General features: G+C 45.4%; 1 protein-coding gene across 1 annotated transcript; it reads right to left on the bottom strand.

Annotated features, from left to right (window-relative positions):
• Positions 1–17,270: 17,270 nt before the first annotated feature.
• On the bottom strand, positions 17,271–55,861 carry LOC115180119 (protein piccolo). Its single transcript, XM_029742019.1, has 25 exons — positions 55,850–55,861; positions 54,829–55,083; positions 47,546–51,725; positions 45,572–47,136; positions 40,523–42,647; positions 37,778–37,846; positions 36,834–36,922; positions 36,484–36,559; positions 35,744–35,869; positions 32,455–32,563; positions 31,730–31,797; positions 31,233–31,471; positions 30,919–30,969; positions 30,662–30,792; positions 28,965–28,991; positions 28,011–28,104; positions 27,745–27,816; positions 27,266–27,566; positions 26,364–26,576; positions 24,858–25,064; positions 22,805–22,943; positions 22,645–22,706; positions 20,526–20,660; positions 20,107–20,252; positions 17,271–18,653 (listed from the first exon to the last, which is right to left on the bottom strand). The coding sequence occupies exons 1-25, from the start codon at positions 55,859–55,861 to the stop codon at positions 18,510–18,512; spliced, it is 10,635 nt and encodes a 3,544-aa protein (XP_029597879.1). The 3' UTR covers positions 17,271–18,509.
• Positions 55,862–72,089: the final 16,228 nt, after the last annotated feature.

The following is a 72,089-nucleotide window of genomic DNA, read 5'->3' as shown; positions in this document are numbered from 1 at the left end:
CCTAACAAAGACAGCCGACTTCGCCAAACGGGGGATGATTTAACAAAAGCGCATTTGCGAAAAAAGCACAATCGTTGCACGACTGTACCTAACCATAAACATCAATGCCTTTCTTAAAATCAATACACAGAAGTATATATTTTTATACCTGCATATTTAGCTAAAATAAATCCAAATTAGCAGGCAATATTAACCAGGTGAAATTGTGTCATTTTGCGTTCATTGCACGCAGTCAGGGTATATGCAACAGTTTGGGCCGCCTGGCTCGTTGCGAACTAATTTGCCAGAATTTTACATAATTATGACATAACATTGAAGGTTGTGCAATGTAACAGGAATAACGTTTTGTTTTCGAGATGACTGTTTCCGGATTCGACCATATTAATGACCTAAGGCTCGTATTTCTGTGTGTTATTATGTTATAATTAAGTCTATGATTTGATAGAGCAGTCTGACTGAGCGATGGTAGGCAGCAGCAGGCTCATAAGCATTCATTCAAACAGCACTTTCGTGCGTTTTGCCAGCAGCCTTTCGCAATGCATTGCTCCGTTTATGACTTCAAGCCTGTCAACTCCCAAGATGAGGCTGGTGTAACCGATGTGAAATGGCTAGCTAGTTAGCCAGGTGCGCGCTAATAGCGTTTCAAACATCACTCGCTCTGAGACTTGGAGTAGTTGTTCCCCTTGCTCTACATGGGTAACGCTGCTTCGAGGGTGGCTTTTGTCGATGTGTTCCTGGTTCAAGCCCAGGTAGGAGTGAGGAGAGTGACGGAAGCTATACTGTTACACTGGCAATACTAAAGTGCCTATAAGAACATCCAATAGTCAAAGGTATATGAAATACAAATCGTATAGAGAGAAATAGTCCTATAATTCCTATAATAACTACAACCTAAAACATCTTACCTGGGAATATTGAAGACTCATGTTAAAAGGAACCACCAGCTTTCATTTGTTCTCATGTTCTGAGCAAGGAACTTAAACGTTAGCTTTTTTACATGGCACATATTGCACTTTTACTTTCTTCTCCAACACTTTGTTTTTGCATTATTTAAACCAAATTGAACATGTTTCATTATTTATTTGAGGGTAAATAGATTTTATTGTATTAAGTTAAAATAAGTGTTCATTCAGTATTGTTGTAATTGTCATTATTACAAATAAATAAATAAATAAATAAATAGTCAGATTAATCGGTACCGGCATTTTTGGTCCTCCAATAATCGGTATCGGTATCGGCGTTGAAAAATCATAATCGGCTGACATCTAGTTTCTATACAGAATGCAGAAAAGTGAATAGTATAGAGGATATGTTTTGGATATTGAATCAGATCGTGAAACTTCGGGTCGTGCCAATTCATATACTTCTCCAATAGTATAAGTCCATTGTCTGTTATGATGGTACACATATTCCAGCATCGTACAATTCCCATAGCTGCCATTAAAATATCATATCCAGGGAGCCGTAGCCTCACGGAGGTCCCTGCGGCAACCAAATCTATCTCCGTAACCGACCATCCCAAGTGACAACCGGGGTCGGATATGCTTCGCTGGCTCTCTGAGGGGAACGGATGGTGACTGTCTGGGATATGATGTTTGGGGAATACGACAGTGGTGAATGTCGTTCCCCATTTCAAGTGACTGTTGGCATTATCATTTTGGAAGGCTTTGCTATCGGAGGGGAACTCGAGGAAGGACAGATAAGCCTTTTGGGTATCCGGGGAAGACGGTAGGTTAAGGGAAGAGGTCCCAAAGAGGCAGATGATGGGAAAAACAAAGATGCTCATTCTCAAATCAACCCCTAGCTCCTAACCCTTAGACCAGGGCTCTCCAACCCTGTTCCCAGAGAGCTATCTTCCTGTAGGTTTTCCCTCCAACCCCTGTTGTAACTAACCTGATTCCTCTTAGCAAGCAGGTAATTATTAGAATGTTGACACCTTTTCTATCCGTTCCAATCTCGTGTCTAGATCTACATGTAATCGGCTAAGAGAAGGCAGTGTTCACCAATAAGTAATTCCCTCATGGAAGGAAGGGAGGAAGGGACAAATTTGATCATTTTAATCTATTTAATCAATTAAAGATCCCAATTGAATCACCACCAAATGGGTGGATCATGGGTGATTCAGCAGTAAACCAGATCAAGTTGGTGCTTCTGTTTCTTGTGTCAGGCCATTAAGAATTACTATACAAGTCATAACTGCCCGGGATGCTGATTAAACTTTAACATTGACCGTTGCCATGGAAACATTGTCTGGCTCTGGAAGAATTATAAAACAAATTCCACTAGGCAGGCCCATAAGAGAATGAAAGAACGCATTATTTGTTGCATGAATGTAATTTCCAGTATTCCGCTGTCATCCAGAATGTCAGAAGGACATTAAGTAGAAAAAGGAAATGGGGGTAAACCAGGACCCGTATGTATTACAGTTTTTCTCCATTGGTTTGGCTCATTTCTTGAAACAGAAATTACATTCTCAAAACTACATGGACAAACCTCCAAACCACTTGGCAATTGTTCACAACAGAATTGAATTTCTCATTAATTTCATCAAATTGCAAATGTCTAAGTACATATCTCAATGTCTCAGTACATCTTTGCAAATGATTAAGTACATGTAGCCTACATTTAGCACAATTTCCAAGTGAATAGATCTTATCGATCTAAACTGATTGTTGATTCTCAGTCTAATGGTTGTTCGCTCCAAAACGTGTCAGCGTCATTTCATTGTATAAGTCATCACATGCACAATAGTCTGTTTAATTGTCAAAATTAGTCAAGAACATAATACCATGAATACCATATATGAATCCCTTGGAACATTTGATACATTTATTACAGCAATTGACAGTCAGGTGAAACTAGAACTTGACTATTGAAGGAGGAGTTTCACACATCTCAGATGACCAATCAAACAGTATGTTTAGTTACCTGACAGGTGCTGTCCATGACTGTGAATGCTGCCAAACATGTATGTAAAGAGCTTGACCATGCAGGACCAGTACAATTTCTGAACATGGAGGCACCTGGCCAAGTAAATGAACAAGGACAACTGCCTGCTCGAGGAAGAGGAAGAGGAAGAAGAAGAGGAGGAGGAGGAGGGGTAAGGGTGCATGGTGGTGGAATAGGGGGAAGAGGCCTAGGAGCACGAAGACACCATGCTGTCCCGGATGAAATTCGGGCCACAATTATAGACCATGTCATCAACCATGGCCTCACAATGGCGGAGGCAGGTCGCCGAGTGCAGCCTAATGTGCCTCGCTCAACAGTCTCCTCCATCATCCAAACCTTTCGCAGGGAAAACAGGTATGTAGTCAGTCAATTATGGAATTATATGTTGTATAGGACAAGACACTGTGCATAGAGCAAGAAATATATGTATTTACACATTTACCTATTCATTTAGTGTGTGTGTGTGCGTGTGCGTGTGCGTGTGCATGCGCGTGCGTGCGTGTGCGCGCGCGTGCGTGTGCGTGTGTGTGTGTGTGTGTGTGTGTGCGTGTGCGCGTGTGCGTGTGTGTGTGTGTGTGTATATGTGTGTGTGTGTGTGTGTGTGTGTGTGTGTGTGTGTGTGTGTGTGTGTGTGTGTGTGCGTGTGCGTGTGTGTGTGTGTGTGTGTGTGTGCGTGTGCGCGTGTGCGTGTGTGTGTGTGTGTGTGTGTGTGTATGTGTGTGTGTGTGTGTGTGTGTGTGTGTGTGTGTGTGTGTGTGTGTATATATGTGTGTGTGTGTGTGTGTGTGTGTGTGTGTGTGTGTGTGTGTGATAGGCCTACAGTAATATCTTACCTCAATGGGATGTTATGATACGAAAAATGACAAGAAAAACATTGGAGAAAATAAACTATGGAATAGTTTATTTTCTACAGTATTGATGATACAGTTTACAGTAGTATTTCAGTCACTGTGCAGTGATGCATTAGAATTGTGGTAAAGTTACTGTCAGTAAAACAACAATACAATTACATAGGTAACTCATTCTGTAAGGAATACATTGGGGGATACATTACGAATGGAGTGTTGTCCTTTGACTTCTATATCTAGGATTGGACGACAACCTTGCACAGGTGGCAGAGGAAAACTTCTCAGTGAACAACAAGAACAAGAGATCTGTAACATGGTGATGGCAAATAATGCCATCACATTGAGACAGATCCGCGCTGCAATCCTATAAGACAATGCCATATTCCAAAATGTCAACTCTATAAGCAACTCCACAATAGACCGGAGATAGAAGAAGCATCAGATGACAATGAAGCAAATTTACAGGCTACCATTTGAGAGGAACTCTGATAGAGTGAAAGAGCTGTGGTACCAGTATGTACATGTAAGTCAGTTACTGGTTGTCCATCATTATAACCTTTTTACAATTAAGCGGTGGTTCCCAAACTTTTTTGGCTTCAGTACCCACTTTACCTGATTTGTGTATATAGGTAATCCAGGTATGGAAGTATTTGATTTATCTGACTTCAACATTTCGCCTAAAAACTGCAGCTTACTGTATGATGCAATTATCATTATAATCCTTATTTTGAAGAATATAACATACAATAAGAAAAGGGGTCAAAGAGCTGCAATTAGTGCCTCCCATGTAAATCTATCTAATACTGTGGGTTTTACTGTAACATTTCAGTAAGTCTAGTCATTGATGATTTCCCCCCTCCCCTTTCTGTCAAATACCCCCTGTAGTACCTCTGCATAGGGGTACATGTACCCCAGGTTTGGAACCACTGGAGTAGTGGCCAGTAGTATATTGAACTTGTGGAGAACATAGATCATTCCTATGTAATTGTCTGTAACTGTAGTGTATGACTCTTCTGTATGACTGATTTGATGTTTTCTTTTTTACGCTATTGTAGAGAATAATGGCATTGGAAGGAAACGAGACCCATCACATCCTCGTGTTTGTGGATGAAGCTGGCTTCAACCTGGCCAAGGACCGAAGACGTGGCCGTAATATTATTGGCCACCGGGCCACGGTGGATGTCCCAGGCAAGCGAGGGGGCAATATAACTATGTGTGCTGCCATATCTGAGAATGGTGTGGCCACTCACATCCCCAGTCTTGGCCCATACAATACAGAGAAGCTCCTCATCTTCTTGGACCGCCTTCATTTTGATTTGATCCCTGAAAATGAGAGAGGTCTCGTAGGGCCTCACCTACCACAATATGTAATTGTATGGGACAATGTGAATTTCCACCGTGGCCCGCTCATCAGGGCCTGGTTCACTACTCATCCAAGGATGGTCATGGTGTTCCTACCACCTTACTCTCCTTTCCTCAATCCTATTGAGGAGTATTTCTCCGCTTGGAGGTGGAGAGTGTATGAGCATCGGGCTCAAGATCAGAGGTCCCTGCTCCATGCAATGGACGCTGTGTGTGAGGATATTACAGGAGATCAGTGTAGGGGATGGTTGCGACATGCACGCCGTTTCTTCCCTCGTTGCATCGCAAGGGAGAATATACGCTGTGATGTGGACGAGAATCTGTGGCCAGACAGACAGCAGCGTGTGGATGGCCAGGAGGGTGAGGATGGTGGCCAGGAGAGGGAGGGTGAGGACAGCGACCAGTGAAGAACTGTTAGTTGTGAAACTCCAGCTTTATTTACAGCACTGTAGGCTGCACAGTATGAGTGCAATGTGTGATGTCAAACCTTGGAGGCTACTCTTACCCTAAAATCCTATTTCTTTTTTTCAGTTTTATACACAATTGTATTCTGTTAGCTGGACAAAAAACAGTACAGTAACCATTGTCAATGAAGGGCTAAGACTGAAAGGTGGACATGAGGGATATTTCAATGGTCCTCTGCCATAGTGACAAAACATCTAAACATTTTGACTTGCAGTGCTTACACAATGCCAAAGGGACGAAGCATTTTGGGGGCACTGACTGTTTAAATGAGAAGGAAATTTAGTTTTGGTTAAAGCACCAAGAGTGTTGAGAACGTCCGGTCTGTTTCAAGAAATGAGCCAAAGCAATTGAGAAGGATCTTTGCCATTTTCGTGGCACTGACTCTTTATATGGGAAAGGAATTTAGTTTTGAAGCATGAGTGAACAGTTTTAGGAGAGATGTGAGCTATAGTGTTGTGCTGAACTGTAAGACTGTTTTGCCAAATGATCTTAGAGTTTTGAGAATGTAATTTCTGTTTCAAGAAATGAGCCAAACCAATGGAGAAAAACTGTAAGCATCTCAGAATAGTGCTGATCTAGGACCAGGTCCCCCCTGCCCATAGAATCATAGTCATTATAATCTTAAAAGGTAAAACTAATCGTAGATCAGCACTCCTTCTCTGAGTACAGCCCTGATGCACAACTTCATTGCTTATTTAAACATTCATTCATGTTGCTATCCTTATTTGTATACATACATTAACTTAAATCCAGTCAATCTGAGATCATCACATCATGTAATTAATCTCACGTTGGCTATTTTATGTCTGGGACATTAGTCTCAGGTATAAGTGACAGCTCCTCCCTGGCTATCTGACAGCCAGACCTGATCAGGTGGTTCAGTATAAATATAGTGGCCCAGAAAAAAGGGCCAGTCATTAAATTAAAGTCCAGATGGACCCCGCCTCTTTATCCAGCTACCCGGCAGGTCCCCCATGTAATTATATTACCCTGTCTAATGGCTTCTATCATGCAGCTTATCTCGAGTCTGGAGGGAGGGATGGATGGATTGAAGGAGAGATGGGGGAGGGAGAGATGGAGATAGAAGGAATGGAAGAGACAGGAGACGGCATGAGAGAGAGAGAGAGAGAGAGAGAGAGAGAGAGAGAGAGAGAGAGAGAGAGAGAGTGAGATAGATAGATAGATAGATAGATAGATATGATCCAGAAGGTTATATAACAACACTACTGCCCACTGTAACCCATGGCACAACATGCCATTTGGTATTTTCTATTGAATAGAATGACAATGGTAATAGGTTAGTTCACAGTCATGTCCATGCAATCGTGAAGCCATAGTACCATTCCACTCATACACTGAGTATAAGGCCTTTTTATTGAGGACATTTCTAGTTATGTCACCCTACAGTCCATTGTTACACATGGCCATTTGGCACATACAGTATTTGCTGTTGAATAGAATAATCAAAGGTCGCAATCCTTTTTCAGATCAGTGCAGATGAAGCACACAAGGCAAACAGAAGATGGCACAACATTAGATAATTGACACATAGCTACAGTAGGTAGATCAAACCCTTCAACTCAGTTTAGGACCAGAAAGTCCTTCACTGTTTACCCTGGCTTCAACCATGTTCAGTTGATGTCCCTAGCCTGAACTTTACAAGAGGATGAACCTCGTCTAGGTGGCCTCTCCAGATCACAGTTAGTTTGATCATGCTCAACACAGTGAAAATCTGAGGCACACAATGACAGTTGAATAACCAGGCTTTGTTGATGTGACTCATCTTTGAAGGCACAGAGGCACCAACAGATCTTTAGAAGTGCAGGATCTGAGAGACCCGGACAGAGAAAAGAGAGAGCGAGAGAGAGAGAGAGAGAGAGAGAGAGAGAGAGAATGTGGATGAAAGAGAGAGCTCAATCAGCGAAGGAAAGACAGCTGTGTGCTAATCAAAGCTGCGGCGTGTTCAAATGGAAGCATGTACTAAGTCGGCAAACCAACGTCCTTCAACGCTCGTCCTTGGCTATTTGTAGGCTCGGCAAACATATTAGATAACAAGATAACTAGCTACTTCTCAAGTTCAGATTTGTAGTTTAAGACCTTGCAGTAATTAACTTAAATGACCCTAGTAGCCTATCTCAGCGATGTGAAGGATATCTTCTAGACAAGATTCCCAGAGGGCATTGGCTGTAAAACAAATGTTCTGTGTCAACAAACATGAATTAGTTTGTGTAAGGCAGGGGCTAGCTAGCATCTGATTCACCCTTTTCACTTATGTAACGGCCGACATAGAGTTGCCCTCTGGCCAGACATGGTGTTAACAAGGGAGAGATCGGACATAGCTGGCTTTCCCTTTCTGGAATGTTCTCTGTCTCACTTCAGGAAAACATCACTCAGGAAAACTAAAACCCTTCCTGTTTATAGTCAAGATTCTCCAATTCTGTCCTCCTCATGGGGTTTTAAGTGGATCCTTGAAGTTAAGACATTCCAGATTTATGGAATGAAAAGGAAATGTACTTTCATATATTAATCATTAAAAGTCAAACTGCATCACTGCTATGCACCCTCCGTGACCGACCTTAACACTCTAGCCTAGCTAGTTGTGTAGATCTGAAATAAATCCTAGATTTAGGTTACATATAGCCATATAGGCTATGTGGATTGGGGCTAGGGGTTGTTTCTGGACAGGACTCGTTTCTGGACCAGATGGATCAGTTGGATGGAGGATGGTAGAATAAAGGCTGATGGTTCCATTCCCACATGGGCCTATAAACTTCACTTCAAGTTCTAGTCTATTTCTATACTGTATAGCCCGTTTCTGTGTGGAAATCTGTCCTCCCAGAACTGATTCCTGTCCTGATCCACTGAGGGACAAGAGGCAGATGCCTGGAGGCTCCAGCTGCAGAGACGGAATGAACAGGTGGGCTGACTGCAGCTCTGCAGGTGCAGAGAGAGACACCATACATCATCTGCCCAACGTTGGCCTGGTTCCCTACAGTGGGATACATACAGACATCAAAACACACCTACACATGTGCAGTCAGGCACACACACACACACACACACACACACACACACACACACACACACACACACACACACACACACACACACACACACACACACACACACACACACACACACACACACACACACACACACACACACGTGTGCACACTAATGCATGCACACCCAGAGTTTTCCTTGCCACTGTCAAGTCTAGGTTTGGAGGTGAAGGTCTGAGCTTTGTTAATTGCTCTTTGACAAATATGTCAAAAGCATTAGCCATCTACAATTTTGCTTGATTGGTTGATTGAAAAGGACTTGTTCTCAGTTCATAAGAGGTTAGGGTTAGGGCCATATGGAGAGATAATACTTTTCTGTATATAGTATATTGTGGGCCATGCACTTGGAGATGGAAGAATATCGCCCTCTAGTGATACGCTACTATCATTACTACTACCACTACTTCTGAGAAAGAATTGCATCCCAACAGTCTGAAGGGGCTTCTTCTTCTTGCCTTTTCTCAATCTGCATGGATCTGAGATCATTGGGAGAATCTCAAATGCATACTTCTCATGTCCTCCTCAAAATCCATTAGAGGAGAAGGTCAGAGGGGAGGGACCTCTGGCTTTCATATCCAATGGGTTTTGAGAGGGAGGCGAGGAGAGAGGATGCAGGGAGTATGCAATTGAGATTCTACCACAGTATAGATGAAAACATTGTGGATGCCTACTGGGCATTTCCCTTTTTCCCCCCTTTTCAGATATTTCAGATCAGTGAAGATTAAAGAGATGAGACAGGGAGAGGAAGCTAATTTATACTATTGAAATGCACCCATGGCTTCTATGCAAGCTCCACTAATCAGAAAACCCAATTTACCCTAACGGGCAGCATAAACTGTGTCCAACGTATGAATGATTGTTTCTGTTTGAGTGAAGGCGAGTATACATGCTCATCTGTTAAATCGTCTATTAAAATATTGCTCTGGAGGCGTAATTCATGGGCACCCCCACTCGATAATCTGATTCATCAAATTATTCACTGGCAGTAGTGTGTGTGTTCTGTATAGGCAGTCACATGATTTCTATAAGTCCTCTGAGTATGTGAATGTCAACAGTAGAAAGCTGTGTGGGTGTGTGTATTGGCCTGAACACAGGATATGCACAAGCATGCCCGTGAGTTTATACAATGAGTGTTTGTGTGAGGGACTAAAAGAGAGTGTGTTGGAGCATGTTGGAGAACACACACACACACACACGTGCACATGAATCTGTGTGTGTGTTTGCACGTGCTTGTGTTAACATTTCATTTCCTTCACAATGTCAACTAACCAGACTAGCCTTTTCCCATACATCCCCACTACAGTATTAATGAGCATGAGCAGTGTCAATGAGCATGAGCAATGAATGGGGACCAGATTTACTACTGTATCCGAGTGTTACGCACACACACACACACACGCTCACACACACACGCACGCACACACACAGAGGAGTAACAGGTGCGGGGGGACCCACTGAACTTTAAGCGCCTCCAGGGTGCATAGGCTCACCTCACACCCATATAGGCTCACCTCACACCCATATAGGCTCACCTCGCACCCATATAGGCTCACCTCGCACCCATATTGGCTCACCTCACCCCCATATAGGCTCACCTCGCACCCATATAGGCTCACCTCGCCCCCATATAGGCTCACCTCGCACCCATATAGGCTCACCTCGCACCCATATAGGCTCACCTCGCCCCCATATAGGCTCACCTCGCACCCATATAGGCTCACCTCACACCCATATAGGCTCAACTCGCACCCATATAGGCTCACCTCGCACCCATATAGGCTCACCTCACACCCATATAGGCTCACCTCGCACCCATATAGGCTCACCTCGCACCCATATAGGCTCACCTCGCACCCATATTGGCTCACCTCGCCCCCATATAGGCTCACCTCACACCCATATAGGCTCACCTCGCACCCATATAGGCTCACCTCGCACCCATATAGGCTCATATAGGCTCACCTCGCACCCATATAGGCTCATATATGCTCACCTCGCACCCATATAGGCTCACCTCGCACCCATATAGGCTCACCTCGCACCCATATAGGCTCACCTACTGACAAGAAGCACATGGCTAAACTCTTTAATCACCACTTTATTTAGTCAGGATTCCTATTTGACTCAGCCATGCCTCCTTGCCCGTCCAACATTTCCTCATCTCCTACCCCTTCTAAAGCAACTATCCCTGATGCTTCTCCCTTTTATTCCCCTGCCCCACTACAAAGTTTCTCCCTGAGTCCAAGGTGCTAAAGGAGCTTCTGAAACTTGACCAAAAAAACATCTGGGTCAGATGGTTTAGACCCTTTCTTCTTTAAGGTTGCTGCCCCTATCGTCGCCAAGCCTATCTCCGACCTTTTTAACCTGTCTCTCCTTTCTGGGGAGGTTCCATTGCTTGGAAGGCAGCCATGGTTCGTCCTTTATTTAAAGGGGGAGATCAAGCTGATCCTAACTGTTTTCGACCTATCTCTATTTTTCCTTGTTTATCAAAAGTGTTTGAAAAAACGTGTCAAAAATCAACTGACTGGCTTTCTTGATGTCTATAGTATTCTCTCTGGTATGCAATCTGGGTCCGTTCAGGTTATGGATGTGTCAGGACTACCTGAGGCAGGACTATGCCTCAGGACTACCTGACATGATGACTCCTTGCTGTCCCCAGTCCACCTGGCCGTGCTGCTGCTCCAGTTTCAACTGTTCTGCCTGCGGCTGTGGAACCCTGACCTGTTCACCGGACGTGCTACCTGTCCCAGACCTGCTGTTTTCAACTCTCTAGAGACAGCAGGAGCGGTAGAGATACTCTCAATGATCGGCTATGAAAAGCCAACTGACATTTACTCTTGAGGTGCTGACTTGTTACACCCTCGACAACTGTGATTATTATTATTTGACCATGCTGGTCATTTATGAACATTTGAACATCTTGGCCATGTTCTGTTATAATCTCCACCCGGCACAGCCAGAAGAGGACTGGCCACCCCTCATAGCCTGGTTCCTCTCTAGGTTTCTTCCTAGGTTTTGGCCTTTCTAGGGAGTTTTTCCTAGCCACCGTGCTGCTACACCTGCATTGCTTGCTGTTTGAGGTTTTAGGCTGGGTTTCTGTACAGCACTTTGAGATATCAACTGATGTAAGAAGGGCTATATAAATACATTTGATTTGATTTGATTTATCACTGCAACCTTAAAGGTCCTCAATGATGTCACCATTGCCCTTGATTCTAAGCAATGCTGTGCTGCTATTTTTATTGACTTGGCCAACGCTTTCGATACGGTAGACCATTCCATTCTTGTGGGCCGGCTAAGGAGTATTGGTGTCTCTGAGGGGTCTTTGGCCTGGTTTGCTAACTACCTCTCTGAAAGAGTGCAGTTTATAAAGTCAGAGTGTCTGCTGTCTCAGCCATTTCCTGTCACAACATAGCTCAGGCAGTAGGAAGCTCTCTCATCCAGCTCTCTCATCCATTTATATGCAGATGACACAGTCTTATACTCAGCTGGCCCCTCCCCGGATTTTGTGTTAAAGGCTTTACAACAAAGCTTTCTTAGTGTCCAACAAGCTTTCTCTACCCTTAACCTTGTTCTGAACATCTCCAAAACAAAGGTCATGGGGTTTGGTAAGAAGAATGCCCCTCTCCCCACAGGTGTGATTACTACCTCTGAGGGTTTAGAGCTTTAAGTAGTCACCTCATACAAGTACTTGGGAGTATGACTAGACGGTACACTGTCCTTTTCTCCATACATATCAAAACTGCAGGCTAAAGTTAAATCTAGACTTGGATTCCTCTATCGTAATCACTCGTCCTTCACCCCAGCTGCTAAACTAATCCTGATTCAGATGACCATCCTACCCATGCTAGATTATGGAGACATAATTTATAGATCGGCAGGTAATGGTGCTCTCGAGCGGCTAGATGTTCTTTACCATTCGACCATCAGATTTGCCACCCATGCTGCTTATAAGACACGTCACTGCCCTCTATACTCCTCTGTAAACTGGTCATACCTGTATACCCGTTGCAAGACCCACTGGTTGATTATTTTTTATAAAACCCTGTTAGGCCTCACTCCCCCCTATCTGAGATATCTACTGCAGCCCTCTTCCTCCACATACAACACCCGTTCTGCCAGTCACATTCTGTTAAAGGTCCCCAAAGCACACACATCACTGGGTCGCTCCTCTTTTCAGTTCGCTGCAGCTAGCGACTGGAACGAGCTGCAACAAACACTCAAACTGGACAGTTTAATCTCAATCTCTTCATTCAAATACTCAATCATGGACACTCTTACTGACAGTTGTGGCTGCTTTGCGTGATGTATTGTTGTCTCTACCTTCTTGCCCTTTGAGCTGTTGTCTGTGCTCAATAATGTTTGTAACATGTTTTGTGTTGGTACCATGTTGTGTTGCTACCGTGCTGTGTTGTCATGTGTTGCTGCCTTACTATGTTGTTGTCTAGGTCTCTCTTGTCGTGATGTGTCTTTTGTCCTATATATATATATATATTTTTGTACATTTTTATCCCAGCCCCTGTCCCCGCAGAGACCTTTTGCCTTTCGGTAGGCCATCATTGTAAATAAGAATTTGTTCTTAACTGACTTGCCTAGTTAAATAAAGGTTAAATAAATAGGCTCACCTCACACCCATTAGTAACATAAGAAAAATCCCAAAATAAATGTACAAACAGTAGGGTATAAATAAACATCTCAATAACTAGAAATAAATAAAGAGGAGGGTCTAAGCTTCTATCGAAACTTGTGTTTCAACTCTAAACAATGAGTGCAGGAGGAGAGGTAGTTACAATGGAGGTGTCACTGATCAGCTGTTTAGAGAAAATCCCCCCATGTCCCCTATGCTCATTGTGCATGACTCAACACATATTAAAAAGTACAATTTGCAATATGTATTGGTGTTCAATTGTTCAACATAAATGGAAGGTTCCCGGGCCCATAAGTAGTTTGGTCATGACCAGGGTAGACCTGTAGTGCCATCTTGTGGTACTTCATGACTATGCCTCCCTTCACTACCACATATTAGGTCAATTAGACTCACATGCAGACACCCAGCGTAACTTTTCCTATGACTATTCTAAACAATATAGTCATACATAGTTTTAATGTGAGGTTTTCTATGAAGTCATTGGGCGTGTTCCTTTGCCCAGGCGTTGCTGACGCCTGCCAGATCTTACAACGCCTGAATAGGTATTTTACGTATCAGCTAACCACATCATATGTTATAACAATCTGGTGGCCGACAGCACAGTCGATTACGTGGCACACAACCATTGGTTGATGCAACGTCTGAGCACGGAAAAGCGACCATTGTTTAATTTGAGTAGGCTACTGACATGGAAAATGATTGATCTTGAGGACCAACCAGAGAGGAGGGTTGCTTGTGAAAGCCTTGACAGTCCTTGGTCCAACTCAAGTGAACAACTTCTGAATGTGCATTTAGAGTTGATTGGAGTTTGCATACTCCTCGCGTTCTCTTCTTGCCTGATAGGACATCCAATTAGTTCAAATTGCTGCCATACAAATTAACAGACAACATATTTCTGGAAAAAAATTAATACTAAACATTTTGAAATACAAAAAAAATCGATGCAATTGTGTGGTTTGCATCACTTAATGGTCAATGTTACATATACGGAACAAACTTTTAAGTGACTATACTTCGCCAAAAATAAACATTTTTCTTAGAAATCTATGTATGAATTTCAGAAACTCACCTTTTTGACAACTTACGAGACCATTTGGAGTAACATAATTCACTTTTTTACCATTGTTGAAGTCCACCATTTTCAGCGCCAATCTCTGATAGTGTAATTACAAAGATCGGGCATCAGATGGTGTCAAGTGTATACTAGGATCTCTTCTTGACGATCGTGGTTTCCTTTTATGTACTGATCGGGTTCAGACACTTTACCAGGTGTTTAAAGACACTGGTACATATATGTCACATTGGGCTTTAAAGGGTTAACAAGGTGATCAACTTTCCCATATTCATTTTCAGTACTTCAGTATTCGTTGCTTGTATTATAATCAGCAGGTCAACAAGACGAGTATGAGATGAATATACTTTTTGGATTTGACAGAACAATAATGATTAAATAAACTGAGATGGCTGTATAATATGCTACACACTTTAGATGATATTATGTTGGAATGCCTTGGTAGATGTATGCATAGCTATCATCACATATCACATACAAAAACATTGTCAGGAAATCAATATACAAAGAAACACCCACCTTGTTTTCTTTGTACAGATATTTAATATTTAGACTTGGGGCAACAGCCGTTGTTTTTACAGCACAATTTGCATAATTTATCAATACCTCCTGTGTACAATCACAAAACCATGACGTTAGATTTTTCTGTTTACATAGAAGTGGAAAACCAGACGGATTTTACAAGCATAATCTTTGTACAGTCAACATACATCTTTAAATAATCTGAGAATTATTCTTCAGAATTTCGTTCCCCTCGTAATGTTTGATCTCTCTGTCTATCTTTCTTTTTAAATAGAATTTCTGGACACAAAAATAGTATGAACGAACCACCAACTAAACATGCAACATCCATTGTTGTGAGCACATTTAAATTCTCCTGCAACTACTTGAGTTGATAAGATAAGGTTTGTCAGTGTTTGTATACTCTGGTAAAACTCTGTTGTGTCCGGTGTAAGGACAAGGTTTATAAGGTCTTTACTCCATCTAACTCCTGTAGGTATTCTGCCATGTCAAGAGAGTAACATAGTGCTTGGGTTTTCATCCCGTGATCATATGCGTTAATGTCAGATATCAAGGAAATCTTTCGGTTTCCTCTTGTAGAAAAAAAGATATGTACTTACAAGGTAGGAAATAAAGAGATGGCATTTCCGTGTGTGTGTGTGTGTGTGTATATCTTAGCTAGACCACACACAGGAAAGGGAGGTCACTTTCAGGAGGACTTGGCCATGCATGGTGTGGTACGGAGAAACTACTCACCCACGCGTGTATCAAAAAGGATCCATCTCAGGTGGGTAACCATTTTAGATAGAACATCAAGTCATTACATTGTTCAACTTTTTTTGGTCCTTTTTCAAATGACATATATACTGGAAAAATAAAACTATTTAAAAGTGGGGGTGCGTAAAAACTCAGTGAAAAGCTGGAATCTGGTGGGAATGTGTCTCTGGTGTTAAGAAAGTGTCTCCTTAGATTCTAGTCTATGTGAAGAGTCACTACTGTGTGTGTGTGTGTGTGTGTGTGTGTGTGTGTGTGTGTGTGTGTGTGTGTGTGTGTGTGTGTGTGTGTGTGTGTGTGTGTGTGTGTGTGTGTATGAGTCTGCTGGGACATTGGGCTGAAGACCGAGTTTCTGGGTTGAAATACAAGCACTGGATAATTTTGCTGAAAACAAAATACCTTTCTAATAAGCTATGTACTGTACATATAACATTTGATGATGTAAAAAACATGAAAACAACAGCTTATGTGCAATAAATAAAGTTGCATTTAACAGTATGAGAAAGCATACTTATAAAAATCAAATTTTAAGAGCTATATGTTCTTATTCATTCCCAAACTTGAAGGCAGTAAAAAAAATATACATGTGCACAATACACAAACAGAATAACCCATTGTCCCCTAAAATGCATTGCTAACTCAGACTGTAGAATCTAGATCGACTCATATAATTCAGACACAGTCACAACACGAAGTCTATGTTGCATAGAATCAGCTGGATAGAACCTGTGGTGTTTGGTCAATGTTTGGCAAAGATCAAAGGTCAAAAGGTCACTATCAAACCAACACACTTTGACCCTAGGCAGGACATCACTCGGAGTGTGTCCTTTCAACTGAAAGCCACGTTACACACCTTCAAACCTCACAGGTCCATAGCTTAGAGATGCACACCAGCCCATAGCAAAATAATGGGTCACCAGGACTATGACAAACATACCAAAATGTAATCATTGTAGCATTTCTTAATCAAAGCAACTTTGATTGAACTCATCTACAAACAATAGCCCCAGCTACCAACCTCTCCCCATAGACAAACAGAGAGCCCAATAGGATAGTTTGTACCTAGACATGTGATGGATAGACACACCAACAGAAACAGTCCAAAGCATGCCGCATCCACTAACTCCCCCACCCCACCCACCCATCCAAAGTATAGATAGACAACTTTTTGGAGGGGACCCTGATATATGAACCATGGGACACACTTTACTATACACAGGCCAAGAGGGTAATCAAGTATGGTCAACTATATTATATTACTATAATATATGACTATATCATTTATTTAATATATTCATTTGATATAGTTATTTATATATATATATTATATTTCTCTACGAGTTGGGACATCTATACATTCCATAACTTGACAAAGTGCTAAGTAAAACATGACAGTGTGCATGTGAAGCGATATTTTAAATGTGTGAATGTAAGAAGTCAGAACTACGCTAGTCTTATGCATAGTAGTTCACTGTGTATCTTACTAGGAGACAAACCAGGCTTGAATCACAGCTAAAACCTGTGCCCAATATTTCACATTCCAAAAATAATACGTTAAGCCACAATCATCCACAACGGATTGTCTGTGATAAGAATATATCTATTTATCTTTCACAACGACAGTGTACTCAACTATATACAAAGTGCAACTTTTCACTGTCACGTTCATTAGGTCACCCAACAGAAAACATTTTGCAACTGAAAACTAAAATGAGCATTTCTTCCTGGACAACAGCAGGTAGTCCCCTCCTTGTTTCAGTCTGTTTTCTTCCATTTGGTGCCTAATAAACATGACCCTGTGCACAAGACTACCCAGTCTGTTTAAACCACACCAATTATACTTAGAACAATGTTTATATAATATATCTGACATATCAGCATCTAAATTTACATCTAGAGAAAGAAGAGAAGGGGAAATATTGTTGTCCCAAAATGTAAAAACATGCTTGCCAAGGGCCAGATGAGGGAGTCATTTCAAATGGAGAATTAGAATTAAAGTGAGAGTATGTCACAAAATATACTGTGCGTCCCTGGATTCAAAATTCTTCATTCATCATTCAGTACTTAAACAATTGAGGAGAATAATCAATAAAACTCTAATAATCATAATTATAATACAAAAATAAGAGGTGCAATCTCCATAGAATACATCTTCAACATTTAATTCCCAAAATGCTTCATAAATGAATTAAATTCTTCTAACAATATACAAAGCCATGAGGGGAATCCACAGGTAGTTATAATTTCATTCATAAATAAAAACATCTCCAGTCAAATGAAGCAATGAAAGAATCTAAACGTGTCCATCCCCTGTATTTATGTGTCAGTCTCTTACGATCATCTTTCTTTGTGGTGTGTTTGAATGTGTTTGTGACTGTGTGTGTGAGCGTGTGTGTAATACCTGGTTGATTCTGTTCTTGCTTTGTTGCCTCAATGTCCTGCTCCCTCCCCTGGCTACACTACTTCCTGTAAACACAAGTTAATTTCCTGTAAACACATACCTACTTCCTCCCCACTACCCTTATCGCCAAATGCATGTCAAACAAAGGTTCTCTCCCCAATCCCCAGTCACAGCTCAAGCAATTAAAACGCTGACCCCTGACCCTTGACACCAAAACTCAAGATCCACAGGATACGTAAGAGATGTCTAACTCCCGCACCCTAACGGTCCTCACCCCCACCCCAATGGTGGACCTGTGAGTATGTTCAGTAGGTCCATAAAGAGTGGATCAGTGATGGAGACAGTAAACTCGAGCGCCCTAGCCGTCCTCGTCTTTCTCTCTGTGAGTTAAGAGCCTATAGAATAGACAAGGTTAATAGTAGGTTCTTTAGGAGTGGATCTGAGCAGAGCTAGCCAGCAGTTTGTGCCAGCTGACCACTCGCTTCCGCACGTCCACCTTATCCAGCCAGATGTAGGCCTCGCCGATCAGGGTCTTCTTAATGAACTTCCCCCCATTGGACACCAGGAAGAGCTGGACAGAGGAGAGAGAAGAGTTAGACACCAGGAAGAGCTGGACAGAGGAGAGAGAAGAGTTAGACACCAGGAAGAGCTGGACAGAGGAGAGAGAGGAGTTAGACACCAGGAAGACCTGGACAGAAGAGAGAGAAGAGTTAGACACCAGGAAGAGCTGGACAGAGGAGAGAGAAGAGTTAGACACCAGGAAGAGCTGGACAGAGGAGAGAGAAGAGTTAGACACCAGGAAGAGCTGGACAGAGGAGAGAGAGGAGTTAGACACCAGGAAGACCTGGACAGAGGAGAGAGAAGAGTTAGACACCAGGAAGAGCTGGACAGAGAAGAGTTAGACACCAGGAAGAGCTGGACAGAGAAGAGTTAGACACCAAGAAGAGCTGGACAGAGAAGAGTTAGACACCAGGAAAAGCTGGACAGAGGAGAGAAGAGTTAGACACCAGGAAGAGCTGGACAGAAGAGAGAGAAGAGTTAGACACCAGGAAGAGCTGGACAGAGGAGAGAGAAGAGTTAGACACCAGGAAAAGCTGGACAGAGGACAGAAGAGTTAGACACCAGGAAGAGCTGGACAGAGGAGAGAGAAGAGTTAGACACCAGGAAGACCTGGACAGAGGAGAGAGAAGAGTTAGACACCAGGAAAAGCTGGACAGAGGAGAGAAGAGTTAGACACCAGGAAGAGCTGGACAGAGGAGAGAGAAGAGTTAGACACCAGGAAGAGCTGGACAGAGAAGAGTTAGACACCAAGAAGAGCTGGACAGAGTACCAGAGCGCCAAGTCTAGGTCCAAAAAGCCATAAGACTCCTGAACAGTTAATCAAATGGCTACCCCGACTATTTGCATTGCCCCCCCCCCCACGCTGCTGCTACTCTCTGTTATTATCTATGCATAGTCACTTTAATAACTCTACCTACATGTACATATTACCTCAATTACCTCGACACCGGTGCCCCCGCACATTGACTCTGTACCGGTACCCGCTACTGTTATTTACTGCTGCTCTTTAATTATTTGTTATTCTTATCTCTGACTTTTTAATTTTAGGTATTTTTTTTGTATTTTCTTAAAACTGCATTGTTGGTTAAGGGCTTGTAAGTAAGCATTTCACTGTATTCTGCGCATGTGATAAATACAATTTGATTTGAGAGAGAAGAGTCCTGTTTAGAACAGACATCAAGCAGACACTTTTATCCAGAGTATTCTTGGTAACCAGGACCAAACATTGCGTGCGTGGGAGCTGGCTACTCGAATGAATGTAACTTTCTGTCACAAGAGTTCATATCCAGCGTGACACACAGAGCATGTGATATAGGGGGCAGCAGTACAGCACACATACGAGCATCCTACATATTATACTTTAAATGACATATAACAGTATCTAAGAAGAAAAATAACAGTATCTAAGACAAGGAAAGAGATGCACGAGGTAAATAGACATTCAGGCAGGCAGACAGACAGACCTGCAGAGAGTGGCCGGTGGGGTTCATGCAGAATCTGAAGGTCTCGTTGAAGGAGGGCTCGCGGTCGTGACGACATACCCGGGTCTTCTTCTTGATGATCCTCTTCTGGGTCGCAATGTTCACCACATACAGCTTCACATAGAGGTCTGTAGACACACACACACAGACATATGAGCACACACTACATTTGTCACAAAAGAGTTGTCTTCCATTTTCTGAAACAGTGTGTGTGTGTGTGTGTGTGTGTGTGTGTGTGTGTGTGTGTGTGTGTGTGTGTGCATGTACCTGAATTCACATGTATCTGTACAGTTTGAGTGTTCGTGTGTGTGCGAGCGAATGTGCATCGACATGAGTGTGTAAACGTGTGTGTGTGTGTGTGTACATGTTTGTGTGTAATGTACATGTGCATATAGCAGTACCTGGCAGGTGGTCTGGAGACTTGAACTTGTAGGTGATGTTTCTGCACTGGAGGATCTCCAACACCAGCTGGTCTCCCTCTGTCTTCAGCTCCTTCCTCAGAGCTATCTTGATCTCTCCCATTACCTGGGTCTTACCTACACACACACACACACACACACACACACACACACACACACACACACACACACACACACACACACACACACACACACACACACACACACGCGCGCACACACACGCACACACACACGTTAATTCACATACACACACACCGGTGGAGGTCGGTGCCGTTTTAAGATGAGGGAGGACGATCATTTTTTTTTACGAGCATGGCCTTATTTCTATTACTGCATATTGGATGACTGTCATTCATATTCCATTCACCCAGCTCAATGTAACAGCAATAGGTTTAGATACTACATGATACTACAATTTTCCCTGTACCCATCATGAGGTTGCTACAACCTAGTCTGTGAATGCAAGTTTACAATGTAGGTGCACAGGTCGAGAGAAATTTGAGTAATCAAAGTGTCAGACATTGACACATTCACTCTTGCCTGCCTCTAGCTGAGCTAGGGTGTAATCATTAGTCCAACAGTTGAATATGAGAGTTTTCATTGGACAAATTCAGGTATGTTGATCCCCGTTTCGTTCCGTTTGCTTCCGTTTAAGAAACGTTTTTTCAACAGAATCGGCGGAATGAATACACCCGTGATCACATGCAAACACAGTTCACTTTGATCCCTTTGATCGTTGTATAATCCCTTATCACATCTACATGCTCTCCTCCTCTCACCTTTTCCCTTCGCTTGTGGACTTCAATGCACAACACATTAGCTGCCTGTGACCAGGCAAAAAAAACTTTCCAAGCCAAACCTTCATATCATAACCGTTAACTGCTACACACAGCCTACATCGTTGTCACTATATTAACGTCATAGTCAACATAGCTACTAGAACTAATGCGTTAATAAACCCGCTATAATCATGCAGTACAGTGTACAGTCAGCAGCAAGCAGTTTAGCAGTCACCGGCGGGCCCCTGTGGCAATAAATTAATAAAACCAAAAGCTTACCTTGACTTGGAAAAGTTCCAGTGTTGGATAGCCATATCCAGCTAGCTAACATTGCATCCCTCTCTGTTTGAGCCGGTTTGTTTGAGTAGGCTAAACTAGCTAGCTGCATTCGCTAGCTAAGTGAAAGTGAAAAAAATGCAACTAAATATATCGCTCTCTCCTTCATTTTTAAAGAAATTAATTTGTTCAAAACTGTTCAACTATTGTCTTTCTCTTTGAGTCAACTACTGACCACATTGTATGCACTGCAGTGCTAGCTAGCTGTAGCTTATGCTTTCAGTACTAGATTCATTCTCTGATCCTTTGATTGGGTGGACAACATGTCAGTTCATACTACAAGAGCTCTGATAGGTTGGAGGACATCCTCTGGAAGATAATTACTGTGTAAGTCTATGGAATGTGGCGAGAACCAATAGCCTCCTAGGTTTTGTATTGAAGTCAATGTACCCAGAAGGGGACGGAAGCTAGCTGTCCTCTACACCATGGTGCTACCCTACAGAGTGCTGTTGAGGCTACTGTAGACCTTCATTGCAAAACAGTGTTTTAATAAATTATTTGGTGACGTGAATATATTTAGTATTGTTTTATCTAAAAAGGATAACTTTTTAATGTTTCACTATTTTTATGAAATCCAATAACGATGATGGTCCTCCCCTTCCTTCTCTGATCACTAGAGTGTTCCTTCCATGACACGTGTCAGTACTGTATGAAGTATGCTCATAAGGTCAGATGAATGTGACTGGTGCTGTCACTTCTTGATGACCTATGACTTCACACCAATCATAACACTCACACTGGGATTCGACTAAACCTGCCCTAGAGAGCAGACCAGCTAACCATAGTTATATCTGAGGGAGGTGTTGACACATATTGTACACACTGAAGCTCACAAGGACATACTCACACCTATACACACACATGCATGCACACCATAGAATTACACTTCCACCTCCAGGTGCTATACACACACACACACGCACACACACACACACACACACACACACACACACACACACACACACACACACACCACTGTGACTTACCCTCAGAGTCCATATGGCCCATTGGTGACATCATCCCGTCCGTGCCATTTGGAATCTTCCCACTGTCCGGAACAAGATCATATCAAAATACAGAAATATATACACTGAGTGCACAAAACATTAGGATGTAAAATACAGTATATACAATAACCAAACTCACAACCGAGGGACCTGGAAGATGGCACTGTCCACGGCATTAGTCCCACCCTCATCCTCCAATAGGCTGTAAGCACTGCCACTCAGACCGCTGTCCAATGAGGCAGCTGTTACCGGGGCGTCGCCGGACCTGCCGGGCCGTGCTGTATGGAGATTGGACCACACAAGTCATGAGAGAGAGAGAGGGAGCCCTATATAGGCCTGGTTGAGAATGTACTGCCTTATGTGGGTGCACTATAGGTCTCAATAAAGGCCTGGGTAACTGTCTCCTTCGGTTCCATTTTTTATATAGTATTACACCACCCATGCCTACTGTTACCATATTAAATATTATTTAGCACTTTGAGTGTGATGTATAGCTCTTCCACTTTATGTGACATAACATGGTGTGTGTGTGTGTGTGTGTCTTATCTACAGAATAAGGGCAGCCAACACCTCTCCCCCAATACACACCAAATTGTCATTATGAATAGCACCACAATACTATAGAAGACAGGCATGAAACATACATGAATGGGCAGATGTAGTAACATACATACAGTATCATCCCTCACACATAAACAGGACAACCTTTTCAAACGGCTTCATCATCGGACACACAGAGAGAACACAAGGACATACACACATAACGATCCAGAGAAACAGTATCAAACATTAAGCAACATAAATATGTTCACAACAGACCAAACAAAAGACCCACAGACCCTATTACGCGTTAGTAATCTAAATGTTGGACTACGTGTGTGTCTCTGCTTTGTGGGGCTAACTAATCATCTTACTCTAAAACACATTGACGTAAAGTTTCTTATGAGCAATTTTACATTTGTTATGCAATCATCACAATTACATCTTAGTAACTGATCGTAGTTTCAAAACTTGAATTGTTTAAATGCCTATTTATGTGTTTGCTTTGCAAAAGTTACGTATAATAAATGCACTGTTTATATTCACAGCAACTTCTACAGTAAGTAAGTGTGTAACTGACTGGGTTTGACCTGGGTCTTCTTTGTTCCACAAGACTGTGTTAGCCAGCTGAGCTAAAGCCTAGGCATTAGCTCTGAGATCTAAATGCCAAAACAAGTTAAAATCACTTCTTTAGGTCTGGCAAGGTTATACACAAAACCACCTCTGTTACATAAGTGCAGTGGTGAGATAGATATAGAGTATGACTGGTTGGTTGTGAATGGCGTGGCGTGGGATGTGTGAGTCACGTGACATGAAACTGGATCTATGCCGACGCTCTTCTCTCAGGCCTCTCGACACGATAAGAAAAAATAAACGTTTGCTAATACCATTTAATGACCCAAGGGAAAAACGGAGTAAAAAAGTGTACAGGTACTTTATAAAGTATTATAAACTGCCCTGAATGCTGATTGGCTGACAGCCGTGTTATATCAGACCGTATACCATGGGTATGACAAAACATTTATTTGTACTGCTCTAATGACATTGGTAACCAGTTTATAATAGCAATAAAGAACCTCGGGGGTTTGTGATATATGGCCAATATACCACGGCTAACGGCTGTGTCCTAGCACTCTGCTTTGCGTTGTGCTTATGAACAGCCCTTAGCCGTGGTATATTGGCCATATACCACACCCCCTCGGGCCTATTGCTTAATGGTTTTATGGTAATTGCTGTCAAAGCATGATTTATTGTTAGGGAACAATGCCGGAGCCCTGGATTGATAGTCTATTTCCTGGTATTAGCAAACTGTGTCCGCGGTCATTAAGAAATTGTGTCTCGCTGCATGAATCTCTGGCTGTGTGGCTGGCTGTGTGGCTGTGTGTTAGCTCTTTCTCTCTCGCTCTCTCTCTGGTCACAATCTCTCCTAATATCCCTTTCTGTCTGTTGTACCTTGTCAGATCTCTTTCTGTCTGTTGTATTGTGTCAGATCTCTTTCTGTCTGTTGTATTGTGTCAGATCTCTTTCTGTCTGTTGTATTGTGTCAGATCGCTCTCTTTCTGCAGGTGTGCGTTAGTAGTATCCCAGCCTGTCTCTCTCCGGCTGCAACAATCTTTGCAGTCAGTCACACGACAGAGACGTGCGACTCTCACCTTCTTCCCTCTGTGGCCTCTCTTCAGACATGGCTTTCCTGAAGGTCAGGTGTCTGCCGTCTGCTTGGATCCCATTGGCCGATGCTGCCGGGCCCGGCGGGGCGGGGAGCGAATCGGATTGGGCTTTCTGAATGGTGAGCACGCCCACTATGGTGTGTCTGTGGTGCCTCAGGGAGAGGCGGCCTCTTTGGGCTGGGGGGTAGGAGACTGGAGGGGATAAGGGGCGCAGGCGTGGGACAGGGTCACGCCAAGGAGGTAGAGGGCAGAGGTCAAGACCGGGGGCAGGGGGCAGGCAAGATGGAGACTCAGAAAGCAGGAATATCATCACCATTGAAACCAGCTTTACTGTCAGTCACATGCAGCCACAGTGCGCGGTGCACAGTCGCCCCGGCCCTCCACATCACATAGGGGTGGGGCGTCTACTGATGTGCATTGTGGTCCAAAAATAAAAAAAAGTGTGGGTGGGAGAGGGGCAGCGGACTGCATGCACAGCCATATCCGAGTGGAGTAGCTTCAGAAAGCCGGCCATTTTGGTATAAAACAGAAACCAAAATAAGTCCAAAACACAGGGAAAAAAAGGGATAATGAAATTTAAACGGAGGGAGAGGGTTAGGTTGGGAGACTTTCTTCTGAGTTCATCGTTGTAAATGCTTGGATCAGGTAGCTGAAACGATTCAAGTGATATCTAAGTGTAATTCCTAGCCTTCCCTCTCTTGGACCATGACACCATGACTAATCCAAACTGAATAAAATATACTGTGTCTACTAATCTACTGAGTCTACTGTGTGTACCATAGTAGTCATTGGCTTGATTAGTCATGTGAGAGCTCTGGCAGTGGTGCTGTGTTCAGACACTGATTCACAAGTGGTCCCAAAGTGATTTTTCAAAAGCCCTACTTGTTTGTCGGGAGTCAGTCTTGTTTAAGATCATCGTTGTCATTCTGTGACATTGTGTTAACTGTCTTACAAAATTAAATAATACAAGAACATTTAAAAGAATGTTTGAAACAAAGGGACGATGATTAAGCCTGCAACCTTATGATTCGTTATTTAAACGTTTAGTTCCAATTTATGACATCATTTAACAGAGGGTTTAGTGTCTGTTTTTAGAAACGTTAGATTAATTGTAGTAATTGTATATTGCCCTTTTATCAAACGTTTAACCAATGAAGTATAAAATGTTTTTAACAGCAATCTTTGTGGCCCTGGAGGTTCGTTGAAACAAGGTAAACTTAGGAGTAAACTTAAGTGTAAACTCTAAAACAAGAAGTGGTAGAATACGGTAAGTGTGATGCTGGATCTACACACCGTGGAACATACAGAAGAGAAGCAGTGAGAGGGGGGGAGTACGGAAGGCACCAGAAGTAGGAAAAATAAAAAAAGGAGGGGGAAAAAAAAGGAAAAGGGGAAAAAGAGAAAACAAAGAAAACAGCTCAAACTGGACAGAAGGGGGAACAGATGAGCGCAAGGCGGCCATGCTGCGGAGGCTTTATTTGCGTCTTTTACTTGGTTGGAGGCGGTGCTGTTGCTGCGGAGCCGGAGCTTCACCCGTTGCTACAGCGACACCGCCGTCGCCATCCTGCTGGTGTTGCCTTGCACTTTTGCGAGGCGCCGCACGTGGAGCCGCGCGTGGCGTATGTTGGCTGTGGCCCTCGGACGGGGAAGGCTTCGATGTGCCGGGGCTACTGTGAGATTTCTCAATAGTGGGCACCTGCGTGTCTAGAACAACCAAATTCACCAATTACCATCTATTATTACCATTAAAGCTACCATCTGTTGTTGTGCTCTTCTGTTTTTACATCAGGGCTAGATAGCTACTAAGCTACATGCCACGTTCTGTAGCGCCCTGTTTAAATGACCCTTTGGAAGTGGGTATTTTCCAATTGTTTGGGCCACATAAGTTTTCCACTTAAATTTGGGGTTTTCCAATGAAGTTTAGGGTTAAGACTGAGGAGGTGGGGGTTGTTTTCAAGCCTTCCATGGCCATGTTGTGTCAGGACGAGAATGGAGGAAGCTGAGAGTAGGAAAAGTCTGAGCTGAGTGGAGTCATGGCAACAGCAGAAAATAAAAACATGGCAAAGCAAAGAGCATGAATCCAAAGCTGTAATGGGTGAGTCTGAATAGTGAGGGAGAAGTGACAGAGGGGGGATAGAAAGAGAGACAGAGAGAAAGAGAGAGACAGGCAGAGAGATAGATAGGCAGACAGAGAGAGAGACTAAGACAGCTAGAGAAAACGAGAGAGAGAAGAGAGACAAAGACAGAGAGAAAACGAGAGAGAGAGAAATAAAGAGAACAAGGGAGAAAGGGAGAGAGAACCAGAACAGGTACAGATAGAGAGAAAGGAGTAGGGTAGGTTGTTCATGATGACTAAGAGGTCAGAGGGAAGGGAAAGACAGAACCTCTCCTACCCTTGGCTGGATCAGGGAAGATCCCGTGGCTCCGGCTCTTGATGACCGACGACTTGGGCGAGTCCTGGTTCCCGTGGGCGGGGGTTTTGGGGGAGGCGTGCTGCGAGGGGGGCTTGGGGGAGTCCTGGTTACCGTGGGCAGGGGTTTTGGGGGAGGCGTGCTGCGAGGGGGGCTTGGGGGAGTGCTGGCGCCCCTGTGCTGAAAGGGAGCGCCGGTGGTGCTCTCCCTCACTCTGTTCCTTCAGAGGGAGCCAGCGTGGGACGTTATCCATGTTAGCTGTGTTGGACAGGTCCATCAACACCTAGAAGAACACCCACACACATCCCCTTTAACATCAAGAACACCCACACACATCCCCTTTAACATCAACCTCACATAGTGGATGGCTGCTACTTATCGGTAACTTACAGCAGCATCACAGTAATGTATGTCACCCTCACAGAAGTGCTATGGACAAAATGCATGTCTCTCTCTCTCACCTCTCCCAGAAAGTCATTGGAGGAGCACTTGTCGTAGTCCCACACGCTCACCTCCAGCAGCTTCTTCCTCAGCTGAAACACACCACACACACACACACACACACACACACACACACACACACACACACACACACACACCACACACACACCACACACACAATTATTCCTCTAAACTCACAAATGCAGTATTCACTGTAACCAACACACGTGAACCACACAGGACATTGTGGTTATTCCAAAAGCAGTTAGTGATACTGTACCAGTACCTGTTCCAGGTGGATGTTCTTATAGATAACAGTCTGGTTCCACTCTGGGTTCAGACTCTGGCCAGCTTGTTTTGATCTCCTCTTATTCTCAGCACTGGAATCACACACAGACAGAGCAGGCCATTAGCAAGGTATACACACACACACACACACACACACACACACACACACACACACACACACACACACACACACACACACACACACACACACACACACACACACACACACACACACACACACACACACACACACAACCACACACACAACCACACACACACAACCACACACACACACACACACACACACACACACACACACACACACACACACACACACACACACACACACACACACACACACACACACAAAACACAGAAATTCAGAGCACAATAGCACAATGTTAGGGTGCAGGGCACAATGAAAGGAAGTAGCGAGCTATGTTAAGATGTAGGGCACAATGTAAGGGGGTACGGAACAATTTAGGGCACAATTAAAATGGAAGACTATAGGGAACAACACTGGATACAATGGAAACCACAATATCAACGTCAGGGGTGGTACAAAGTAAAACACAATGTTAGAAAAACAATTTAGGGTATTTTATATGTCTGACAGACATGTAGGGAAATGAGTTATGGGAAAGTGGGGAATCATATGTCAGGTCATATCGTAGCGATTAGAGGTAGAGTCTACTGTAGTATGCATATTAGAACACAATCTAAGGAGGTAGGGAACAATATGAGGGCATAGGGCAGAAGTGTACAATGCATGGGAGTGGAAAGGTGTTAGAGTGAGTACACGGTGACTTGCTGGGGTTATACGCTCGTCACCAGCTCCACATGCATTGGGCCCTGAGCCTTCAACTCAATCGTCATCACAATCCAGGTCCAACCTTACTACAACCTAACAGCAACCATCAAAGTCAAAAGTCAGAGTGGGCAAATCACATACCTGGCATTCTGGACAACCATGACCTGACTGAATGGGTCCAGCATGCATTAAATATAAAAACAGCATACAAAAACAAGGGTCAGTGTCAGGGGGAGGGGGTAGGAGTGTGTGTGGGGTGTGTGTGGATGTAGTTTTGGTGGGTGGGGGGGGGTTAAGTGAGCAGTGAGGGTTCAGGTGTGTGGTGGGGAGGGGGGGAGTGTGGTGTGTGTGTGTGTGTGTGTGTGTATTTGGGGAGGTCAGTAACAGGGAAGTGGGCATGGGGCACAGGATATGTGTTGGGGCAGTGAGAGAGGAATGTGTCTGTGTGTATTGTGAGTGTGTATTTTCCCCCAGCGTGTGTGTGCTTGTATATGCATGTGTGTAACACTATAAAAGTCCAGTGGTCTCTAAGGACTCCATAGATAAGGGTAGGGTAAGTGGGAGAGCTGATTACAACATGACATAATCACATTGAGCACTGAGATCCAGACGGCTACAGTGTGGATCGTATTACGAGCTATTATGAGTCTTATCGATTTCCCTGCTCTATTCCGCCTAGCAACAAGAGCAAAGGGGAAAACTCAGCAGAACTGCATGGCAAAATATAACATCATTTACATCCTGTTTAGGGTATTACATGTGTGTTGTTTGACGCTGATTAGGTGTTAATGACTCCCTTCATAAAAACTAGGTATCAAATGTCTACATAGAAACAGTTCCTAGAATGGTAATTACATTTCATGTCATGTGACAGGCTTGTAACAGGCTTATCATAGTGGCATGATGGAATTGATCTGACATCAGGTGTGGGTGCATAGAACACAAAACATGCCATGGCCAGCTAAAATCAATCGTAAATTGATGTTAAGATGAATGGGAGTTCGTTTTGAGCTTTCCAAAATGGCTTCCTTTTGAAGTGGTCTAGCCATGGTTTTAATGGTAATCTTGGTTCTATGCATTTCTTCCGTATGAATGCGTTTGTCTACATGACCTGAAATTCACAAGGCCTTTTACACACGTGAAACACCCTGAAACTAAACTAATCACCTTTCCAGTGTTTTATATACACTTAACACAATTACAGTAACACTTTACCACACAACCATTCAACACTGCTATCGATAATGCTTCCACTGCGATATGACACAGTTCCTTATTAACTCACAGTGATGCACATCCGATAAGGAAATGCTCTGGTAACATTACAGAGCATAGATAGATGGACAGAGCACAGCAACAGAGCAAGGATGAAAAGTGAAAGAGTTACATAATGGCTGTAGTGTGTAGGCTACTTCTGTGAAGTATTCTGTGAAGTATACTTAACTTCTCTCACCAAAGAGATTGTTCTCTCCTTAACTTGACTTGTTCCAGTGTTTCTGTCCCTACCTCTCTGCTTTAGTCTAGAATCCAAATGGAATACCACTCCTCACTGCTTGCCTGCAAACTAAACTGTATATACTTTCATTTCAATTTAAAAAAATAATGATATTCAGTTTGGATTCCAGACGAGCTTTCTTTGGTAGGGTTGTAGAATTCTGATAAGTTTCCCAAAATTCCCAAGTTTTCCAGAAATCCGGATCGGAGGATTCCGGATAAGCCGCTTATTCTCTCCTGACTGCAAGAATCTTCCAGACAGGATTTTATTTAGAAACCTGGGAACTTTGTGAAAGTTATCAGAATGTTGTAAACCCTACTGGTAGCGTATCCAACAGACTCACCCCCTCCCCGGTAGGAGGTAGACTTTGACGAAGGGGTCGGAGTAGCCGTTGTTGTCTCGGGGGGCCAGGTTCCTGGCTTGGAGCACGTGAACAATCAGGTTCCCCAGCTGCTTGTCATAGTTGATTTGAAGCTGCAAAATCAAGAGACGGTGGAATCTCAACGAGACGACTGGTCTTAGTAAAACACCTTATGAAGTGCATGGATATACAAGCAGTGGTGAGTCAAGGAATCTCAAAACAAGGCTTGGTCAGCTGACCTGTATCTCTCCAGTAACAGGGTGGGATTGTGTCTTCACTGCTTCCGCAGACTGGAAGATGAGAGAAACACATTTAGAAACAGCAAGTGTGTGTGTGTGCGTGTAAAGAACTGTCAATGAGTACAGAATTATGCATAAGATTAGTTAGAAACGCTTTCAAACTAAAATGCATACAACATACAGTATGTGCCAATATAGAATTTCCTCTATTGAAAATTAGACAGTTCTTTTGAACATAAAATATGTTCTAGTCATGCAACCAGAAGATGACGCCTGTGTTCAATTTATCTCCACATCATCCTCCACCCGTTCACCTTGCTGCTGTGGCGTTTCTTGCTGACGGAGGGCGACCCCGGCTGGCCCGGACTCTGGATGGCGCTAGAAGTGGCCGAGGCGGCGCCTGAGACGGCAGAGTGGGGTCCTTTCTCTCCCCCCACCGTGGAGGAGGAGGACGTGGCGGTGGTAGGTGGAGGAGCCTGCTGCTGGGACACCTTCTGTAGCTCTGCAGCCAGTTGCTTCGGATCCACCCCCGGAGACCTGGGGGGTCTGTCACCTAGAGCACAGACACGCACGTATGGACACAAATTCACAAAGAGAAACACACACACACGTTTGAAGTTATGGAATCATTCACTGTGGTAGAGGCCATAGTGATTGAAATATTCTAGTTGCAGAACCTTTAGTGAGGAGAGTCAAGGGAGAGAGGGGAAGTTGAGAGAGAAGGTAAAGAAAAACGAGAGAGAAGGGGAAGATAGCAGAGACAGAGGGGGGGAGGAGACCCTGGGGTGAAGAGGCTAAGCTCTTAGTCTACCTAGTTTGTTCTGGTCTGGGAGATCAAGGTGCTGAGAGCCATCAGAGTCAGCCAGCATGTTCAGATCTCTGAGAGAGAGAGAGAGAGAGAGAGAGAGAGAGAGAGAGAGAGAGAGAGAGAGAGAGAGAGAGAGAGAGAGAGAGGAGAGAGAGAGAGAGAGAGAGAGAGAGAGAGAGAGAGAGAGAGAGAGAGAGAGAGAGAGAGAGTGAGAGAGAGAGAGAGCGACAGGTTGGGAAGAGAGAAAAGAGAAAAAAATTGTGTCAAAAAGAGAGGACAGAGATGAGTGTGAGAGAGAAGTCACCAGTAAAGTGAGGGAGTGCGAGGCAATGAGATGAATTTAGAGAAGACTGAGATTTTAAAAATAAATGTACTCTATGTGAATCAGAAACAGCCCACTCTAGAGAACTACTGAAGCTAATGAAGACTGCTCACTTTCAAGTATTTGAGGTGGAACCCCCGCAAGGCTCTTACCAGTGAGTGTAGGTGGCTGTGCTCAAATATATATCTTAAGGCTTAAATTCCTCTATCAAATCGTGACAAACGATAAAGGGAGAAGAGAGAGAGGAAGGTAGCTGGACAGAGAGAAACAGAAGGAGAGGGAAAGACATAGAGAGAGAAAGAGTGACAGGAATAGAGAGAGAGAGGTAGCCTAAGACCAATAAGAAAGGGAGAGACAGTCACAGAGAGAAAGTGGGACGGAGAGAGCGAGGAGAAAATATGCTCACAGTCTCACGCAGAGTTCTGCCTGGCCACACTGCTGTACCACAAGCCCCTGCACTTCCTCGTAGGTCTTCCCCGTCAGAGGAAGCCCGTTCCACTCCAGCACCTGCATTCCTATATTCACACACGCACACAAACATAGTTCGTTTATTCTATAAAATGTATCGCACCTAATTCTCACACTCGAAAACTGAAACCAATTAGCTAAGTGTAAAGTGTATCACCTCACACACAAACAGAAACACACCACACCATCATCAATAACACAGAGTACCAATGAGTCCTGTTTTAACACCACAACACACTGCTGTGCAGCCTCTTATAAACGCTCTCTTTCTCCAACAACCCCATGCTTCGAAGAAAGTTAAACCACATGACCACAGGGTCAGTAGCAGGGTTTGGATCAATTCCATTTCAATTCAGTCAGTACATGAGATCACATTCAAATTCTAGAATTGAAAAGTGTTGCTTTTTCACATCTTGTACTGAAGTTTCGATTCACTTCCTGAATTGAAACGGAATTGACCCTGGTCAGTAGAGGTCAGATCAGGCCAAAGCAATACAAACACACACACACACACGCACACACACACGCACACGCACACACACGTCACACACACAGACCAGTCCTACAGCACTGCAAATGCACACACACTCCGTGCTGTCCAGCAGCACTCACACAGGTGAAAGCGAGTCTTGACGTAGGCCAGGTAGACTCTCTGACTGCGCCGGTGCTCCTGAGCTGTATTACCCACATGGAGTTTCACACTAGTTACTCAGTGACACAGTATGGCAGTATGACTCATCACACACACTCGGCCTGAGCCTTCGCACCTGCTAGAATTGACACAGTTCTGTATTCACACCGCTCACTGTGAGAAACCATGTTCCAAAGTTTCAGCGGAAGTGTCACCTTACACAGAGACACTTTGTTTGGAACTGACACAGTCGTAGCTGCAGCTCTCCATGGTAACGTTTTCGCTGACAAAACGATGAGCTCTGCGAGAGTGAAAGGTAACAGTGTCACTAGGCTGCTACCCATCTCCTTCAGGCCTGGAGGTTTTAGTCATCGGATAATAAATACTTCTGGTGAATGCAACTTCTTGGGATCATATTAAATGTGTGTGTTAATGAGTGCATGCAGATATGTGGAGTAAGAAGAACATGTATTTAATTTGAATGAGGATTGATGATCTGTACTGTTTGGAGATGGACATTTATCAGGGCCGTGTTCAGTAGGGAAAACATCTTGAAACAGAGAGCTACTGGATCTAAATTTGTACAATAAGAAGAACACAGGTGTTCATTATCAGTTGCAAAATGTTTTGCGATGGTGTGCCCTAATGAACACAACCCAGGTGTTGACTGTATGCAGAAGAGATTGAAGATGGTGCCTCCACAGCTGACCTATTAGACGAGTGCAGAGGTGAGATCCAACCTGTCACAGTATTGATAAATACACATACAGGTCCAGACCAACCTGTAGTTAAAGATCATTCTGAGACAGCTGACACAGAGGAAGAACAGCTGTTATTCAATTTATAAAAATGTTATTTAACCTTTATTTAACTAGGCAAGTCAGTTAAGAACAAATTCATATTTACAATTCAAGCCCATGATAAATCAGAGAGGGAGGGAGGTCGGGAGGGAGGGAGGGAGGCCGGGAGGGAGGGAGGCCGGGAGGGAGGGAGGCCGGGAGGGAGGGAGGGAGGCCGGGAGGGAGGGAGGCCGGGAGGGAGGGAGGGAGGACAAAGATAAATTGATGGAGGAGAGATTGGTCAGGTGCAGGGAAGAAAGGACAGAGATAAAGCAAGAGGGAGGGAGGGAGGGAGGGAGAGTGAAGGAGGGAAAGATGAAGAAAAATGGGGAGAGAGGGCACACACACACACCGAATGCATGCACGCAAACACAATAACACAGACACACACACAGTGTGACAGATGGATGGCCCTAGCTCCCACCAGGTGGCTCTGGGCTGTATCTCTTCCCTCTTCTCTTTACAGTCCTCCGACCCACCTCTCATACATCAGGCCCCAGACAGCCCCTACAGAGGCAGGGGCCACAGCCGTGCTAATTCACAACCGTCCAGCATGGACCCTGTACAACCCCCAGACTGAGACAGAGAGAATGAGAGAGAGACCAGAGAGACCAGAGAGAAAAAGAGAGCGAGAAATAGAGAGACCAGAGAGAGAGAGACCAGAGAGAGACCAGAGAGACAGAAAGAGAGTGCGAGATAGAGAAAGATACACAGCATCCCTCCAGTCAAATCAATAAGTCTCATGAAATTAATTTCTGTTAATAGGACATAGCCATCCATCTTCAGATAGTGTTGTATTGACAACTGGCCAGGAGTGAGACTGTCTAGGGATAAATGGACAATGCTTACTGCTTGTTGTGCCTAAGGCCCCTTAGTTTGGATTCAGATCTATACAACTCTGGGCCCTAGCCCTACCACTGAGTTTTAGCACATTCCCAGAGATGTAGTAGTGAAATAATATGGGTAAACCCTGACCGAAGGTCAAGATGACAGGAGTAAAGTAACAAAAACGCTAATGTGAACATTGCTAAGTTGGAGTAATAGTTGCTAACTTACAAAGCCATTCCGAAACTTACAATGCATTTTGAGCTTTGATTGAAGAAAACCTGTGATATCATTACATTCAGAATTCTGAAAGCGCTTGGGTGAAATATCTAAATATCTCAACCCCCCCCATGAACCATTGCCTGGAGGTGACAAAACAAAATGCAAATTAACTTCTATTTTTGTCATCACCGTGTCGTTCCCCCTCAGTCCTCACATCTCACTCAAGTCAGATTCCTCTCAAACCATCTGTCAACAGTGAGCCACTGCTGCATTTATACACACACACACTAAGGATAGAGAATGACAGGAGAGAAAGGTCAACAGAGAGAGATATAGACGGATAAACAAACGGATTTAAGGAAACAGACAGATGGTGAAAGACAGATAGAGCTACAACTCCTTCTTCTGATAAGAATCACTCATGTCCAGGCTTGGACTACTTGATTCTTGCAACTGATTGATTCTTAAAGGGGAAGTACATTTCACATATAGAAATGTCTCTCTCAAATGTTTTTTTGAGCAACATAAGCGCTTCACTGATATACCCATTTTGCACCATTTCATATTCATTATGACCACGCAGAAAATGAAAACAAGCATTTCTTATTGGACGAGTTCAGGTAGTCCCTTCCTGGTTCAGTCAGTTTGGTGCCTAATGAATACGACCCAGAAGTACAGTGTATATCCCAAGATTTGTGAACTTAACTTACCCTCTAGTATCTTCCCAGTCTGTTGAGCAACTCCTCCAGGTAAGACTTTAGCTACGTAGGCTCCGATGTCTCCGTTGGTCCCTGGAACCTCTTTACCTCCCACCACTCTGATACCCAATCCATTCCCTGGAAATGAAGAGGTAGAAACCCACAAATGAGTGAGAAGCATGAACACACACAACTATACACATGCACGTACAGTGGTCAGACACCCATTAAGAGAAGGCATGCACAGGAATATGTATCCAGAGTAGAATGTAGACACACACATTTATGTGCACGCACGCACACACACACACACACACACACACACACACACACACACACACACACACACACACACACACACACGCACACACGCACACACGCACACACGCGCAGACACAGTCGTTTAGAGATCAGTCATTTAAACTAAAGAGTAAATACACGCTTATCACACTGACACAGTCATCCAAATCCCACAGACAAATCGTTCCTTTTAGCACTTCTCCACATAAACAAGCACCTTCTTTGTGGCCTGCTGACTAATTGCAAAAATCTAATCCGGTGTGTCAATGATACGCCATTTTGAGCCAGGATGGATGACTGATGAGAGTGGAGATGTGCCAAATCAACAGAGGAGCCACGAAATGTCTACCCCATTTTGGGTCAAGGCAAACATTAAGACCTGTCACTGTGTTAAGACAGCTGTGTTTATGACAGATTGTGTCCATGTGCAAGGTAAACTGTGTTTCCCTTACCTGACACACTACGGTCCTTGGGATCCCTCTGCAGTTTGACTCTGGTGTGAGGAAAGGGGTAGTAAACACCCTTCCCCTGAGAGACACATACAGGAAACTACATAAGTATTTTATAGGCTATTACACCTCAACAGATAGCTGCAGTTACTGATACAAATGCATGCTTGAAAATGTCTCCACAATTATGTAGTCATGAATATGTATGTGATTAGTTTGGGTTATTTCTGCAAGAAAGAATAAACAGTAAAGCATTGTTTAAAAGTCTGTGTGCATATGGGCATTTCTCAACTTTATGACTTGTGCCGTGGGTGGGTGGGTGGGTGCGTCGTGGGTGGGTGCGTGGGTGTCACCTGTCTCCTGTCCGGCCCTTGTCCGTTCTCTGGTCGTCCCTCACGTGGTTTGTCAAACCAGTCCGTTTCCTCTCGCCGTAGGTGGTAGGCTTCAGAGACAAATAGGCCATGATCATTAACCCTGTCAATCAGTCCCTTCTAACCTATCAGTGGGACAAGCTTTCTGATTGGTTGGAAGAGGATTGCATGCTGGAGAGGGGACATGCAGTTGAAACAGGAAGGAAGAGAAAGAGGCCTCCAAAAAAGGTAAAAATGTAATAATTTAGGGCATTTTAAGATATAAATGACAAGCAGCTAAATGATAATACTTTCCTGTTGAAATATTTAACGCCAGGGGTAACTTTAACTTATCTTAGCTCTCGCAGATGTAATTTATTGGCATTAATGTTTGGCATGTTTTTGGTGTCATGTTTTTCACACTATCATGCCAACCTGACCAATGCTCTTTTTAGTTAATATGGCACAGTATAGGGTTAGTCCGTTTTCTTTCCATAGTTTATCACAACTGGCACCAGTTACTGTACAGTATGTAACCATGGTAACAGTCTGACGTTTAGGCCAGTGTAGCTCACTTTTGGAGTGCTGGTAAATGTGAAAATAAATGTACGGTTCTGTATCTTTAGATCAGCATTGACAAACTGCAGGTTTGAATTTCTGATTGGTGTAAAGCAACCTCCCTGACTCATCAATAAGGAACAAACGGTACACAGAAGCCAGCTAACATCTACCAACATTGAGTCATATTGGAAATACATGTTGACATCTGGAATGGTTAAGATGTTGGCTTATGGATGATTGACAGGTAGGGGGCAGGGGAGGAGAATGGAACTAATATGTTTAAGGTTATGGTTAAGGTATTGTCTACATGTTGGCTTATAGATGATTGACAGGTAGTTGGCAGGGGCGGGGCAGGATAATGGAACACCCTAGAACTAATACTCTACCGTTTGGGATATTCTCATGTGATTGTCGGGGATCATCTCTGTTCAGTGCCAGCATGGAGTCACTTAGGGCTGTAACCAAGGGAAATTGATAAACATGGAGTTTTCTGCCCCATATGACATCATGTAGATCAAAGGGTCAAGTTCTACACACTTATTATGGGATAGGGTCATAGGGACTAGGGTGTTTACTTCCTGTCATGACAAGAACTATTGGCACAGTCATAGATTTTTTTGTTCATATGTATATGAAATCAAGTAAACAGTGTTATGAAGGGGTTGTTTTAAAATAGACATGGTTGTCAGCAGAATAGAGATGGAGAGAGAAAAGAGAAAAGTGTAATGCCTGCATTTTGTTGGAGCATGCGTAAAAGACCCTGATAAAGAGTGACAACACAGAATCAGGAAGAGCTTTGTTCATGCTACAATAAACATTATATTCCCCATGCAACATGTACAACAAAGGTATGACACCCATGCTCGTATTCAGACAAACACATGCAAATTAAATGTATTTATTATAGATTAACGGAACATGCATTAACATAACATGCATTGGAAAACCCTTAGAGATGGACATGCAAGAAAGTGAGAAAGAATTCTAGAAAAGAGAAAAAGGATCCTTCCCATATCATATGGAAATTGTCAAGTGTATATCATCCAAATAAGAAATACTGCACTGATGCAATGATAATACTGTATGTACCTAACTACCACAACAAAATACATTTAAACCTTCCAATAGATCTGTAATAGGCGTATCATAGTCTAAATAGATAATGTATAATGTAACATAACGTGCAGTGTTCACACAGATACACATTCCTATTATGTATATTTTGTCCTCAATTGAAGTACTGAATTTGAAATAAACATCAAATATCTGAAGGACAAAGCAATAAACACATTCCATAACATTTTGCTAGCCAGAGGCACTTTTTCAATTTATCATCTCAGAGAAAGCGAGGCTCTTTTCCCATTTCCCTGCACAATCTGACCTGAGCTTTCAAGTAGAGGGATTATTCTACTCCCAACACCTGGCATTACATAAACAAGCAAGTTGTGAAATACTACAGAAGTCCTCTAGGACTTAAAGTACAAAACCATATTTTCAAGTATGTCAGTTATAGAGCAGAAATGACAACATTTCGCAAACAAAACTAAACTGCTGATCAGTTTCAGAGAGAGAATGCTATTGGAGGAAGGATACCTTCTACATATCTATAAGTGATAGACATTCTAGAGTAACATACATAGAGATTAAATAGGAAAATATATATTACATAATGATTCCAACGCAGACACAATCACATGCATTTAGAAACCAGAAGAGACCCAAATGAGGGATTAAACACCAAAGGACATCAACATAGACAAATACAAAATACAGTAATTACATTCAGTAAAGTCAACTTGTCCTTTGTATTGAGACCAATACATCAAATCAAAGGAAGAGGGAAGGAATACATTCAGAATAGACAATAGATGAAGAAACCAGTAAAGACACAGATAAGACATAAAGAAAGTCAAAAGTCATGGTTGGTGCAGGTGGGTGGTTCATTGGGTGATATATTGGGTGGTATATTGGGTGGTATATTGGATAGTATATTGGATGGTATATTGGGTGGTATATTGGGTGGTATATTGGATGGTATATTGGGTGGTATATTGGGTGGTATATTGGATGGTATATTGGGTGGTATATTGGGTGGTATATTGGATGGTATATTGGGTGGTATATTGGGTGGTATATTGGATGGTATATTGGGTGGTATATTGGGTGGTATATTGGATGGTATATTGGGTGGTATATTGGGTGGTATATTGGATAGTATATTGGATGGTATATTGGCTGGTATATTGGGTGGTATATTGGATGGTATATTGGGTGGTATATTGGGTGGTATATTGGATGGTATATTAGGTGGTATATTGGGTGGTATATTGGGTGGTATATTGGATGGTATATTGGGTGGTATATTGGGTGGTATATTGGATGGTATATTGGGTGGTATATTGGGTGGTGTATTGGATGGTATATTGGGTGGTATATTGGGTGGTATATTGGATAGTATATTGGATGGTATATTGGGTGGTATATTGGGTGGTATATTGGGTGGTATATTGGATAGTATATTGGGTGGTATATTGGGTGGTTCATTGGGTGGTATATTGGGTGGTATATTGGATGGTATATTGGGTGGTATATTGGGTGGTATATTGGATGGTATATTGGGTGGTATATTGGGTGGTATATTGGGTGGTATATTGGTTGGCATATTGGGTGGTATATTGGGTGGTATATTGGATAGTATATTGGATGGTATATTGGGTGGTATATTGGGTGGTATATTGGTTGGCATATTGGGTGGTATATTGGGTGGTATATTGGATAGTATATTGGGTGGTATATTGGGTGGTTCATTGGGTGGTATATTGGGTGGTATATTGGATGGTATATTGGGTGGTATATTGGGTGGTATATTGGATGGTATATTGGGTGGTATATTGGGTGGTATATTGGGTAGTATATTGGGTAGTATGTTGGGTGGTATATTGGGTGGCATATTGGGTGGTATATTGGGTAGTATATTGGGTAGCATATTGGGTGGTATATTGGGTGGCATATTGGGTGGTATATTGGGTAGTATATTGGGTGGTATATTGGGTGGTATATTGGGTGCATACAAGCAGAGTCAGTTTGAAATAGGAAGAAAACAGTTCTGAACTGATGCCGTTGTTGTTTACCTTCGCCGTCCGACATGGTGCCCTGGAGGTCGTCCATCAAGACATAGCCTCGCCCCCTCGTTGGCTCTTCCCTCAGGTGCTGCTGCTGCTGGGAGTCCTGCAGGGAGAGGCACGAACCAAACTGGTCCCGTGAGTCGGCCGAGATGGGAGGCAGGGGCCCCGCCGACGCCCGCGCCATGCCCATAGGCTGGCCCACAGGACTCAACGGGCTCTCCTCCTCAGAGTTCTGCGCCACGATGGGGATGCGCCCCCGGCCGCCCTGCACGATGGGCAGGCTGGTGGGCTTGGCACGCCCTGATGGCATCTGGTAGCTGTCTGAGGCCGCCTCGCCGTCCCCCTTGAGCCTCAAAGAGGAACTGGATGGGTCCCGTTTGAGTGAGAGATCCAGGCCATAGACGGAGTTGGGCCTAGAAGAGGGCCGTGACCGGCTGCCACTGGGGTAGGAAGTCGAGTCCAAGGCCAGGCTCTGGCCGAAGTTGAGCGAGCCAGCCAAGTTGGCACCCAACGTGGAGCCCAGGTACTTCTGCTGCTCTGCAATGTTCTTGCGTAGTCCAAAGGTGATCTCGTCCTGAAGGAGCCGGCTGGATCTGGGAGAGGCACTAACATTACTGGACCCTAAATAGCTGGTATAGTCTGTCTCCAGACTCCTGCCGTCTTGCATTGAGGAGTACTTGGAGACTTTGGGGTCAGTCAGTGGGTCTTTGTGCTTCTGGTACAGCATGGACGCCGGGAGCTGCTTGGCTGCCTGCTTCTCTAGGGTCAGCCGGCTGATGCTGTATTTCTCCGTCTTGGGGTAGTGTCTTTGGGAGTAGCTCTGGGAGGAGGAGACACCCGAGCTGGGGGTGCCGTAGTAGTTGTGGGAGAGACCCGTCAGCGGGTCCAGACTCTCTGTTCCCCCTGTGCTCCTCCGGAACTCCTGCTTCAGCTGCTGCTTGAGGAGCTTCAGCTCGTAGGGGTCGTCCATGGAGTCCTCATCGTCTGGGGTCTTTCCATACCCGGAGTGGAGCCTGGAGCTGGAGCCCAGGTAGTCGGTGGAGGTCAAGTCGGCTGCACTTCTTCGCAACAGCCTTTCTGCCTTAGCCAGCTCCTTCTCGGCCTGGGCGTAGCTGGATGAAGCCAGACTCGTGGAGCTCTTGGCCAGCTCTGCCGCATCTTCTAGGAGGACGTAGCTTCGTGGAGTGTGGTGGTGGTGCTCCACGTCTCCATAGAAGGAGTCGGCCGACACGTTGGACATGGGGCTGCCAGCCATACTGCCCCCCACCTCCAGGGCCCGGAGGTCCAAGTGGTTACCGTACTTATCGTACCTGACCCCTCCCATGTAGGCAGAAGACACGGGGTCGGGCTGTCGGCTGATGACTTCGTACTTTGACGACGCGTCCAACTCTTGGATCAGGGCCGCCTGCCTGGCTGCCTTCTGCTGGAGAAGGAGCATCTGGTGGTAGCTCTGCTGCTGGGAGCTAGACAGGGAGGGGACTGAGGAGTAGATGGACTGAGACTGGTAGGACTGGGGGGACTGGTAGAGTGACTGCTGCTGGTACAGCGTCTGGCTCAGTGGGTACTGGTACTGGGAGTACGTGCCGTACTGGGCCTCGTGTGTGGTCTGTGGTGGCACAAAATCATCCAGCTCTGACTGGGGTGCCGTCCTGGGGCGCTCCAGTCCACGACTTCCCATTTCTTCATCTTCTCCACTGCCGCGGCCGCTCCGTGTCTCCCGGATGTTGCTGACCTCACTATCTGACATGTAGTCACGATCCTCGGCCACGCTCTGCAGGTAGGCCCGCTCCCTCTTCTCCCTCTCCTTGAGGAGGGCGTCTTTCCTGCGGTTGATGCCCATCTCCAGGTAGCGTAGCTTGGCGTCGATCTCCTTCTCTTCTTCGTCCAGCTCCGCCTGCTTGTGGCGGAGCTTGGACGACTCACGCTCCACCATGTCCAGCTCACGGTCGATATCCTGCAGGATCTTGGCCCTCGCCATGTTGGTGTTGCGGCACATGCGACGGCGGGCCGAGCCAGTGCTGTAGGCCGCCTGGCCGGCGGCTGTTGCGTCCTCCTCCGAGGGCGGGTTGGGCAGGGTCCTCTTCACCTTCTTGCCGGTGCCAGTTGGGGTGCTGCCTGACGAGCTTTTGCCCTGATGGAGAAAACCAAAACAAACAAATAGTTATAAAAACGAGAATAAATTGCTTCTTTAATTATTTATACTCAAACGTCACATTGTGATTTCACACTGAATGGGTACAGCATCTGAATGACGACTTTATCCAAACCTTTACTACATGGACTAAATTAACCGGAACGAAGTGTTAAATCTTTCATGATTTCAATTATCTGATTAAATTAATGGATGACTAAAATAGAAGAGGATCTCTATCCCGGTTTCTCTGTGTCCTAATCAGGCACGGACAAGAATCTGGTGTCCTCAGAGTGAGGGAAAGCTTATTGAGAAACACAGCATATTGATTGCTGGTGAGTTTCACAGGAAGATACTGTACGTGCTCCTGGCCATAAATGTTACTCACTACCTTAAGAGCAGCCTCAAAATATGTAATTTATTCACATTAAACCCCTATGGATCTGTGGCATATCAATACTTTCCTACAAGCTCAGCTGTTTGTCCACCCCTTGTATGTACAGTATGAGGAGCTCTGTGGTGTGTCACTCAGGCAGAGGAACAATGAGAGGCTTGATTAAGTATGTATAATGCTTGGCTGGTATACCATATACAGTGCCTTCGGAAAGTATTCAGACCTTTTAACTTTTCCCACAATTTTTTTTAACGTTACAGCCTTATTCTGAAATGGATTAAATAAATACAAATCCTCAGCAATCTACACAATATAGATATAAAACATATATACAGTACCAGTCAAAAGTTTGGACACACCTACTCATTCAAGGGTTTTTCTTTATTTTTACTATTTTTTACATTGTAGAATAATAGTGAAGACATCAAAACTATGAAATAACACATATAGTAAACCAAAAAGTGTTAAACAAATCTAAATATATATTATATTTGAGATTCTTCAAAGTAGCCACCTTTTGCCTTGATGACAGCTTCCTAGAGCTGGTCGCCCTGCTAAACTGAGTTATCAGGGGAGAAGGGAGGTGACCAAGAACCCGATGGTCACTCTGACATAGCTCTAGAGTTCCTCTGTGGAGATGGGAGAACCTTCCAGAAGGTCAACCATCTCTGCAGCACTCCACCAATCAGGCCTTTATGATAGAGTGGTCAGATGGAAGCCACTCCTCAGTAAAAGGCACATGGCAGTTTGCTAAAAGACACCTAAAGACTCTCAGATCATGAGAAACAAGATTCTCTGGTCTGATAAAACCAAGATTGAACTCTTGGCCTGAATGCCAAGGGTCACGTCTAGAGGAATCCTGGCACCATCCCTTCGGTGAAACATGGTGGTGGTAGCATCATGCTGTGGGGATGTTTTTCAGCGGCAGGGACTGGGAGACTAGTCAAGATCGATGTAAAGATGAACAGAGAAAAGTACAGAGATATTGATGAAAACCTGCTCCAGAGCACTCAGGACCTCAGACTAGGGCATAGGTTCACCTTCCAACAGGACAAGGACCCTAAGCACACAGCCAAGACAACGCAGGAGTGGCTTTGGGACAAGTCTCTGAATGTCCTTGAGTGGCCCAACCAGAGCCCAGACTTGAACCCGATTGAACATCTCTGGAGAGACCTGAAAATAGCTGTGCAGCGACGCTCCCCATCCAACCTGACAGAGTTTGAGAGGATCTGCAGAGAAGAATGGGAGAAACTACCCAAATACAGGTGTGCCAAGCTTGTAGCGTCATACCCAAGAGGACTTGAGGCTGTAATCGCTGCCAAAGGTGCTTCAACAAAGTACTGAGTAAAGTGTCTGAATACTTATGTAAATGTGATATATATATTATTAAAAAAACTGTTTTTGCTTTGTCGTTATGGGGTATTGTGTGTAGATTGATGAGGGATATATATTTTTTAATCCATTTTAGAATAAGGCTGTTATGTAACAAAATATGGAAAAAGTCAAGGGGTCTGAATACTTTCCAAAGGCACTGTCTCTGGATACCGCCCAACTCTAGTATTTATAACCTACTGTAAGTATATATCTTAACTTAATCATCTTTCATTACATTTTGACTATGTCTGAAACCAGTCCCAGGGAAACAAGTTGAATGCGAAGAAAAATGATATGAACACACTTCTATACCTGTGGTGTTTATGAAATTCAAATGTTATGTTTTAATACAACTAGTAGATACTAAACGAATAGCTGCAACCTTTGGACTAAGTCATTTGCAATACCTCAAATATATCCTGATCTAGTTAGTCTGGTTGGAAAGAAAGAATGTGGAAGGATGCTACCAGTCCAAAATCACATTGAAGAGGCACTGTGCAGTGACTCAATGTATGAAAAATTGAAACTCTTCTAGAAAATTGCCTCCAGTCTTACAGGCTTTGCCTTCAAACTAAAATGCCAATATAAATATATCAGCTTTAGTGCAGCATTGCCTTTGAAAGGGCATTCTATGAGAGACTCATATGAATTTAGACAGCAAACTCGCCAAATGAATAGCAAGCTGGGGGCTACATTAGATGTGTATGAGAGAAACGGAACTGCAATAAGACATCATTTTCAGGGCAATAATGGAGTAGTGTTATGACAAGAAGTGCAACCTGGAAATACATCCAAATCTGGTTTCAAAATAGAACAGAAATGCATCCAAATCTGGTTTCAAAACAGAACAGAAATGCATCCAAATCTGGTTTCAAAACAGAACAATATCCTGGATTATGCTCTACTTTGTTTGTCCAATGTCACAGTATATCATACTTCCAAAAACTCTAACTCTAGTTGCCTTAATATAAAATAACAAAATAAACCCAATTATCTATAAAAAATAATATGCAAGTGTTAGCGCCCTTTTGTACCGTTTCTCCTTGGGGTGAGAAAACTGACCTTTATATAAAGCCTGCATGCCTAAGGGAGAAACTCTATGCCCATTTGAACAGAACACACCACAACTGCAAACAATGATTAAACCAGAACTCACGGAGTAACCGTCGCCATACTGGAAACTGGATGATGCCCTCTCCTCTCCAGTGGGACTCATGGGCTTGGGGTCGGACATGGATCTCTGCATGGCCTTAGGTCCCTTGGGGCTGCCAGTTGGAGAGACTTTGGTCAGATCAGTACTCCCTCTTATTCTCTGTGGGCTTGTATCACCCAGTGATTTCTCATAGGACACAAACTCAAGGGATTTGCTCGGGGATATGCAGGGGGATATGGGGGAGTAGAGAACATTGGGGGATTTGGGCGGGGCCTGAAGTGAGGAGGGGTCAGCTCTGAGGTGACCAGACTGTTCTATCTCCAAGGGCGTGGGCCGTCTCTTGTCTTCCCAATGTGGACTTTCCGAGTCAGAGAGCTCCATCCTGGCGTCCATTCTTACATTCCCTGCAGAGTCTGTCTGTATGGAGATCTCAGAGTGAGCCTGAATGGACATATCAGAAGTCTGTCCGCCTCTGTCCCCCCTTGACGTGCGAGGCCTGCTACGTCTGGCCCGAGCAGGCTCCCACTCCTCCTGGTCCTCATCGTCCGTCTGCACGCAGCTGTCTACGCTCTTCTTGGCCGTGCTTCTCTTCTTCCTCCCCGTCGTGTAGGCTTTATCAACAACACTGTCCTCGTCGTCCGTCTGACACCCACTATCCATGATTTTCCGGGCCAGCTCGGTGCCATCCGGCCCCAGGATGACTGCCTCCTGCTGGCCGTGCCCCAGCAACACCTCCCCCGGGTACATCTTCCGGAACTTCTGCTCCTCCAGCTGTGCTCGGAGCTGCTCCTGGAGCCTCTGGATCTGCTCTAGCTGCTGCTGCTGCTGGGCATAGGTTTCCTTTTGCATCATGAGGTGGGCCTGGCGCTCATCCTCCTGCTGGCACAGGATGGCCTGCTTCATGGACTGCAGCTCCTCCAGCTCCTTCTGCACCAGCATCTGTTCCTGCTCGCGGAAGCGCTGGATCTCCTGACGCTCCCACTCCAGTTCTTCAGCCAACCGCTGCTGTTTGAACTTCTCCATTTCCAGAATCTCACGCTGCATCTGGTACTGGCCCTCCCCTGGCACACAGGGCGAGGACAGGGCTTCCAGCGAGGCGGCGATAGCCTCCAGGGACGCGTCCGTGTACGAGTCCAGCCTTTCCAGGACCAGGGTGACCGTTTTGGTGGTGAGGGCCGCGGAGGTGGATATGCCATCTTTAGAGAGCTCCAGGTTGAGGGGGACATCCCCTTGATCGTCTGCAGAGGTGGTGGATATGAAGCTGTGTGACCGAGTCATGGGCTGGTTCTGGAGAGTGGACAGGGATGGCATGGTGTCGCTGGTGTGCATGCCCGCCGACAGGGAGTTGTAAGTGGTGCTGAATATGGACCCAGGTTGTGTGGTTATGGCGTAGGTGGATGGGATTGGTACTGAGACTGAAGAGTACACCACCCCATTGGAGGATCTCAGGACACTGCTCATGCCAAAGTGTGTCCCAACAGCTCCATTGACTCTGGCTTGGGAATATGGAGGGATTATCATTCCTGAATATAACCCTGAGCCTTTGGTGGAGAAGTCCAAAGCTACGCCTGTTGGGGAAAACAAATATATTGAGTCCACAAAAACAGGTAGCCTTAGTGGTGAAACATCAGACAGAAAGCCATGCTCCATCGAAAGCAATGCTCCATCGAAAGCCATGCTCCATCCAAATAAATAAAAAAGCAACAACAAAAATGGAAAAACCTCCAGTCTTGCCAGATCATGGATGATGTAAAGTCAAAGCAAACAGCATGCAAGCACATGCATCGGTGTACCAAAAAAATTATCATAGAGGTAGAACGAAAAAATAAGGTAAAATGTCCATGCAAACAACTCATGAAAAAAAAGAAGTGAACGAAACAACAAAATACACTAAAATGCCACAGGATCAGCCATGAATAAGCAGAGGCATCTCAAAGTGACATTTCAGTGAGAGGTCGGCGATGTCACTGCACAAACCTGCATCAGATGTCTTGGAGGATGTAAGGTCTACTGCACCCTCTGTGGTGCCATGGAAATTGTAACTGTTCTTGCTCTTATAGAGGAAAAGCCCGGCCTCAGCCAGATTGGTGTCGGACATGGAGGGTTTGATGCCACCGAAGCCCCTCATGTTGTAGGGTGAGCGGTCATATTGGTAGTGGTCGTCTCGGTAGCCAAAGCGGTCTTCGGGCAATGGAGTAGTGGGCTGCTGGGTGGTGCAGCTACCTGTAAATGGCAGCTTGTAGACAACATCACAGCAGACGGCTCTTCTCGCAGCCGTCAGGTCCACGGGTTTCCCATCCTCCTCTGTGATCACAGCCATGACCACTTCCGCGGAGGAAGCGTCGACCGAAACCACGGTGTTGAAGGGTTTGGCTGTGCTAAGGTCCACCGCACCTGCTACTGTCGGCATCCCGCTGCTCAGACCATTAGCTACACACCCTGGGGCAGTGGTAGGGGCGATAGTAACAGGTGTCTGGAATGTCCCTAAGCCTGTGCCAGGTCCTACAGAAAGGTTCATCGGGATCTCAGCATTGTTGCTGGTTGTGGGCTGTGCATCTATGGGCCGATAGATGATCTGACAAACAGGCTCGAAGGCTTTGTTTGTGGTTGTAAGCTGAAGGGGCAGAGAAGGGACTTGGGATATGTTGGTATTTTCGTAACTTTGTATGGTGGCAGCACATGTAACTATGGTGATGCTGTCAGTCACTATGGAAACACTGGTCGACTCAGTGCTTAGATTGACCACTGGGGACTGCACTGCACTTGTCTGACGACCGTTGATATCTGTGGCTAAGGACTGGCGTCTAACATCTGACGAAGACAGATCCACCACTTTCATGGCCGATTCTGAATTCACCTTCATGGTACGAAGGTCTACTACCTCCCCTGGCTGGTAGCCCTGTGGACTCTGTGTCTGTTGTGGTTTAGGTTTCTCCAGTGAGATTGGAACACCGTTCGCTCTTGGGGCTGGAGGTGGGGGCGGCGACCTTTCGTGTCGGACAGACACCATGGTTCTTTGAACTTCTGTCGTCACAAACTGAGTGACCTGCCCTAACCTGACCTCTGGGGGTGGAGCGGATGCTGAAATAGCCTCAATGACATGACAGGAGCTTGACACAACTTTCTCTGGCCCACATATCTCTTGACTTTCCATGGACTCAGTGATGCGAGTGAATGCCAGGGGCACTCTATTTGTGTGTGGTGGAGGTGGCTGTGGTTGTTTCTGGGGTTGAGGTTGTGGTTGATACTGTGTTTGAGGTTGAGGTGGAAGTTGGGCATGTCTTGAAGGAGATGCTGGACCTGGACTGGATGGGGCCTGGGTGGTGATCCCTTCCACTGGAGAGCTGGGCTGGGATGGCAGAGTTATAACCACATAAGTTTCGTGTCGATTGCCGTATCGCGGAGAAGTGGGGGATGGGTGACCCGAGGAGTGACCCGAGGAATGACCTGAGAAGAGACCTGGCCTGCTTTCAGCTGAGGGGCTCAGATTCAGGGCTATATCAGCATGGCCTGTGTGGAGGGCAGTGGGTCTTGGATATTGGATGTGGGCAGGCGAGCCAGGCTGAGAGACAGGTTTTGGAGCAAGGGGTGGTTTGACGTTTTCCCCTGGCCTGTGGCTGTACCCCATTCCAGCAGGGATGGCTGGCTTTGGAGGAACTGGTGGGGGGACATGAGGCTGTCTTACCGGCGACACTTGGGCTGTTGTCATGGCAACATGTTCTGACCTGATTATAGCCTGAGATGGAAGTGGAACAGGGGGTTTCCTGGGGTAAACCGATGGCTTTGGCATGGTGGGAGGGGGCAGTGGAGGGGGTTCAGGAATGTCTGCTTTTTCCTGAGACAGGGCCCTGTGCAGGATGGCTGGTTTGGGGGGCACTGGTGGGGTGGTTGACACTACACTGGGGACAGTGGGGGTGTACTGAGGGAGGGTGGGTAAGGGCGATACACTGGCAACAGCAGGGGCTGAGGACTTCATACTAGACAAGTCTATGACATCCTGTTGGCTTATGTCCAGAGGCTGGTCAGCCTGGGAAGTTTCAATGTGGGTCTGTGGTTGGTCTGAAGTTGTAGATGGGGGGACCTTGCAAGCAACTGATTTGGACTCAGTTTCTGCAGCAGCTGTTAAGGGTGCCTGATCAGCTTTAGGAATGTCTGATGAAGTCTTTGGCTTATCTTGACTTTTGGTCTCAGTGGCCTCTTCATCAGCGTCCTCCTCCCCTGAGGAGCACTGTGTAACCCTCAGGTCTGGTATGGGACGCAGAGCCCTTCTGGATTCAGTGCCTTCGAACTCACCACCAGGGGCCGCCCCAGATATATCAGGACCTTGCTGTGTCGGGCTAGTCCCAGGAGTCAGAACTTTCTTCATGAGTTCCTCATACGCAGCCTCAGCATCGAGCAGTGGTTTTCCATCCTTGCCTACAGTAACTATAACACTCGTGGAGCTGGTTGGCTCAGTGGGTTGCAATACAATCTCTGGTGTGGGTCTTTCTGACACGGACTTTGCTTTTTTCAGTTCCTGCTCCAGCTGCATGAATTCTTTCTTCTTCTCCATCATGTCTTCGTAAACCTCATCTGGAGATCTCAGTATTTTGGGCTGAGCTGGCACTGAGATTTTCTCAGGCTCCTGCTGCTGGACTTTCTTTCCATTTCCATCAACAAGGGACTCATAGGCATAATCTTCTATCAGCATCCCACCATAGAGGGACTCTTTCCCCGGAGGGATGTCTACCTTTTCCTTTGTGGGTGTTCTAGCCTTTAGCATGATCTCTTCGTAGGCTTCGTCTGCAGTTTTCAGGGCTCGTTTTTCAGGGCTTTTATTAGCACCTTGATCAGCTGTTGGAGAGTAGAGAGAAACAGATATAGGAAGTTGGTATACTTTCTGTACTGCTGCAATCTTTACAGCATTGATCTCAACTCCCTCTGGTTCTGACTCGATGCTGGGAGAGAAATCGGATAAGGATGATCGCCTGAACTCCTCCATCTCTGCCTCTTGCCTCAGCTCTTCTGTTGGGGAGGCATCTTCAATGGGAGAGAGGTTGCTGGGCGGCGTTTTGGGACGCTCCCGCCTCCTCTGAGCTCGGATCTCATCTTTGTCCTTCTTCGACTTCTTCCCAGAGCCTTTCTGCTTCTCCTGTTCTCTTAGCAGCTCCTCCTCCTCTCGTAACTCCTCTTCCTCAGAAGAGTCTTCGATGGTGGGTAGACCTTGGCCTTGTTGTCTATGCTTCGCTTTCCTGTGCTGTTTCCCCTCGCCACTGTGCATGCGGCTAGGACTACTGCTGTCACTGTCCTCATCCAAAGAGGAGAGGGATGTAGGCGATGTCCCAGGGGTGAAGCTGGATGCGTGCAGGCTGGAGGACCCATCGCCCCTGGAGCGATCATCAGGGGAGTTGGTGAGGCTTTCCATCTCAAGCTCTCCATCATCTGATGTACCCGGTATGCACACAGGGCTGGTAGTCGTGTTGAGCTCGATGGTTCTGAGTTGGCGTACTGCCACAACTCTATCTGCCAAAGGCTGTTCCCCTTCCTGAGAGTCTGAGACTTTGGGTTCCGATCCTTCTTTCCATGCCTTGTCAGGTTTATCCAGTGAGAGTTTCTGCTCATCTTCGTCCTCAGGGCTGATGGTGTTCTTCTTGAGGAGCCGCCTGCCTTTTGCCATTGCACTTCTCTCCTTCCCCTCCCCTTTCTCCTGTTCCATTCGTTTCCTGTCATGATCTCGGATCTTTTGCCGAATTAGGTTTTCTTCGTCAGACGGTGAAGCATCTTCGTTCTCACTCATCTCCATGATCTGTTTACGAATGAAGTCTTCGTCATCCCCTGATACGGGACTATCTTTCCCTAAGCTCTCACTGCTGTCCTCCAACGAGTCACCCCTGATGTCTGTCGGCACCAGCAGCTTTTTCTTTGCTGAGGCTTCCTTCTTCTCTGAGAGTTCTGGGTCATCCTCTGTGCTGGGAGATTCAGGTGAGAGGGGTAGCACCTCAAGTTTGCGTCTGGTCTTGAGTGAGTCGGTCAGTTTGTCTGAATTGTCCTTTGGTTGTGTAGCCTGGGCCTCTAGTATGGGAAGGACAGTGCTCTCCAGCTTGGCAAGGTCTGAGGGGCTGGTGGGACTGCTATCCTTGGCGACTGTGTTTTTTTCTCCAGGGTCTTTCAGCGTTGCCTGTAAATTAAAATAATAAAACACAATTATTGTATAATAAATATGTAGATAATAATCATCCATAATTGATCATAAACATGACATATTATTTGGAACAATTAAAATGGATATATGAAGATGTATAAAGAGAAGATAGATTATTATTATAGATTTTTTTACAACTAATGTCTGTCGATTATTTTACATAACTAAAAGGTCTGTAGAAACATTTGTGAAAAGAGCCCTTCTGACTTGAATCATCTAATTCTCAGCCACTACTGTTGCTACATACTACAGTCACCTCTCCAACTGCATCCACTTCAGACTCTATTATCCCTTGAATTTCAGGCATTGACTTTTCTTCATTCAGAGGTTTGTCTTCGTCCTGTTTACCAACTACAGGGACTAGGGTGTCAGGTTCTACTACAGGGGCTGGGGCTATAGACACATTTTCAGATACAGTTTCAGATGTTTTAGTCTGCTCTGGTGTTGTTTTGTCTTCTACGCTGCCCTCTCTGTCACTCACAGCTTTCACCTCTGATACTGAAATAGGTTCCTGCTTTTCACTAACTACAGGTGGTGACACAACCACTTTCTCTTTCTCTGGCTGAATGCTCTCAGACATAGAGTCTGTCTTTGGAGTTTGCTCGGATTCATCTTCTTTGGATAATTCTTTCTCTTGCACTGCTTTCTCATCACACACAGTAGGAGTTGGCTCCCTACTCTCAGCTATAGACACCTCTTGTTTATTTTCAGCTATGCTGCCAGCTTCTTTTCCTTCCTGTGTGGGTTTCTCCTCAGAAACGTTCTCAGGGGCTTGTGGCTCACTAGCAGCAGATGATAGTGACGCTGCCTCTATAGCGTGTTCTAAGTGCTCTGCTTTGACCTTTTCTTGCTCTTTAGCGTCAGAAGCTGGGGGAGTAGACTCATTCTGGGCCTTCTCAGACTTATTATCGGCTGTTGGCTCTGGTTCAACCTTGGTATTCACAGATGTCAGATTTTCCTCTTTCTGACCTACACGTTCTGCTCCAGCCTCAGTTTCAGTTTCATCTGTGTTTTTTTCTACTACTGGTGCTGGAGCTTCTACAGCCTCCTGAGGTGGGATCTGATCAACTTTAGCTGATTGTGGTTCAGGTTCTGGGAGCTGTTCAGGGACATTTTTCTCAAAAGGGGATGGTGAAACTGACTCCTCGGATTTGACTTCTGGGCTGGGTTCAACCACTGTTTCTGACTCTGTCCTTTCGGCATCTCTCTCAGGGCTAACGTTTTCTGGTTTAGCAGCAGGAGGTGCAGGAGAAGCCTCTGGTACTTTCTTTACTACTGCCTCACTTTCTACAGGCTTCTCCTCAACTTGGGCTGGCGGAATTGGCTCTGCCTCCTTCTCTACAGGCTTCTCCTCAACTTGGGCTGGCGGAATTGGCTCTGTCTCTACAGGCTTCTCCTCAACTTGGGCTGGCAGAATTGGCTCTGCCTCCTTCTCTACAGGCTTCTCCTCAACTTGGGCTGGCTGAATTGGCTCTGCCTCCTTCTCTAAAGGCTTCTCCTCAACTTGGGCTGGCTGAATTGGCTCTGCCTCCTTCTCTACAGGCTTCTCCTCAACTTGGGCTGGCTGAATTGGCTCTGCCTCCTTCTCTACAGGTTTCTCCTCTACTTGGGCAGGCGGAATTGACTCTTCCTCCTTCTCTACAGGCTTCTCCTCAACTTCATCAGTAACTAGAGGAGGAGATGTGGCTACAGACTCAACTGCCTCAGTTTGTGGAAAGGTCTCTACCTCTTTAGGCTGTTCATTCTCAACAACTACAGGGGGAGTTTCTTCTACCGCAGGGGGCACCTCCTCTTTTTGTGAAGGCACAGGCTCTAGCTCTGCTGGTTTGGGAGATGTACAATCCTCTACCGGCTCATTAGGGGCTTCGGGAGCTGAGGCCAAATTCTCTACAATCTTAACTGGTGGAGCAGGAGCCACCTTTGGCATCTTAGTCTCCACAGCCGTCTCCACAGCTGAACTCTCTGCTACTGGACCTGTATGTACTGAAGACACCTCAGTTAGAGGCTGTTCAACAGTAGTTGCTTGAGGCTCTGGCTCTTTAGGTTTCTCCTCCTGCTCGGTGACTGCAGGAGGTGTAGGAGCTGTCTCCTCAGCTTTAGGTGGCTGACTAGGTTCTTCCTCAATCACCACTGCTTTCCCTTCCTCCTCAGTGACAACAGGAGCTGGCGGTACAGGCTCTGGTGATTGGTCAGGTTGGACAGTAGTTTCCTGTGTGACCGTTCCAGGTGTTGGAATCACCTCTGGCTCTACCAACTTAGCTTCCTCTTCAATAACCTTCTCTAGGATGGGCTCCTCTTTCTCACTATCTGCAGAGGGAGCCGGTGAGATCTCCTCTGCTGTAGATTCACTCTGCACTTTATCTGGGCTTGGAGTTGGCTCGGGTGCTGCCTCAACAGGCTTTTCTGAATCATTCTCTACAGGGGGGGCAATGACAGGCTCCTCTACAACTGCAGGCTGGAAATCTGATTCTGCCTGAGTAGTGTCGGGTGGTGACTGTTCTTCTGTAACTTTCTCTGGCATACTCTCTGGATGATCCACTGCCGGGGCCTCGACAGTACTCTCCGCTACACTCTCTGGCACAGGCTCATCCAGTATAGTCTCAGATATAGCTTCCATCGCTTCAGCCTGCTCTGGGTCTTTCTCCACTGCTGAGCCTTCGACCGCACTCTCCACTACACTCTCTGGCACAGGCTCATCCAGTATAGTCTCAGATATAGCTTCCATCGCTTCAGCCTGCTCTGGGTCTTTCTCCACTGCTGAGCCTTCGACCGCACTCTCCACTACACTCTCTGGCACAGGCTCATCCAGTATAGTCTCAGATATAGCTTCCATCGCTTCAGCCTGCTCTGGGTCTTTCTCCACTGCTGAGCCTTCGACCGCACTCTCCACTACACTCTCTGGCACAGGCTCATCCAGTATAGTCTCAGATATAGCTTCCATCGTTTCAGCCTGCTCTGGTTCTTTCTCCTCTGGGTCAGTATCAGAGGGAGGGGTGGCATGCTCAGGTGGGATGGGTGTGGTGTCTGTGTTTGCAGACGCAGCGTCTGGTGTTTGGGGCGGGGTGCGTTCTGCTACTACCTTGGACATGGGAAGCGGCTGGGTGTCTTCCTTTGCTGCTGCTGCTGCCTCTGCCTGAGTAACTGAGGGGCTTCTTGTTAATGGAGAGGCAGCAGCAGCAGCAGCTGGGGAAGCAGGGACTTTGGCAGGGGAGGCAGGAGGGGTAGGGGTAGCTGTGGGTAGTTGCTTCTTCACAGGAGATGGTGGAGGGGGTATATCGCCCAGCTGGCCAGAGAGAGCTCTTTGGGTCTGGCAGTTGAGACATAACCATTCTTTCTGTAAGACAGAAAAACAAAGAAAATGTTAGTTAGTGTTGACCTTGTAAAAATGCTCACTCACTCTAATACATAGTTGTCGTAGTGGATGATTAAAATGTTGACTTTAAATAGTATTTATGTTTTATGATCATTATTAGAAAACTGGACCCACGGTTTCGTAACACTTGGACTATGTGTAGACACGGGGCCAGTGTAGCCTATTCTAGTTCAGGCAAGCTTTTTACATTTATGTAACTTAACAGATAGTCCTTTCATAATGCATGGTAATGGCACAGAGGTTTACCAATGCATGTCAGAATGACTCTGGCAGCGTGTGCAGACATTCCACAGCAGAGCCAGGTTGGAGGCTGTGTGTGTTTGTGTGTGTCTAGCTGACCCATCTACACAAAACGATTTTACACAGTGCATCCATCAGGATGAACACATATTAGGCCCTATGACTTAATGACACAAGACCATAACCCCAGACCACTGCGCCCCTTAGTCCCATGTCCTAAATTCAGCATGATGTACAGTATATTAGGGATGAGCAACTGTTGGCCCGCGGCCCCCCTTTTGAAGGCCCTCACATCAATTTTCACAAAAATATTAGTATTATTTTTACCTTTATTTAACTAGGCAAGTCAGTTAATAACAAATTCTTATTTACAATGACGGCCTGGGAACAGTGGGTTTAACTGCCTTGTTCAGGGGAAGAACGACAGATTTTTACCTTGTCTGCTCAGGATTCGGTTACTTGCCCAACGCTTTAATCACTAGGCTACCTGCCGCCCCATAGTACAACAAACATTTGGAACTCATTTGGGGTCTCAACTTACTGTTGCAAGCTAGAATAGTAGAATACACAATATGCCGTTTGGAAATGTGGTTGTCCATCAGCAGTTTTTCTGTTGTTATGTCAGTCACTGATAGTCAATCAATTAGCCATGTAATCAAAACAATTTAAGATTGCTAAGTTAGTTTAGCAGCCAGCTATCTAAACTTGTTATTGTGGTCGAATGATCGGCTGACAAGGACCTTACAGTGGGATGAACTGAAACATCTTATGTCAGACCAATTCAATCTGTCAGTAAACCCAGCTCAAAGCAGGCAATTAAAAGTGTGCATTCAGTAAACGGTTTATCCTGCGTAGTGCGATGACTTCGGCATTGTTTATTCTTCCCATCCCCCGCTTGGGACCGAACCGGCCCTCTATCTCTGAAAATAACCAGAGTGCATCAGCAAGAAAGACAACAAACCGCCACGAGTACAGCTGTTCAAATCCTTCGTCTCGGAGGGCCTCTAATTCTGTCCTGTCATGGTTATCTGACTCAAGTCGACAATCACAGCACTAAAGAAGAAGCCATTACAGAAGGGCTCCACTGAGAATTGTGGTTTAAGTGTTGTACCCGTTAAGACGCTTTAATATTCGATATCTCGACAAGAAAGGAGAGAAAGAAACGATGGTAAACATTTGATTCCTAGGGACTTTGGGTCTTACACTGTAGCACACCAGAGCTAATGTAAGTAGGACTAACGATGGAGAGACGTTGTACTGTATGTGTAGTTGTATTGTAAGTGTATTGGTAAAATAACACATCCACGCACCATACATACATATTCTCTCTTTCTCTCTTGGGGTCTAGTCAGCATGGGTCTAGCCACCCCTCCAGTCTCCGTTTCAAGTAAACACCCTATTTCCTGCATACCCGTTTTGTGTGCCTCCACAGGCCAGTAACGTGGGTGTGTGCCACGGTAAGATACCTTAATGGTTGCCTCATAACGTTCTCCATGTTAAATGGTTAGCATGAAGTTTAGAATGGCATTTTGTTATCATACGATCGAAATGGAGAGTGTGTGTAAAAAAGAGCAAGGGAGAAAAGGAGAGGGGAGGGAGAGAAGAGGAGAGGGGAGAGAGAGAAGAGGAGAGGAGAGAAGAGGAGAGAAGAGGGGAGAGAGAGAGAGAGAGAGAGAGAGAGAGAGAGAGAGAGAGAGAGAGAGAGAAAGAGAGAGAGAGAGAGAGAAGGAAATAGAGTGAGAGCAAGAGAGGAAAGAAACAGAGAGCCGCAGGATTTCACCTTTATTATATATGACTTCATTAATAATATCATAATACAGCCCCATAGCCATTCCAACCCTATGTAGAGGTCCCTCTTTCTACAATCCAGGATGCCGTGCCACCCCCACAGGGCATTGGCTTTCGCAGCTTGACTGACTGCTCCATCCATTTACACCACAGAGAGCAGCTCGAGAGGCAGAGAGATGGTTCCAGATTGCCACTGATAGGGAATAATGAGAGCCCGGACAGAGCCAGTCAGCCACAAGATCTGTCGCTTCAGCTTCAAACCACTTTTACCCTTCTCATCAACAACGCTATCAGAGATCTGCAGCCTACGGTCCTTGGATATCACCCATCCACCAGATCACCACCATAAAAAGCATCCTGTCTTTCCATCTCTGTACTTGTCAAATACACAAGTGCACACAAACACACACAAACACACTCCCTGTCTTTCACGCTCTCTCACACACACACACACACACACACACACACACACACACACACACACACACACACACACACACACACACACACACACACACACACACACACACACACACAGACACAGTGATCCACACACAAACACAGACTTCCACACACAGACACAGTTAGCCATACACAAACACGTATATGCACATAAGTGTCACACTACAACTTTGTCGTATTGAAATGATTTAACCCCTTTAAGCCATTACATTGACTCCCTGATTGAAGCTAGGATGCTAATGGATGTTCGTGTTTTCCTAACTAGCCAATTACAAAGCATTCCTGGTAACAGAGCTCAGTAGCTTCAATTCCTTGAAGTGTCATTAAGAGCCCAGTCTTGTCCAGTCTTGTCCAGCGTCTCATTAAGATAAGAGAAACGATGAGTCATGTCACAGAGTGTGTGTGTGTGTGTACCATCAGTTGGTCATCATAGTAGCGATGGGGGATGTATAATCATCAGCATCCTCACATTTGTATAGCTGTGTGGCTGTATGGCTGTATGGCTGTGTGGCTGTGTGGCTGTATGGCTGTGTGGCTGTGTGGCTGTATGGCTGTGTGGCTGTGTGGCTGTGTGGCTGTGTGGCTATGTGGCTGTGTGGCTGTGTGGCTGTGTGGCTATGTGGCTGTGTGGCTATGTGGCTGTGTGGCTGTGTGGCTGTATGGCTGTGTGGCTGTGTGGCTGTATGGCTGTGTGGCTGTGTGGCTATATGGCTGTATGGCTGTGTGGCTGTGTGGCTGTGTGGCTATATGGCTGTATGGCTGTGTGGCTGTGTGGCTGTGTGGCTATATGGCTGTATGGCTATATGGCTGTGTGGCTGTGTGGCTATATGGTTGTATGGTTATGAGGCTGCGTGACTATATGGCTTTATGACTGTATGTCTATATGGCTGTATGTGGGATCCACCCTCACATATACATCCCTGTGGGTTGTGAATCAGCCATGCTGCTGTTTGCTAAGCACACACACACATATACATACACACACACATACACATACACACACACATATACATACACACACACATATACATACACACATATACATACACACACACACACACACATGGTATCACAGCTACTCCGTGATATGCACATCCCACATGCATCTGGGTATAACACTGTAGATAGAAAGATAGTACGAGGAGCAGCATTAGTGTGGGAGCCTTTCCTCTCTTTACTAGAACTATACAACCCTGACTTTACAAAAGAGTTCAAACGTTCAAGGACGCTACAAGAAACAACACTTTCAAACTACTAAACTACCTCAAGTCTCAAGACATTAACATAAAAAGTCTGAGATGATTTGGCAAAATCGGCAAATCTGGTAATCCGATGAGTCTATCCTCCGTGTTGGGTCATTGGTTCCTCCTCTCAGGGGAGGTAAGCGACGTGAAGGTCGAAGTGATATCCTTTTATTACAGAGGAGGATCCTGCAAGGGTTTTACCTCCTACATTTGGTGAAGTCTGACATGAGAATTCCAATGGGTGGAGAAGGGAGGGGATATTTGAGGTGACTTCACCTGTTGCAGATAGCAAATTAGCTAGTCAGTATTAGTATTTCTTAAATTATTTTAAAAGGGAGGCTTCTGATATGAAATCATTTCCCCCACAAATACGGATATAAATGTAGTGATTTAACCTGCTTTTAAATGGGCCAAATCTGGTCTCTGGGGATGGGAGTATCACACTTTAACCAACTAGACCATCAAAATCATTTGGTTCAACTGTGCACCATGTTGTCATAGAAACTACACTTTGTCATTTCTCTGGTTAGGTTGTTTTCATAGAAGGTTGAATCCTTAGCAACCTGCCCAGTGTTGAGAATATGTTGCTTGGTGTACTGTACAGTACACCCGCATGGCTACAGTGGACTAGAAAGCCTTGTTAGTGCGAAGGTCAAGTAAGGAGTTGAGGTGTTCATTAGAATTTTCTCTTATCTGCTATTGGCAGCATCACTTCAGAGTTTCATGTCATCCAACACACAATGTCCAATGAAATATTCACAACATGGATTCAACTATCCAGCATTACATTCCAAACCTTTCTACTAACCATACAGACACTTCCCAAATACAATTACACAATAAATACTCTCTGACACCAACAAATGTGTGCCTCAGTATTGTCTTTTCCTAGTGTTTGACAGCAGTAAAGAGGTGCTGTGGTGTCCCAGGTGGTTTGGGTTTGTTTCCCAGGAGGTTGGGGTCTGTGTTAAGGGATACTGACAGGGAAGGTGAGAAACAGCACCATATTTACTCTGAGCTAGGTGAGAGACAGCACCATATTTACTCTGAGCTAGGTGAGAGACAGCACCATATTTACTCTGAGTTAGGTGAGAGACAGCACCATATTTACTCTGAGCTAGGTGAGAGACAGCACCATATTTACTCTGAGCTAGGTGAGAGACAGCACCATATTTACTCTGAGCTAGGTGGGAGACAGCACCATATTTACTCTGAGCTAGGTGAGAGACAGCACCATATTTACTCTGAGCTAGGTGAGAGACAGCACCATATTTACTCTGAGCTAGGTGGGAGACAGCACCATATTTACTCTGAGCTAGGTGAGAGACAGCACCATATTTACTCTGAGATAGGTGGGAGACAGCACCATATTTACTCTGAGCTAGGTGGGAGACAGCACCATATTTACTCTGAGCTAGGTGAGAGACAGCACCATATTTACTCTGAGCTAGGTGGGAGACAGCACCATATTTACTCTGAGTTAGGTGGGAGACAGCACCATATTTACTCTGAGCTAGGTGAGAGACAGCACCATATTTACTCTGAGCTAGGTGAGAGACAGCACCATATTTACTCTGAGTTAGGTGGGAGACAGCACCATATTTACTCTGAGCTAGGTGAGAGACAGCACCATATTTACTCTGAGCTAGGTGGGAGACAGCACCATATTTACTCTGAGCTAGGTGGGAGACAGCACCATATTTACTCTGAGCTAGGTGAGAGACAGCACCATATTTACTCTGAGCTAGGTGAGAGAGAACTTAGTAAAGGAGGAGAAAGGAAGACCCAGCAAAACTAGGTAGGTGGGTGTGTCCGTCTGTATGTCCGTCTGTCTGTCTGTCTGAAGTGTTCTTCCGTTTTGCCATCTGTCTACTGAACTTTGAACCCAGTGTTATTTTGTGTGTATCAGCTTTTTGCTTCATGGTATCTTACACAGTACATTAGGTCGGTTCGCCAGCTGCAGTTAAAATGGGCTTATCAGCTGGTGTGTGTGTGTGTGTGTGTGTGTGTGTGTGTGTGTGTGTGTGTGTGTGTGTGTGTGTGTGTGTGTGTGTGTGTGGTATCGGGTTTCCCCTAGCGGGTATGTCTATACAGATGGACAGGTGTGAGATGCTAGCTTGCCTGTGCTACTGGAGGCAATGAGAGAGGGATGGAGAGGGGGGATCTCCTCTCCTCCTTTCAGTTTTAAAGGAGGGATAATTAAGACCCACAACAGCCTGCGGTAATGAGCGGCATTTGGAGTTCGGCTGCTGTTTTTGCTTTTCTGTTTGGGGTGAGAGAGAAATAGACTGTATCACTTTGTGACTGACAGACCTGGGATCAAACACCAAAATCATTGCAAATATACTCAACAAAAATATAAACGCAACATGTCACGGGTTTGTTCCATGTTTCATGAGCTTATTTCTCTCACATTTTGTGCACAAATTTGTTTACATCCCTGTTAGTGAGCATTTCTCATTTGCCAAGATAATCCATCTACCTGACAGGTGGTGGCATATCAAGAAGCTGATTAAACAGCATGATCATTACACAGGTGCACCTTGTGCTTGGGTCAATAAAAGGCCACTCTAAAATCTGCATTTTTGTCACACAACATAATGCCACAGATGTCTCAATTGCATGAGGCAGCATGCAATTGGCATGCTGACTGCAGGTTTGTCCACAAGAGCTGTTGCCAGAGAATTTAATGTTAAGCCACCTCCAATGACGTTTTAGAGAATTTAGCAGTACGTCAACTGGCGTCACAACCGCAGACCACATTTAACCACGCCAGCCCAGGTCCTCCATATCCGGCTTCTTCACCTGCGGGATCGTCTGAAACCAGCCACCCGGACAGCTGATGAAACTGTGGGTTTGAACAACCAAAGAATTTCTGCACAAACAGTCAGAAACCGTCTCAGGGAAGTTCATGTGCGTTCTCTTCATCATAACCATGGTCTTGACCTGACTGCAGTTCGGCGTCGTAACCGACTTCAGTGGGGAAATGCTCACCTTTAATGGCCACTGGCATGCTGGAGAAGTGTGCTCTTCACAGATTAATCCTGGTTTTAACTATATTGGGCAGATGGCAGACAGCGTGTATGGCATCGTGTGGGCGAGTGGTTTGCTGATGTCAACGTTGTGAACAGAGTGCCCCATAGTGGTAGTGGGGTTATGCTATAAGCAGGCAAGAGCTATGGACAACGACCACAATTGCATTTTATCGATGGCAATTTGAATGCACAGATATACCGTGATGAGATCCTGAGGCCCATTCATCCGCCGCCATCACCTCATGTTTCAGCATGATAATGCACAGCCCCATGTTGCAAGGATCTATGCACAATTCCTGGAAGGTGAAAATGTCCCAGTTCTTCCATGGCCTTCAAACTCACCAGACATGTCACCCATTGAGCATGTTTAGGATGCTCTGGATCGACGTGTCTGACAGTGTGTTCCAGTTCCCGCCAATATCCAGCAACTTCGCAAAGCTATTTGAAGAGGAGTGGGAAAACATTCCATAGGCCACAATCAACAGCCTGATCAACTCTATGCGAAAGAGATGTGTCTTGCTGCATGAGGCAAATGGTGGTCAGACCAGACACCCCTACTTTCTTTTAAGGTATCTGTGACCAACAGATGCATATCTGTATTCCCAGTCATGTGAAATCCATAGATTAGGGCATAATGAATTTATTTCAATTGACTGATTTCCTTATATGAACTGTAACTCAGTTAGATCTTTGAAATTGTTGCATGTTGTGTTTATATTTGTGTTCAGTGTAGTTTAGCTGGGCTTGATTGATTTTGCCTGTTGGTCTGGAACCAATAGAAAAGTCCCAGGAGTCAATGCTGACAAAACTAGCCTCCTCTCCACTAGCGCTAATGCTAACAATACTAGTCTCCTCTCCACTAGCCCTAATGCTAACAATACTAGTCTCCTCTCCACTATTCCTAATGCTAACAATACTAGTCTCCTCTCCACTAGCCCTAATGCTAACAATACTAGTCTCCTCTCCACTAGCCCTAATGCTAACAATACTAGTCTCCTCTCCACTAGCCCTAATGCTAACAAAAGTGGTTTTGTACTCAATAGCTGTTAGAATTTTATTAAAGCAGCATGTAGCTGGCACACGTACATCCTCTGTGACATGACATCCAACCCCTCCTACTGCTTTCCTCAGTCATCCTGTTCCTCCTCTCCCAACCACCTCCTCTCCTTTGTTCACACTCATCCTTCTCTACCTCCGCTAATCACGTCTTTCTTCTCTTAAACATCTCCCTCAGTTTCCATCACACTCATCCTTCTCTACCTCCGCTAATCATGTCTCTCTTCTCTTAAACATCTCCCTCAGTTTCCATCACACTCATCCTTCTCTACCTCCGCTAATCACGTCTCTCTTCTCTTAAACATCTCCCTCAGTTTCCATCACACTCATCCTTCTCTACCTCCGCTAATCATGTCTCTCTTCTCTTAAACATCTCCCTCAGTTTCCATCACACTCATCCTTCTCTACCTCCGCTAATCACGTCTCTCTTCTCTTAAACATCTCCCTCAGTTTCCATCACACTCATCCTTCTCTACCTCCGCTAATCACGTCTTTCTTCTCTTAAACATCTCCCTCAGTTTCCATCACACTCATCCTTCTCTACCTCCGCTAATCACGTCTTTCTTCTCTTAAACATCTCCCTCAGTTTCCATCACACTCATCCTTCTCTACCTCCGCTAATCACGTCTCTCTTCTCTTAAACATCTCCCTCAGTTTCCATCACACTCATCCTTCTCTACCTCCGCTAATCACGTCTCTCTTCTCTTTAACATCTCCCTCAGTTTCCATCACACTCATCCTTCTCTACCTCCGCTAATCACGTCTCTCTTCTCTTAAACATCTCCCTCAGTTTCCATCACAATCATTTTCTTCTTTCCCCTCCCCCTGCCTCCTCTACCCTTTCTCCCATTCCCTTCCAACTAAAGGCTACAACTAACGTTACAATTCAAGATATTGATCAGCTTGTCAAGTTCCTGAATGCCTGTGAAAGACTAGACCAGTCAGAAGACGTAGAATTGCTGATACCCAAATGCATCACAGGTCCAGGTTAAGCCTACTCCTAGACTCAAAAGCACTTTCAAAAGTGACTCTCCATTGGAAGTGCTTTTGAGTCCAGGAGTAGGTTTAACCTGAGCATGGGAAATAAAGGTCTGCGTCTTTCACAAGTGTGTGTGTGTGTGTGTCCCTTAGTGTTGCACGGTATACCGATAGTATAACATGACAAACGATTCCGTAATAGAACTTTTGTTACTTTCGGTACTTCTGTCAAGTCTGTCTATCAGCCTAGCAGATGTCTCCTTATAGCTCTAGAGTACCGTGCCTGTCAAGTCTGTCTATCAGCCCAGCAGATGTCTCCTTATAGCTCTAGAGTACCGTGCCTGTCAAGTCTGTCTATCAGCCCAGCAGATGTCTCCTTATAGCTCTAGAGTACCGTGCCTGTCAAGTCTGTCTATCAGCCCAGCAAATGTCTCCTTATAGCTCTAGAGTACTGTGACTGTCAAGTCTGTCTATCAGCCCAGCAGATGTCTCCTTATAGCTCTAGAGCACCGTGCCTGTCAAGTCTGTCTATCAGCTGATGTCTCCTTATAGCTCTAGAGCACCGTGCCTGTCAAGTCTGTCTATCAGCAGATGTCTCCTTATAGCTCTAGAGTACCGTGCCTGTCAAGTCTGTCTATCAGCTGATGTCTCCTTATAGCTCTAGAGCACCGTGCCTGTCAAGTCTGTCTATCAGCAGATGTCTCCTTATAGTTCTAGAGCACCGTGCCTGTCAAGTCTGTCTATCAGCCGATGTCTCCTTATAGCTCTAGAGCACCGTGCCTGTCAAGTCTGTCTATCAGCTGATGTCTCCTTATAGTTCTAGAGTACCGTGCCTGTCAAGTCTGTCTATCAGCTGATGTCTCCTTATAGCTCTAGAGTACCGTGCCTGTCAAGTCTGTCTATCAGCTGATGTCTCCTTATAGCTCTAGAGCACCGTGCCTGTCAAGTCTGTCTAGCAGCCCAGCAGATGTCTCCTTATAGCTCTAGAGTACCGTGCCTGTCAAGTCTGTCTATCAGCTGATGTCTCCTTATAGCTCTAGAGCACCGTGCCTGTCAAGTCTGTCTATCAGCCCAGCAGATGTCTCCTTATAGCTCTAGAGTACCGTACCTGTCAAGTCTGTCTATCAGCTGATGTCTCCTTATAGTTCTAGAGCACCGTGCCTGTCAAGTCTGTCTATCAGCAGATGTCTCCTTATAGCTCTAGAGTACCGTGCCTGTCAAGTCTGTCTATCAGCTGATGTCTCCTTATAGCTCTAGAGTACCGTGCCTGTCAAGTCTGTCTATCAGCTGATGTCTCCTTATAGCTCTAGAGTACCGTGCCTGTCAAGTCTGTCTATCAGCTGATGTCTCCTTATAGCTCTAGAGTACCGTGCCTGTCAAGTCTGTCTATCAGCCCAGCAGATGTCTCCTTATAGCTCTAGAGTACCGTGCCTGTCAAGTCTGTCTATCAGCCCAGCAGATGTCTCCTTATAGCTCTAGAGTACCGTGCCTGTCAAGTCTGTCTATCAGCCCAGCAGATGTCTCCTTATAGCTCTAGAGCACCGTGCCTGTCAAGTCTGTCTATCAGCTGATGTCTCCTTATAGCTCTAGAGCACCGTGCCTGTCAAGTCTGTCTATCAGCAGATGTCTCCTTATAGCTCTAGAGTACCGTGCCTGTCAAGTCTGTCTATCAGCTGATGTCTCCTTATAGCTCTAGAGCACCGTGCCTGTCAAGTCTGTCTATCAGCAGATGTCTCCTTATAGTTCTAGAGCACCGTGCCTGTCAAGTCTGTCTATCAGCAGATGTCTCCTTATAGCTCTAGAGCACCGTGCCTGTCAAGTCTGTCTATCAGCTGATGTCTCCTTATAGTTCTAGAGTACCGTGCCTGTCAAGTCTGTCTATCAGCTGATGTCTCCTTATAGTTCTAGAGCACCGTGCCTGTCAAGTCTGTCTATCAGCTGATGTCTCCTTATAGTTCTAGAGCACCGTGCCTGTCAAGTCTGTCTATCAGCTGATGTCTCCTTATAGCTCTAGAGTACCGTGCCTGTCAAGTCTGTCTATCAGCTGATGTCTCCTTATAGCTCTAGAGCACCGTGCATGTCAAGTCTGTCTAGCAGCCCAGCAGATGTCTCCTTATAGCTCTAGAGTACCGTGCCTGTCAAGTCTGTCTATCAGCTGATGTCTCCTTATAGCTCTAGAGCACCGTGCCTGTCAAGTCTGTCTATCAGCCCAGCAGATGTCTCCTTATAGCTCTAGAGTACCGTGCCTGTCAAGTCTGTCTATCAGCTGATGTCTCTTTATAGTTCTAGAGCACCGTGCCTGTCAAGTCTGTCTATCAGCAGATGTCTCCTTATAGCTCTAGAGTACCGTGCCTGTCAAGTCTGTCTATCAGCTGATGTCTCCTTATAGCTCTAGAGTACCGTGCCTGTCAAGTCTGTCTATCAGTTGATGTCTCCTTATAGCTCTAGAGTACCGTGCCTGTCAAGTCTGTCTATCAGCTGATGTCTCCTTATAGCTCTAGAGTACCGTGCCTGTCAAGTCTGTCTATCAGCCCAGCAGATGTCTCCTTATAGCTCTAGAGTACCGTGCCTGTCAAGTCTGTCTATCAGCAGATGTCTCCTTATAGCTCTAGAGCACCGTGCCTGTCAAGTCTATCAGCTGATGTCTCCTTATAGTTCTAGAGCACCGTGCCTGTCAAGTCTGTCTATCAGCTGATGTCTCCTTATAGCTCTAGAGCACCGTGCCTGTCAAGTCTGTCTATCAGCTGATGTCTCCTTATAGCTCTAGAGCACCGTGCCTGTCAAGTCTATCTATCAGCCCAGCTGATGTCTCCTTATAGCTCTAGAGCACCGTGCCTGTCAAGTCTGTCTATCAGCTGATGTCTCCTTATAGCTCTAGAGCACCGTGCCTGTCAAGTCTGTCTATCAGCTGATGTCTCCTTATAGCTCTAGAGTACCGTGCCTGTCAAGTCTGTCTATCAGCTGATGTCTCCTTATAGCTCTAGAGCACCGTGCCTGTCAAGTCTGTCTATCAGCTGATGTCTCCTTATAGTTCTAGAGCACCGTGCCTGTCAAGTCTGTCTATCAGCTGATGTCTCCTTATAGCTCTAGAGCACCGTGCCTGTCAAGTCTGTCTATCAGCTGATGTCTCCTTATAGCTCTAGAGCACCGTGCCTGTCAAGTCTGTCTATCAGCCCAGCTGATGTCTCCTTATAGCTCTAGAGCACCGTGCCTGTCAAGTCTGTCTATCAGCTGATGTCTCCTTATAGCTCTAGAGCACCGTGCCTGTCAAGTCTGTCTATCAGCTGATGTCTCCTTATAGCTCTAGAGTACCGTGCCTGTCAAGTCTGTCTATCAGCTGATGTCTCCTTATAGCTCTAGAGTACTGTGCCTGTCAAGTCTGTCTATCAGCCCAGCTGATGTCTCCTTATAGCTCTAGAGTACCGTGCCTGTCAAGTCTGTCTATCAGCAGATGTCTCCTTATAGCTCTAGAGTACCGTGCCTGTCAAGTCTGTCTATCAGCTGATGTCTCCTTATAGCTCTAGAGCACCGTGCCTGTCAAGTCTGTCTACCAGCTGATGTCTCCTTATAGCTCTAGAGTACCGTGCCTGTCAAGTCTGTCTATCAGCTGATGTCTCCTTATAGCTCTAGAGCACCGTGCCTGTCAAGTCTGTCTATCAGCTGATGTCTCCTTATAGCTCTAGAGCACCGTGCCTGTCAAGTCTGTCTATCAGCTGATGTCTCCTTATAGCTCTAGAGCACCGTGCCTGTCAAGTCTGTCTATCAGCTGATGTCTCCTTATAGCTCTAGAGCACCGTGCCTGTCAAGTCTGTCTATCAGCCCAGCTGATGTCTCCTTATAGCTCTAGAGCACCGTGCCTGTCAAGTCTGTCTATCAGCTGATGTCTCCTTGTAGCTCTAGAGCACCGTGCCTGTCAAGTCTGTCTATCAGCTGATGTCTCCTTATAGCTCTAGAGTACCGTGCCTGTCAAGTCTGTCTATCAGCTGATGTCTCCTTATAGCTCTAGAGTACTGTGCCTGTCAAGTCTGTCTATCAGCCCAGCTGATGTCTCCTTATAGCTCTAGAGTACCGTGCCTGTCAAGTCTGTCTATCAGCAGATGTCTCCTTATAGCTCTAGAGTACCGTGCCTGTCAAGTCTGTCTATCAGCTGATGTCTCCTTATAGCTCTAGAGCACCGTGCCTGTCAAGTCTGTCTATCAGCCCAGCAGATGTCTCATAGCTCTAGAGTACCGTGCCTGTCAAGTCTGTCTATCAGCTGATGTCTCCTTATAGTTCTAGAGTACCGTGCCTGTCAAATCTGTCTATCAGCTGATGTCTCCTTATAGCTCTAGAGTACCGTGCCTGTCAAGTCTGTCTATCAGCTGATGTCTCCTTATAGCTCTAGAGCACCGTGCCTGTCAAGTCTGTCTATTAGCTGATGTCTCCGTATAGCTCTAGAGCACCGTGCCTGTCAAGTCTGTCTATCAGCTGATGTCTCCTTATAGTTCTAGAGCACCGTGCCTGTCAAGTCTGTCTATCAGCTGATGTCTCCTTATAGCTCTAGAGCACCGTGCCTGTCAAGTCTGTCTATCAGCTGATGTCTCCGTATAGCTCTAGAGCACCGTGCCTGTCAAGTCTGTCTGTCAGCTGATGTCTCCTTATAGCTCTAGAGCACCGTGCCTGTCAAGTCTGTCTATCAGCTGATGTCTCCTTATAGCTCTAGAGCACCGTGCCTGTCTAGTCCGTCTGTCAGCTGATGTCTCCTTATAGCTCTAGAGTACCGTGCCTGTCAAGTCCGTCTATCAGCTGATGTCTCCTTATAGCTCTAGAGTACGGTGCCTGTCAAGTCTGTCTATCAGCTGATGTCTCCTTATAGTTCTAGAGTACCGTGCCTGTCAAGTCTGTCTATCAGCTGATGTCTCCTTATAGTTCTAGAGTACCGTGCCTGTCAAGTCTGTCTATCAGCTGATGTCTCCTTATAGCTCTAGAGTACCGTGCCTGTCAAGTCTGTCTATCAGCTGATGTCTCCTTATAGCTCTAGAGCACCGTGCCTGTCAAGTCTGTCTATCAGCTGATGTCTCCTTATAGTTCTAGAGTACCGTAGCTGTCAAGTCTGTCTATCAGCTGATGTCTCCTTATAGTTCTAGAGCACCGTGCCTGTCAAGTCTGTCTATCAGCTGATGTCTCCTTATAGCTCTAGAGCACCGTGCCTGTCAAGTCTGTCTATCAGCTGATGTCTCCGTATAGCTCTAGAGCACCGTGCCTGTCAAGTCTGTCTGTCAGCTGATGTCTCCTTATAGCTCTAGAGCACCGTGCCTGTCAAGTCTGTCTATCAGCTGATGTCTCCTTATAGCTCTAGAGCACCGTGCCTGTCAAGTCCGTCTGTCAGCTGATGTCTCCTTATAGCTCTAGAGTACCGTGCCTGTCAAGTCCGTCTATCAGCTGATGTCTCCTTATAGCTCTAGAGTACCGTGCCTGTCAAGTCTGTCTATCAGCTGATGTCTCCTTATAGCTCTAGAGTACGGTGCCTGTCAAGTCTGTCTATCAGCTGATGTCTCCTTATAGTTCTAGAGTACCGTGCCTGTCAAGTCTGTCTATCAGCTGATGTCTCCTTATAGTTCTAGAGTACCGTGCCTGTCAAGTCTGTCTATCAGCTGATGTCTCCTTATAGCTCTAGAGTACTGTGCCTGTCAAGTCTGTCTATCAGCCCAGCTGATGTCTCCTTATAGCTCTAGAGTACCGTGCCTGTCAAGTCTGTCTATCAGCAGATGTCTCCTTATAGCTCTAGAGTACCGTGCCTGTCAAGTCTGTCTATCAGCTGATGTCTCCTTATAGCTCTAGAGCACCGTGCCTGTCAAGTCTGTCTACCAGCTGATGTCTCCTTATAGCTCTAGAGTACCGTGCCTGTCAAGTCTGTCTATCAGCTGATGTCTCCTTATAGCTCTAGAGCACCGTGCCTGTCAAGTCTGTCTATCAGCTGATGTCTCCTTATAGTTCTAGAGCACCGTGCCTGTCAAGTCTGTCTATCAGCTGATGTCTCCTTATAGCTCTAGAGCACCGTGCCTGTCAAGTCTGTCTATCAGCTGATGTCTCCTTATAGCTCTAGAGCACCGTGCCTGTCAAGTCTGTCTATCAGCCCAGCTGATGTCTCCTTATAGCTCTAGAGCACCGTGCCTGTCAAGTCTGTCTATCAGCTGATGTCTCCTTGTAGCTCTAGAGCACCGTGCCTGTCAAGTCTGTCTATCAGCTGATGTCTCCTTATAGCTCTAGAGTACCGTGCCTGTCAAGTCTGTCTATCAGCTGATGTCTCCTTATAGCTCTAGAGTACTGTGCCTGTCAAGTCTGTCTATCAGCCCAGCTGATGTCTCCTTATAGCTCTAGAGCACCGTGCCTGTCAAGTCTGTCTATCAGCTGATGTCTCCTTATAGTTCTAGAGCACCGTGCCTGTCAAGTCTGTCTATCAGCTGATGTCTCCTTATAGCTCTAGAGCACCGTGCCTGTCAAGTCTGTCTATCAGCTGATGTCTCCTTATAGCTCTAGAGCACCGTGCCTGTCAAGTCTGTCTATCAGCCCAGCTGATGTCTCCTTATAGCTCTAGAGCACCGTGCCTGTCAAGTCTGTCTATCAGCTGATGTCTCCTTATAGCTCTAGAGCACCGTGCCTGTCAAGTCTGTCTATCAGCTGATGTCTCCTTATAGCTCTAGAGTACCGTGCCTGTCAAGTCTGTCTATCAGCTGATGTCTCCTTATAGCTCTAGAGTACTGTGCCTGTCAAGTCTGTCTATCAGCCCAGCTGATGTCTCCTTATAGCTCTAGAGTACCGTGCCTGTCAAGTCTGTCTATCAGCAGATGTCTCCTTATAGCTCTAGAGTACCGTGCCTGTCAAGTCTGTCTATCAGCTGATGTCTCCTTATAGCTCTAGAGCACCGTGCCTGTCAAGTCTGTCTACCAGCTGATGTCTCCTTATAGCTCTAGAGTACCGTGCCTGTCAAGTCTGTCTATCAGCTGATGTCTCCTTATAGCTCTAGAGCACCGTGCCTGTCAAGTCTGTCTATCAGCTGATGTCTCCTTATAGTTCTAGAGCACCGTGCCTGTCAAGTCTGTCTATCAGCTGATGTCTCCTTATAGCTCTAGAGCACCGTGCCTGTCAAGTCTGTCTATCAGCTGATGTCTCCTTATAGCTCTAGAGCACCGTGCCTGTCAAGTCTGTCTATCAGCCCAGCTGATGTCTCCTTATAGCTCTAGAGCACCGTGCCTGTCAAGTCTGTCTATCAGCTGATGTCTCCTTGTAGCTCTAGAGCACCGTGCCTGTCAAGTCTGTCTATCAGCTGATGTCTCCTTATAGCTCTAGAGTACCGTGCCTGTCAAGTCTGTCTATCAGCTGATGTCTCCTTATAGCTCTAGAGTACTGTGCCTGTCAAGTCTGTCTATCAGCCCAGCTGATGTCTCCTTATAGCTCTAGAGTACCGTGCCTGTCAAGTCTGTCTATCAGCAGATGTCTCCTTATAGCTCTAGAGTACCGTGCCTGTCAAGTCTGTCTATCAGCTGATGTCTCCTTATAGCTCTAGAGCACCGTGCCTGTCAAGTCTGTCTATCAGCCCAGCAGATGTCTCATAGCTCTAGAGTACCGTGCCTGTCAAGTCTGTCTATCAGCTGATGTCTCCTTATAGTTCTAGAGTACCGTGCCTGTCAAATCTGTCTATCAGCTGATGTCTCCTTATAGCTCTAGAGTACCGTGCCTGTCAAGTCTGTCTATCAGCTGATGTCTCCTTATAGCTCTAGAGCACCGTGCCTGTCAAGTCTGTCTATTAGCTGATGTCTCCGTATAGCTCTAGAGCACCGTGCCTGTCAAGTCTGTCTATCAGCTGATGTCTCCTTATAGTTCTAGAGCACCGTGCCTGTCAAGTCTGTCTATCAGCTGATGTCTCCTTATAGCTCTAGAGCACCGTGCCTGTCAAGTCTGTCTATCAGCTGATGTCTCCGTATAGCTCTAGAGCACCGTGCCTGTCAAGTCTGTCTGTCAGCTGATGTCTCCTTATAGCTCTAGAGCACCGTGCCTGTCAAGTCTGTCTATCAGCTGATGTCTCCTTATAGCTCTAGAGCACCGTGCCTGTCTAGTCCGTCTGTCAGCTGATGTCTCCTTATAGCTCTAGAGTACCGTGCCTGTCAAGTCCGTCTATCAGCTG

The sequence above is a fragment of the Salmo trutta genome, chromosome 40 (assembly GCF_901001165.1).
Source record: "Salmo trutta chromosome 40, fSalTru1.1, whole genome shotgun sequence".
In the NCBI taxonomy this organism is placed as follows: domain Eukaryota; kingdom Metazoa; phylum Chordata; class Actinopteri; order Salmoniformes; family Salmonidae; genus Salmo; species Salmo trutta.
This window is presented reverse-complemented; position numbering and strand designations above follow the sequence as displayed.

Coding starts and splice junctions, on each gene's coding strand:
- LOC115180119 (XM_029742019.1), bottom strand. Junction 31,472..31,729: donor CCCAGACCAGAACAAACTAG/GTAGACTAAGAG, acceptor TCTGTGCTCTAG/GTGACAGACCCCCCAGGTCT. Junction 20,253..20,525: donor GTCTCCAGACCACCTGCCAG/GTACTGCTATAT, acceptor GTGTGTCTACAG/ACCTCTATGTGAAGCTGTAT.